Source organism: Anastrepha ludens, chromosome 3, assembly GCF_028408465.1.
Source record: "Anastrepha ludens isolate Willacy chromosome 3, idAnaLude1.1, whole genome shotgun sequence".
Lineage (NCBI taxonomy): Eukaryota > Metazoa > Arthropoda > Insecta > Diptera > Tephritidae > Anastrepha > Anastrepha ludens.
The window spans coordinates 87,499,498-87,571,586 of NC_071499.1; the positions used below are offsets into that span (position 1 = coordinate 87,499,498).

At 37.5% G+C, this 72,089-nt stretch overlaps 3 protein-coding genes across 6 annotated transcripts; all 3 read left to right on the forward strand.

Annotated features, from left to right (window-relative positions):
* The first annotated feature begins 1,828 nt into the window (after positions 1-1,828).
* On the forward strand, positions 1,829-37,000 carry LOC128858395 (L-asparaginase). Of its 3 annotated transcripts, none has more exons than XM_054094641.1 (7): positions 1,829-1,943; positions 3,912-4,079; positions 33,829-34,168; positions 34,254-34,489; positions 34,560-35,309; positions 35,424-35,609; positions 35,729-37,000. In XM_054094641.1, the coding sequence occupies exons 3-7, from the start codon at positions 33,847-33,849 to the stop codon at positions 36,278-36,280; spliced, it is 2,046 nt and encodes a 681-aa protein (XP_053950616.1). In that variant the 5' UTR covers positions 1,829-1,943; positions 3,912-4,079; positions 33,829-33,846; the 3' UTR covers positions 36,281-37,000. The 3 variants fall into 3 exon arrangements, with proteins under 3 accessions (XP_053950616.1, XP_053950615.1, XP_053950617.1); XM_054094640.1 differs by having other exon boundaries at positions 3,957-4,079; XM_054094642.1 differs by lacking the exon at positions 3,912-4,079.
* LOC128858396 (uncharacterized) lies at positions 18,875-19,587 on the forward strand. Its single transcript, XM_054094644.1, has 2 exons — positions 18,875-19,201; positions 19,262-19,587. Exons 1-2 carry the CDS (start codon positions 19,083-19,085, stop codon positions 19,545-19,547), a joined length of 405 nt encoding a protein of 134 aa, XP_053950619.1. The 5' UTR covers positions 18,875-19,082; the 3' UTR covers positions 19,548-19,587.
* A 1,462-nt stretch (positions 37,001-38,462) lies between the features above and the next one.
* On the forward strand, positions 38,463-52,149 carry LOC128858397 (protein lava lamp). Of its 2 annotated transcripts, none has more exons than XM_054094645.1 (10): positions 38,463-38,571; positions 38,896-39,189; positions 39,257-40,549; positions 40,605-42,795; positions 42,885-45,388; positions 45,571-47,590; positions 49,041-51,074; positions 51,143-51,266; positions 51,347-51,495; positions 51,592-52,149. In XM_054094645.1, exons 2-10 carry the CDS (start codon positions 39,118-39,120, stop codon positions 51,675-51,677), a joined length of 10,473 nt encoding a protein of 3,490 aa, XP_053950620.1. In that variant the 5' UTR covers positions 38,463-38,571; positions 38,896-39,117; the 3' UTR covers positions 51,678-52,149. The 2 variants fall into 2 exon arrangements, with proteins under 2 accessions (XP_053950620.1, XP_053950621.1); XM_054094646.1 differs by lacking the exon at positions 38,463-38,571 and adding an exon at positions 38,643-38,771.
* The last annotated feature ends 19,940 nt before the right edge of the window (positions 52,150-72,089 follow it).

The window sequence follows — 72,089 nt, forward strand, 5'->3', positions numbered from 1 at the left end:
ACTCACTTTTTTTGTACAAATTTAAAACCTGTTTCAGGCATGTAATATGAAATGGTTGGTTTCATCATTCACTAACAACTATTTTGTTGTTCTTCTGCCCACATTCTGAAATATGATATACTATGTAGGTATTTTGGACTAAGTATTATAGTATGATAAAATTTGGATTTTGCAATAGGAAATTTTCCAAGCATAAAATACTTATATAATATATGGTACTCTTAGCATATCTTTAGGGTAATTTTCACAACTTCCTATTGAAACTTAGATGCTCCTACAAGAGTTTTTCTTTTCCTCGATTGCCTTTTAAGAGTATGTCGTCGTGAATGTTTTTATTTTTTATTTATTTAATTATTTATTTATTTACTTAAGTCTTATGTAACGATAGCTCACTTACAGACTATTAATAATTCTGTGCTAAACTACAAGTATTAATGTAACACTAAAATTATTTTTCCATAATTTAGTCCTTCTACTTATAATAAATCTAAGTCAAATTAATTGTAAAATTCCTTTAAGAATATTATAAAATTAGATTTACACGAAAATAAAACTTAGACTTAGACGAAATCAAATGGCTTAAGGTTCTATAAATTGGCATAACCACTTCTAACTTGTCAAGAAAAAGAGTTCATTACTCCGAAGACAGCGTTGAGAAATGTGAAAATTTATGCATGCTAGAAGAAAGTGGCAATCCATTATGCCTTAAAATACCAAAGACAAATGAGAGAGAATGAGAGTAGTTCTCCCCCAGTTTAATGCTTTCAAGTTGATTAGCTTGCATCTGGCGCAAGGCGAATTTATTACAGGTGACAGCAAACACATATAAGTAAAACCCTACATGTATTTGTTGTTGCGTTTGGTGCAAGCATCATGTCAAAATCAGCAAGCAAATGTAAACATACGAATGTAAACCTACCAATACATACAAACAAAGCATATCATTTTGACGTAAGCCATACCTACGGCGAAAAATTCAGCTGGGTGAATGCTGTCACCTTATTAAATCCACCTTGATCTGGCGCTATACGATGGAATTGCTTCCACAAAGCTCAGAGATCGGAGGGAGAGTATTTTAATGTGGCAATTAAAATAAGGTCTCCAAATGAAAATAGCATATTCATGTTTGGATCGAACTAGGGACGTGTACAAGAGCTTCAGGCTATACGGATCACCAAATTCAAAACTAAAAAGGCGAGTGACAGCTATTAACTGGGAATAGGCGCACCGATCAACATGCATTGCTATTGCAGCACTTTCTGTCTTCTTGGTAAACACAAGACAGTTTATTGGCAAATTTATAGTTAGTTTTTTTCATTGCCAGTATTTTTACACAACGACTTCTGATGGAACTTCGACTAAATTCACAAGTAATAGGCTTCTTTAAGACTAAAGTTTTTAACTTTGAAATGTAGAATTTGAAGTATTTAATCGTTTTAAAACAGCTGGCCTTTGTCTAGTGTTCTCTACTTTTAAATAAATATTTTGGAAAATGTTCAGAAAACGAAAACGAATTGTTGACAAATTAATCTGCCGGTTTCATAATATACGCAAGGAGAGCTATTTAACAGTACCATATTAAAATACACATTTACACACATGTATGTGTAACATAAAATGTTGCTTCGGTAAATTTGGAATCAAATAGAAGCTGACATGTGTATACCTGCTCGCCTTATTATTTAAATACACAACTTCTCTCAAATATTAAAACAATTGCAGTCGTTAAGAGAGCGTTTAGCTACCGCGCCGATTCCGGTGAGAGCCAATAACATCTGTTCGCTGTGTTAAGAACTAAATATGCGTACTTTGGCGGCAGCTAAGAGATATGCGAGCCAGTCGGTTTTTTGCAGTGATTCTAAATGTGTGTCGCTTTTCGCCTGTTCGCTTCCAAAATAGCATTGAAATAGTTGTCGAAAAATCATTAATCATTCAGAAAAAAGGTGTGTTTGTACGTGTGGCGCCTTGATAACGTGCGCATCTATTAAAAATTATTGATGAATATATACGAGTATATTATATTAAAACACATAAAAATTATAAAATTATTTCACCACTTTCGACAACGTTTTGTGAATACTAAAATATGTGCGTGCATACCTAGGTATGCAAATGTGCATGTGTAAATAAGAAAAAAAAAAACAAAGTGTGAAAATACATATTTGCAATGCTATTTAGTTCAACCTCACATATAGTATATCATATGTACAGTGATAGAAAGCACCCCCAGTGATAACCTGTTCGAAGCAACTTATACCAGATTGGTATCAAAAATTCATATCAAATTAATATATCCTGTTCAGGCGAAATAATAAAGGGTGTTTTTTTAGAGGTTAGGTTTTCAAGTTGGCACTACTTTTTTCGTAGATGGTCTTTTTGACAGCTGTCACTTGATTTATGCTCAGTTTGGTTTGCCATTTCATAATGAATAGACTTACACCTTAACAACGTTTGCAAATCGTGCAAATTTATTACGAAAATAATGGTTCGGTTCGCGCGACGCATCGAAGAAAATTTTGTTCAGCGATGAACCTCACTTTTGGTTGAATGGGTATGTCAATAAGCAAAATTGTCGCATTTGGAGTGAACATAATCCACAAGCCATTGCTGAGACGCCGTTACATCCTCAAAGAGTCACTGTTTGGTGTGCTCTATGGGCAGAGGGAATCATTGGTCCATATTTCTTTAAAAATGAAGCCGGCCATAATGTTACAGTCAATGGAGAGCGCTATAGAGCCATGACTAATGACTTTTTCGTGCCTGAATTGGACGATGTTGATGGGACGACCTTTGGTTCCAACAAGACGGCGCTACATGCCATACAGCCAACGCAACAATCGATTTATTGAAGGAAACTTTTGGTGAGCGCATTATCTCGCGCCGTGGACCTGTGGCGTGGCCTCCAAGATCGTGCGATACAACATCGCTGGACTATTTCTTGTGGGGCTATGTGAAGTCGCTTGCCTACGCAGATAAGCCCGAGACGATTGACGTCTTGGAAGAGAATATTCGGCGCGTTATTGCTGACATACGGCCCCAATTGCTGCAAAAAGTGGTCGAAAATTGGGCCTCTCGGCTGGAATTTATTCGAGCCAGCCGCGGCGGCCACTTGCCTGAAATCATTTTTAAAACATAATGGCAAACCCTTATCTCTATAATAAAGCTAAATTCTTGGCCATAACATTAAATTATATACGTTTTATTTCATCTTGAAAACCTAACCTCTAAAAAAAACACCCTTTACAAAGCAATTGGTTTTCAAACCATTTACTTAAAAAACAACAAAATTCATATTTATTCATATCTAAGGCAGTGAAAAGAGAGTATTGGCAGGGGCGGAGCTTTAATTTTCAAAAGCGAGAGTTACAAAAAACTGTAGTCAAATGAGGAACTTAAAAATTAAAGCTACAAGCAGTCGTCTTTCATAAATAACACAAATAGTAAAGCGATGCATAGTTCAAAATATTACAAAAAACCAAAATACTCGCGCTGTGGAAATAGTTATAGCCTTGAATGCCAACGAAGTAGTCCCGGTTCATCCAGGAACGATGAGAAGTGTGATAAAAAGTTAAGATTTTTATGTTAAGAAGTTAGATCGTTGCCAAGAAAGATGTCAACTGTCAAATTGATGTGACGCGGAAATTTCACTAATCACTTTAAAGACGTATTATTCACTGATTAATAAAGAAGGTCAGATCAACACCATCCGCATAATAAAGAAATAAGACCAGTTCACTTGCTCACAAAAAACAAAACTATAAAATTAATTGAAAAAAAAAACTTTTTTCTAATTCATTTATTATGTATAATGGTATAAATTTGATATGAATTATATTATTTATAAAAGCATAAAGCTCAGAGTGATAACTGAATGGGGGGCAAACATTTATAATTTTATAATATGTGCACAGATTGAAAGTTCCCTAGGTTATATTTCTTCTATATTTACTTATCAGGCTTGCATATGTGAAATTTGGCCAAAAAAACCAGTGATTAACTAAAAATATAATTGAATAACGTCAGCATAATACGTCTTAAAAATCCTAAAGAGATAATAGCGAATCGAAATAGTTTAAAAGGTAAGTTTAAAAACAAAAACAGATAAAACGAAGTGTAAAAACAACCGCTTAACTTTTGTTTGAACAGCAAGCTGTTTATATGACCTTAAATTTATGACATCAAGCTACCACTTTTTCATATAGTTGACAAACATTACGTATTTATTACTAAGGTCTGATTATGCTAACTGTCAGATAAAAATCTCAGTCAGAATAAAATCCCACTCATGCATTTTGCACGTGCCAGATTACCCGAAAATTAGAACAACTTAGGAAATTAATTTCGATAACAAAATTACGCATCACCAGCCATGAAGGTAAGAGCGTAAGCGAAAATTCTCTCCCAAAGAAAAGAAAGAGCAAAAAAATTAACGAATGGAAAATTTGCCATTACTTACAAAAGCCAGTTGAAGAAAACATCTCACTGAGTTTGTTTACATGTTTTTGTGTTGACCAACAAAATTAACATAAATATATTATAGTTATATACTCGTAAATTATTTTTTCTTTTTATATTATTTATTTAGTAAACATACAACCATAAGTTATTTTTGCAATGGAACCTTAAATTGTGAAAAAGAAATTAATAGTAGCAGTGGTAAAAGTATTAGAGAATAGCAATAATAGTAGGACTTATGTAAGTAAAATAATAGAATATATACATATATACATTTTTTAGTGGTAAAGCGGACAAAGAAAATTACCTTACGGACACATTATTGACGTTTAGTTACCAGATAACTATATTTTACAGGGTCCGGCACTCAAAATGCCATCAACTTCAGACCGCTCGCGCAGCTGATGCACGAGCATTAGCTGTCTGTGAGTTGGATAAATGACAGTCCAGAGTATTGTTTACAAGCGCGCGGAAGCATTTTATCGAAAGTAAACGCGAAAAAAGAAACTCAGTAATGGATTTCAAACGTAAAAGTGTGATTGCATTATATTTGGCTGGAAAATCACATCCAGCGATTGTTCGTGAGTCCGGCCAGCTTAAAGTGAATAAAGTTTTTGTTTTAAGTTTTGTTGAAGAAGCGACCTTAGCGAAATCGACGAAGTGTCAATCAAATGGCGAAAGAACTGAAAATATCTGACCGTATCATCCGCCACATACTGAAAAATTATCTCAAAGTCAAGCCTTACAAAGGCCAAGATCCAAAAGGTGCATGATCTCACACCAAAGCAACAACAAGTTAGACGGTCAATTTCCGAACATTGTGCTTTCTGACGAGAAAAATTTTCAAATTAAGCAGTTTGTAAACTCTCAAATGGTAGAGTTTATTTGTCCGACCATTCCTACAAAAATTTGAGTCATCGATTGGCCGCTACGAGGCAGCTCCCGCCACAGGTAATGGTATGGGCTACTGTAACCGCAGACGGGCGCTCTTCAATCGTTTTCATCGAGCCTGGTATCAAGGTAAATGCGAAATATTACCGGGAAAGTATTCTGGAGGTTGCTTTGAAGCCGAGGGCAGACAAATATTTTGGTGGCAGGCCATGCACGTTTGAATAGGACTCGGCACCGTCTCACAAAGCCCGAGTGAACTAAGAATAGCTAAAAAAAAAAACGTTCCGAACTTCATAACATCCACACAATTGCTCTGCACAATTCTCCAGACGCGATTCCGATGGTTTATTCTCTTTGTGGGTGAAGTAGGTTAAATATCTGCAAGTCACATTCGGGCAGCTTGCGATTCATTTCTGATCCGTCTTAAGGAAATAGTCAAGGCAAAATGTGGTCATATCGAGCAAATGTAAATTGATTCTAAATTTTGTATTATTTCCACACATTTTTTACTCTGAATTGATTAAAAGTAATTTTCCAAACTAAATTTATGGCCTTTTCAATTGGTTACACTTCGAGTGCCGAACCCTGTAATAGGACTAAAATCCATAAACGGGAAGATTTGAAATACTGAAGACGATCTATGAGGTATCGGGGATCCTAAGTAGAAATGATCTTCTCACAGCACACTTAACATTTAAACTGGGAAATATTCAGTATGTTTCATGTTTTTAAGTAATTTTGGTGTTTGTAAATTTGCAGAATTTGTGCGTAGAACTCTTTTCAGCGTATTCGCCCTTTAGTCGAGCTTCAAAAAAATAACCATCATCAATTAAAACGGAGGTACGATAACCCCCATTCCCCATCATCAACACTGAACTGAAATACTTCATTTTTGTTGGTATTTTTATTTTCATTTGTAGGCTTCGGGCAACACAGTATTGTTGTCAATTGTAATTAATTGTTATTCTCATTTAAAATGGGACAGAAATATTGATAAATGCATTTGTATTCCATTTTCATTGAAATATTTACAATACTTTCATATGTCTATATATTTATAATTGGTGCTTACATCCCTTATTGGGCATTTGCCGAGCTCCGCCTCCTATTTGTGGTTTGAGTCCTCTTGTGGTTCCGCAAATACATATTATGAAAAAAATAATAATAATGTGTCAAACTATAGTGAAGTTGCCGAATGCACTTTGAAGACAAATAATTTCAAAACTATTATTTCCGAAATGTTGGGAGTTAATGATTTTAAACGAACGCTCGCATGTGGTGGGCATACTCTAACGCACCAACCCGAGTGCAGCTCGCAGGTTTCGACATTTTTGTATTACATACGACACATGGACAAATCGTTCTTGCCAATCGCTACTTGCCATTTGTACCGACCTCTGCGCTTCTGCATATGATTTCTTTTCTTATATTTTAAGAAACTTTATAAGAATTTTTTGTTGTGTTTTAGAAACCGTAATTTAACTTTCTAATTTTTATTAGTTAGTTTATTTATATTTTGTATTATTTTTAAACAATATAAGCTTTTAAAAATCAAAATAAAACACTGATTAATTCCATTTTTGTGAAAAAAACACGTCAAGTGGTTAAATAAATCATTAAAGTTTGCCTAAAATTGCTCATGCAAAAATACTGATGCAATTTGCTTTGCAAAGACGGAAATGTGGTTATGACGTATCTAGCGATATTATTATCAATACCCCAAGTCTACTACGACGCACACTGTCACAATTAGGATACAACCACAGCCATACAGTAACGTCAGTATTGAACGTTATTTGAGTGAATGGCTATAAAACCTTACAGACTAGAGCATGCGCGCAACGAAGGGGGGTGGCATGTGCTGGATTCATAACAATCTACGAGAATGAAAGAAAAAGTGTATGAGAATGAAAAATTATTTGAAGATATTAAATATTTCTTTAAATTATCTTAAATCACTTTAAGACTCTATTGAAAATCGAATTTTTTAAGTAATTGTAAACAGAAATAAGAAGAATGGAACGCCGAGAGTATAGAATAAATCTTACATACATACATCTGGACGTTCACACATTTGCGAATAAAGGTTTGCCTATTTTATTTACTGACGTCACTTAATTGTCAAATTCATTAATAATAAAGTAGCTGTTTTGGGAAGGTACGACTTTCTGTATTCTCCACATTGTGAGTGCATCCTGCGTAATGATCATTCGATACCGCCTTGGTGATTTTGCTGTTGCCATATCATAAAACATTTATCATATATTTTTGCGAAAGGCTTTAGAAATTACAGCACATGAATCTTGGTAGCGTAAAATAGTACGTAGACGTAAAGTCGCCTTGGCGCCAATACTTCTACATTCTTCTGATATCGCAAAAATGTAATGAGAAACAAATATGGGCAAAAGTATCGAGCTCATACGGTAATCGAAAAAAATCAATTTAAATGAAGGAAAAATGCGTACAAATTTTTCCACCGCTCTCATTTTTAAATAACTCATTTTATAAATTTGTTTTAAAAAAATAAAAAAAAAACTGGGTAGAGTATATGTGAGCAATATGGATTACGCTGGTGATAGAGACTACCCATTTCTTGTCAAATAACAAAAGTGGATATTTTTCATTATTCACGCGTCATTTCGTCGTCCAGTCGTTGTAGCTGTCTAAGATCGCATCATCATACCGGTTTCCAAGTATGGAAAGTATCAGATTGTTTGTGAAATTTATACATAGCTAACTACCACTCAATTTAAAACAACGGGCACGAAACACCAATTCATAGTAGCGTTCGCTCCTCGGCAGACAATGGCAAGCCTTCGAGTGTACCATATTTCTGCCATGCAAAAAGTTCCTCAGAAAAAACCATATGCTGTTCGGAGTCGAGGTAAAACTGTAGGTCCCTCGACAACAACGAGCTCGGCCAAAAACCGAAAAAGGGTATAACCGTTATATACATATGTGTATATTTAGTCAGTGTGGGACTTTAACGCTACTAAAAGCACCTCAAGTCCGACGGTTCGTCCTATAGGGATACCGTTTTGGTAATTATCGTCAGTTATATTCGTCTACTGTTCGTCTTGCTGCTTTTTATCAATGCGACAGTTGTGGTTACTGCCGCGTTCGTCTCGCGTCGTTCCCTCGCCTCCAATCAATGTTACGAAGTGCACTTGCACTGCCCTCCATTTTTCCTTCGACTCAAGCATTTGTGGGACTAGGTTAGTGGGAGTCAGAAGCACACCAGTTGTTCTGCACCTGCTACAATAGAAGGCCACATGTTCGACCGTATCCTCTTCGTCCAAGCACTCTGGACAATAAGGGCTACTAGCTAAGTCTAGGCGATGGAGATATTTTTGGAAACATCCGTGTCCACTTAATAGCTGCGTTAGAAAGAAATCAACGTCTCCGAGTTTCCGACAGATCCGCTCGTTAATCCGTGGGATCAACCCATGCGTCCACCGGCCTTTTGATGACTGGTCCCACTTTGATTGCCAGTCAGCTATCGAGGTAGAACGTTCTGCTTGTTTGAATTCATCTGTCGGCTTCATACCTTGCGAGCACTACAACCTGTTCTGTAAATTTTCTCGGATGTTTATAGGCATTTTGCTAGCTATGACGCAGATTGCATCGTCCGACACCGTTCTATAGGCACATGCGGTCCTCAACGCACTTGTTCTACTGACCTGCAGTAGTTCTTTAAAATGGCACTTTTTTGCTCCAGCCCAGATTGCAGAGGCATACAACATTATGGAGTCTGTCACAGTGAAAAGAATTTTTGTCCTGGCACCCTGTGGTCCTCCTAAGTTCGGTAGCATGCCCATAAGTGCGTTGTTAACCTTTGTCGCCTTCACACTAACAGCTTTAAGATGTTCCCCGAATGTTAGTCTGGCATCATTGTATAGTACACGCCAAGATATTTTATAGCCTTATGGGATTCTATATCGTGGCTTTTCTTCCTGCTTGTTTCTGCTGATCAGCACCAGTTCTGTTTTTTGGGCAGCTAGTTCCAGGCTGGCGTTATTCAACCACCTTTGTATTCTTGTTATGGCATCATTACATACATGTTGCAATCTGTTTATGTGCTTATCAATCACTACCAGTGCGATATCGTCGGCGTATCTTACTATGGTTGAATTAGCGGGCATTTCAATTTTAAGAATGCCATCATACATAGCGTTCGATAGGATTGGTCCAAGAACAGATCCTTGCGGTACACCACCTCTCACGCTATAGCTCTTTGGGTCCTCCTCTGTATCATACTGCAGTAGTCTCTGGTTTAAGTAGCTGCGGATGATTCTATACGTGTATATAAATATTTATATATACATATGTATGTATATTACATCTTGTGATTTTAAACAATGCTTTTCCTTCATTCAACTTTTCCTGTATTTTATTTTGTATTCCTTTCACCTCCACATCATTTACTCGCTGAATTTTTCATATATCTCGGCATTTGACTTTCAGCAAAGTCAATTTTTTTCATTTTCAAATCATTCTCTCCTTTGTTTTTCTCATTCGTTGCAATAAATAAATTAATAAAACAGAAACCTTGTTAAAAAGCAATTGGTTCAAATAGGCATCTAATTGTAGCTAATTGGGTGTAGTTGCACCGGGTTTTCTACGTTCTACGGTGAAACAAAAAAAAAAAAAAAAAATGTACAGATAGATAATCAACTTTTATTTCGTTCGAAAGCTTGCGCCACTACTGATACATATCTATCATCACATTAATGACGGTTATGCACTCAACTACTCCACTTCAAGTGCGCTTTCCGAAAAAACCCATTTTTGGTTTGCCTAATAACAGATTTGATTTATTTGACACCTGCAACAATATATGATAATTTTTGGACATTTTCTGAAAATAAGTGCCAACAAACTCTTTCAAACCACATTGGTAAGAATGAAAACAGGTAAACTACAATGAATGACAAATTATTTAATTCTTGATTCCTTAGTGTTTATTTGGGTTTTTGTAAATTCGTAAAAAAAAAGCAGTTCATACTGCATTCTTCAGTATTTATGCGATCTGGATCCACTGAAAAATATGCATTGTACTTAGACATAACAAACATTTTTCTTAACTCATCAATATACAGTTTGCACTACGTTTAATAACACAAATGTACCTATACTGCTAAATACTTTGCAGGGAAAAGCCAAACTAGTATGGAAATATTCTAGTTCAGATACTGGTACCTTATAGAAGAAATCGCAATTGTTCGTGACTGCCATTGACTAGAAAAATACCAGTAGGATTTATTTTTTAGAGAAAGAAAGAAAGGAAGTAGATATCAATAAATGTATTTATATATCCAAGTCAATCAAATAAAGGCAACAATTAGTTAATGCATGAAATTTATTCACATTATATGTAGCCTCCCACCACAAGTCAGTAAGACTAGAGGAACGGTTTTATAATATTGTGGCAACTCCCAATAATTGCTATTTTCTCTTTCTCACTGTGAACGTCAGCTGTTCGTTTTTACTTCCGGTCGTGTGAGTCGGCCACATATTCTGCCCTTTCTGTCTTCACGTGTCAAGCTGACAACAACGAAATTCCGCAAGCGCTCCTGCTATAAATTAAAACTTTATTCATTTATTCGTGTACAATATATTTAAGTAAATAAAAACAGCGTTATCATTCACGCACCAAAATTGGTGACCCCGCATCAGAACATTTAATCAAAAATAAGTTAGTTGGTCGTGAATGACAAAAAAAGATGCCTAACAATGAGGAGCTTTCAAAAGAGATTGAAGCGCTTAAAGTTCAACTAAGCGAGGCATTGGCTACCAGCGCGCAACAATCAGCAGAGCAGATCAACCCATCCACTGCAAGCCAAATTACATCGATCGCGGAAATCAAATTCAATCAGTTCTACGAAAACGATCCGGAACTGTGGTTTGTTATAGTAGAATCTCATTTTGAGGCACGGAAAATAACCTCAAATAAGTCAAAATACTTACATACCGTTGCAAATTTATCCAGCAAGGTCGCATTACAGGTAAGGGGATTGCTTCTGGAGCCATTCTGCGATGAAAAGTATGAAAAATTGAAGCAGCAACTTATTTCAATTTTCTCCGAGTCTGCGACTATTAAATTTGAAAAGTTAATTTCAAACGAGCCGCTAGGTGATATGAAGCCTTCTCAGGCACTACATAAAATAAAGTCACTCGCTTCCAAAGATGTTGGAGACGACTTCATCAAGAACTTGTGGTTAAAAAAATTGCCGCAAACCACGAGATCAGTCCTGGCCGCATCAAAAGACAGATTAGACGATTTAGCCCAAATCACCGACCGAATGTGGGAAGTTTCCGACAGAGTGTATATATCCAGCGCGGAAAAAGCTCCTCCGTTGGAAAGGACGCTGGAAGCAATACAAATTGAATTGGAGAAATTATGCTCACGACTCAATGCAATCGAAACTCAGAACCGTCCGACACATCGAGAAACAACACCACGTCGACAGCGTGGCCGTTCTTCCAGTAACAATCGAAATGGAAAAGGAAGAAACGACGACAATGATTTGTGTTGGTACCACCAAAAATTAGGAGATCGCGCCAAAAAGTGTCGTTCACCGTGCTCATTCAACTTACAGTTAAAAAACTAATTCGTGCGGTGTCAACTCAGGCGCCGACACCATGCACGTCTTCCAAGCGCCTGTTTATACACGATATACTATCGGAGCATAACTTCCTAATCGACTCAGGTGCTGATCACTCAATACTGAAACCAACCCACCGTATGAAGGAACTCATACGCAGCAGCTACAACAAAAACAACACAGAAGAGTATGCACTATACTACGCCGCTAACGGGTCGCCCATACAAACATACGGTAAACGTTTGCTGAGCGTAAGCCTGGGGTTGAGACGCGAATTTCCATGGAATTTCACCATAGCAGATTGCTCAACATCAATAATCGGTGCAGATTTTTTAAACGAATATGGTTTGCTTGTAGACATCAAACGCAAACGGGTAATCGATCCATTGACTGCAGTGTCGTCCAAAGGTGAAGTAGTTACTTCGATCTCACCACAGGTAACTACCATCGATGTGACTAACAAATTTTCGTTTCTTTTATCCGAGTTTAAAGAATTACTTGACGATAAACCCTCGTTGCGAGTTAAAGAACGGGCGAATGTAACGCACTTCATTGAAACCACGGGACCACCGGTCACAGCAAAAGCAAGACGATTATCAATAGAAAAACTAAAGATTGCCAAACAAGAGTTCAACGAACTGCTCCGACTTGGTATCTGCAGACCCTCAAAGTCCAACTACGCTTCGCCGCTGCATATGGCACCAAAAACTAATGGAGACTGGCGTCCATGCGGTGACTATCGGCAGTTGAATTCACGTACAAAGCCGGATAAATATCCGATCCCTCACCTCCAAGATTTTGCAAATATCCTGCACGGAAAGCGTATCTTTAGCCGCATCGACTTACGAAAAGCTTATCACCAAGTCCCAATCGAAGAGTCTCACATTCCAAAAACGGCCATCATCACCCCATTCGGATTATTCGAGTATGTTTTTATGTCATTCGGACTGCGAAATGCGTCACAAACGTTTCAACGATTAATTGACGAAGTGTTACGGGGAGTTGACTTTGCTTTCGCGTACATAGACGACATTTTTATCGCATCCGAATCTTATGAACAGCACGTCGAACATATTCGAAACGTGTTCAAGCGCTTGTGTGATTTTGGACTAAGGATTAACGCTGAAAAATGCATATTTGCTGCTAGCAAAATAACATTTTTGGGTCATGAAGTCACAGCTGAAGGTGTTAAACCGCTACCTGAAAAGGTGGAACGAATATTGTCTTTTAACGAACCGACTGTCACGAAGGAGTTAAAGCGTTTCATGTTAACGATTAATTTCTACCGTCGTTTTATTAGAAATGCCGCTGAAACGCAACAACGGTTACAAGTTTTAATTAAGAATAATAAAAAAAACGATAAAACACCTTTATTGTGGACTGACGATGCAAGACAGGCATTCCAACAATACAAAAAGCAGTTAGCAAATGCTTCATTATTGGTTCACCCAGCTCCAAACGCTAAGCTAATTCTGGCAACGGACGCGAGTTCAACGGCTATTGGAGGGGTTGTCCATCAAGTCGAAAATAATATTTGCAAACCGCTTGGATTTTTTTCAAAACGGCTCAGTGACACCGAATCCCGCTATCCAACGTACGACAGGGAATTACTGGCGATTTATCGTTCAATAAAATATTTCGAGCACTTACTGGACGGGCGCGACTTTGAAGTTTACTGCGATCACAAGCCACTGTCATTCGCATTCACTAAATTCAGCGAAAAAATTATTCCACGTCGTGCAGCGCAATTAAGTTACATCAGCGAATTCACAACTACCATTCGCTACGTTCCAGGAAAGAACAACATAGTTCCGGATGTGCTGTCAAGAATCGACTCTATTGAACTGAAAGACATAAATTTTGAAGAAATGGCTGTCGAACAACAAAACGACAAATATCTCAACTCACTGCGCAACAACGACAACAATACGAGTATTCAACTTAGTCGAATCACAGTTCCTGGCACCAATACGGAACTAACATGCGATATTTCTGGTAACCGTATCCGCCCTTTTGTTCCTAACAAATTTCGAAATCTCATTATAGGCAAACTCCACAGCTTAAGTCACCCAGGGGCGCGAGCTACAATGAAGCTAGTTCAACAACGATTTGTGTGGGACAACATGCGACGAGATTGCAAACAGTTTGTGCGCCATTGCCTTGCATGCCAGAAAGCCAAAGTTCATCGCCACACACGATCACCTATCGAACATTACGACACCAGATGTGATCGCTTTGAGCACATCAACATCGATCTTGTGGGGCCACTACCCGAATCTAAAAGCTTTACATACTTACTGACTTGCATCGATAGAGCAACCCGCTGGCCTGAGGCGTTTCCCATCGCGAACATTTCTGCCGAAACGGTTGCGAACGCTTTGTTATCAGGGTGGATCTCTCGCTTTGGCGTACCTAAGCGCATTACAACGGACCAAGGTCGTCAATTCGAATCCGTTCTATTCAAGGAATTAAATTCGACGCTCGGAGTGAAGCATCTCAGAACGACACCTTACAATCCAAAAGCTAATGGAATAATTGAACGATGGCACCGTTCGCTGAAAGCTGCGTTAAAAGCAAAGTTAACAGACTGCGATTGGGTCACTGAATTACCTCTTATTTTACTAGGGTTACGCTCAGTTGTCAAGGACGATCTCAATGCATCTCCAGCCGAACTTGTTTTAGGGAAAACACTCACATTGCCAGGGCAATTTTTCAACGATCCTATCATAAGAACGAGCGACAATGACTTCATCACTTCATTCAAACAATCGTTAAAAAAAGTAAAGCCTCATGAGACATCTTTTCATGATTCGCCGTCAGTTTTCATACACCCAGAGCTGCCGGAAGCAAGGTTTGTTTTCGTTCGAATTGGCGGTCACAAAACACCATTACAAGCACCCTACAACGGCCCATTTAAAGTTTTAGAACACGGAGCTAAACACTTTAAATTAGACATCAACGGCGAACATAAAATTGTATCAATTGATCGTCTTAAACCAGCGTTTGTTGAGAACTTAGTCGACGACTCAGACAATCGATCAGCAAATTCTAAACCGATTGTAATCGAAACACAGCCAATCAAAACTACAAGATCGGGTCGTCGAATCAAACTTCCTGCTCGATTGTGTAATTAGCGGGGGAGTCTTGTGGCAACTCCCAATAATTGCTATTTTCTCTTTCTCACTGTGAACGTCAGCTGTTCGTTTTTACTTCCGGTCGTGTGAGTCGGCCACATATTCTGCCCTTTCTGTCTTCACGTGTCAAGCTGACAACAACGAAATTCCGCAAGCGCTCCTGCTATAAATTAAAACTTTATTCATTTATTCGTGTACAATATATTTAAGTAAATAAAAACAGCGTTATCATTCACGCACCAAAATATTGCCAAACTAGCCCTTTTTAAGCTTTAAAACGTCTCAGGAGGAAATAATTATTATAATTCGGTAATGTTGGCGCTGGAAACGTAGGGCCGATCGATCACAAAAAAGGTTTATCTTTGACAGATTTCTACAATAAGAATTTTAGCCTGAGCATTCTATCAATAAAAATCTTAAAAACGTGTTTAGTACCGATATAATAAAAATTATAATAAAATTTTTACGCAGTTTTTTGGGGAATGAATTTTACATAATATCAAAATAAATGTAAATATGGATTTTAATTAAAGTATTTTGTTCCAGAATCTATAATAAGCTTTACCAGCGCCGATTAACCAGAAAAGCGATTAAGAAAGCATTTCACTTGAATAAAAAACGGGTTTTCCTAAAAAGGGTTATCAGGACCATGGTAGAAAAATCTTCGCCGCAGCCGGACACATAAAATATTAACCCGAAATTTAATTTCTTTTGTGTTTCTAAAGAGAATACCCTAAATATTATATCTTTATTATTATTATTATTATTTTGTTTTTTTTTGAACAATTTGTTTTAATTTCTTAGGAATTAGTTAAAGTGTAGTATGAACCAATTTTTGAATGTTTATCTAATTACTATTCTGTATTCCATTTTAATTCAAAATAGAAGGTATTTTCCTTTCGGCAAACGTTAGTAAATGGCAAATACATAGATGAAACAACTAGTATAAATTAACATATATTGGCAGCCCTGGAATGAAAAAATAAATAATTAGCGCGTACACTTCAGTTAGGTGTTTGGCTGAGCTCCTCCTATTTGTGGTGTGCGTCTTGATGTTGATCCACCAATGGAGGGACCAACAATTTCAAATCGACTCCGAATGGCAAATGATTTTTAATGAGGAGCTTTTTCATGGCAGAAGTTTGTCATTGCCTGCCGCGAGGCGACGCTATATATTAGACTTTACTTTTCTATCATTTTGGTGTTTCATGCACGGAGATTCGAGCCAATGCACCGAATGGTAATCACGCACCAACCCATTCGGCTACGACAGGAATAGAGCTGCCTAAAATTACATTTGTTTTTAACACAGTGAGTTAGACCAGTTTTATGAGGTAGTGACGAATCTTGCTCGATAACTTTGATGTCGCTTTCACACGCCAATTTTTCGCCAAGTGAGCCGAGCAGAAAAGTCGCGAATACATAGAAGAAACCTAGAATATTTTAGAACGTTGAAATAGAACGGATATTTCTTTTTTTATTTTAACTGGTCTAAAACCGGTTATTTTAGAAAAATGCCACTTGATAACATATTTCATATTCAAAATAGAACACGAACTGCTTGAGCTGACAAGTAAACTGGTAGTATTCTATTTAGTATACTCCTTCGTTCTATAGCTTCCTCTTTGAAAATGTATTCCTTTGAAACTTCAACAACCTTTAAAAAATTAAATTTATGTGAAAAAGAAAAATTGAAGATGCAGAGTAAAACTTATAGGTTAACGTGCAAATGAAACTTTTCCTGAATAACTGAATACGTTTTTCTTTTTTCCAGACGGTGTTGCCTAAGCCAATCCTGGGCGAGCAACCAGAGTAATGCCCGAAAATTTCCTTAAGAATAGTTTTCAATTTTTTTTTTATTTACTGAGAATATTTTAAAGAACCTGAGAACATTTTCTGCGTATAAATAAAAATGAATACGCTCGAGCTTGATAAAAAATTATTCGCATATAATCATAATTAAGTTAGAGCAGACTCTAAATAAGTTAGAGCATACTATTTTATTATATTACCCGACCCGAGCTCTAACTAAATGATAGAAGCGGTTTTTTCTAATAGCGGTCACTCCTCAGCAGGCAATGGCAAACCTCCGAGTGTATTTTTGCCATGAAAAATCTCCTCATAAAAAACCATCTGCAGTTCGGAGGCGGCATAAATTATAGTTACCTCCATTTGAGGAAAAACATCAAGACGAATTCCACAATATTCTCCAAAACGACCCTAGGCATACAACCAAAGTAGTGAAAAATTGCCTTTTCAAAGAGAAAAGTGCAGTTATGTATTGGCTAGCACAAAGCCCTGACCTTAACACCATTGCAAATCTGTGCAACGATATTGCGTGTAAAGTTGGACAAACAAATTCAAAAATGCCAATGAGAGAGATGGAAAAAGTGAATATAAAGTTTACCCCGTACGTGTGAAGCAGTTTTAAAAATAAGAAAGTACTAATCAGGTAAGTAATTAAATAAACAATTTTACAACATTTGGTTCCAACAACTGGCCATACAGCCCGTGAAACAACGGATTTACTTCTTGCTGTTTTGGGGAGCAATTTATCTCTCGTCTTGGATCAGTGGATTGGCCACCAAGATCGTGTGAAATCTCACTTTTGGAGTTTTATTTGTGTGGTATGTAAAGCCTAAATGCTTTGTGGATAAACCAGATTGAGGAAAAACAAATCGCTTGCAGATTTAGGCTAGACAAAGTCACTGAATATACAGATTTCAGTCTTTTTATAAATCTGAAAGTTATATGCTCTTTATACCAAATGTACGTACAGAATTATAAGTATATAATTTTTGATTTAATTCGTCTTTTCGAGTTTCCAACGAAAGAAGTTTCACCTTCCTCGAATCGCTCTTCGCATGTTATTGCAATCGCAAATCAATTCTGCCTTTGGCTGCTCTACTTTCAACAAATGCAACTTCTTTGTTAGCCCCCAAGTGCAACAGGCGAATAATTTCAAGCAAACAATGAATTTGTTATGCGCGAAAACGCGTGTTTGACAGTATTGAGAAATTGATTTTTTGTAAATAGTAAAAGTGTACGCAAAATAAGCTCTAGAGTATGGCACTAAACTGACTATGATATACTCTTTTATTAGTTAATATTACGTACTACTTATTATTTATTATTTTTGGTTTAAGTGATTTTATTTATTAAAAAAAATTCTCTCAAATATCCAAAAATACTTTTAAAGAGGGCCACTTGTCGAGCAGGAATAGCCGCTGCTCTATTCTCTCTCTCTCTCTCTCTCTCCGTTTCACTTTTTGTTGTGCACAATAGTGATAAAAAATGCATATAATGGTACCTTTCTTCGACGTTAAGAAACTAAAAGTTATTTAGTTTAGGTACAATTTATCTAAATAATTTTAAGGAATTATTTGAAGAAAATATCAGTTTATTTAACTATAAGAGAAATAAGGTCTTCAGCTGCTAGTGCTGCAGATTTAAATTTAAACTTGTAATTATTTTACTTCATTGAATTAAGTAATACTAATAGTAAAAATACTTTATAAGTACTTCATTATTTTTTCTAATGAAATATTTTAAATTTATTAGGCATACAATAATGAAAAGTTCGAGGCCATTGCAAAGTAGTATTAAAAATAGTTTTTTTTATTAAAGTTCTGTCATCAACAACAATTCCTAGTAGAATTAGCCTATCAATGATTTGAATTACAAAATCAATCGGTGAATAGTATGTGAGGAAATTTTTTGATTTTGCATTTGTTTGGTTTAATATATTGGCCCCTATTATGAGCAACATTCGATCTTCGACTGTAGTCGAAAGTGCTGATCGAACGAATTTTCATTTGGTATTATGGTGCTCATTCGTTGAAGAATAGGACTATTGTGAATTTCGATCGCTCGACGCATTTACAATAGATAATTTTTTCTCAGCTGATACAGCAAATCAAAATAAAAGAAAAACCGATTGTGTTGAAATTCTTTGCTAACATTATTTTTAAAAGGTAAAAAAGTATTTTTTGTGAAAATGAGTACAACGGAGTTGTGGTTCGACGATTCATCGGACGATGAAAGATTAGTGGAACTAGCTAGAAGTAGGAAACAATTGAGGGACGCATCCAACCACCTAGAAATGGCTTCCACTGAGTAAATTTAGAGCTTTCAAAATGTGTTGACGTACTTAATATTACAGAAATTTCCTTACAGATTTTTAAAGAACTTTAGATTATCTAAAGAGCCGTTTGTGAACCTACTGTCCAGTACAGAAAACCAGTTGCAGCAGTGCACCCGAGCCAAATTGATTCCAAATATTTTAAAGCTAGCCACAGTTCTGCGAGTTTGTGCTCAGGGATCGTACCAATTGAGTATTGGTAATGAAGGTATGCTAGGACTTGCTCAACCCAATGTGTACGATGATGCTGAAGATATTGAAGTGGAGTCAAATAACGGAGAATTAGAAAACATAAGAAATGAAATTTTGAGAATATTATAGAAAAATCTAAAAAGTATTAAATAGAAACCTTTACACCACACTTTCTGTTTTATTTTTGTTATAAATTTTCTTTATTCAATTATTCGTCATTCGAAAAAAATATGAAAATGTATTTCTATAAACATCACAAAAAAAACCATTATTAAGCTTAATCCATTTTGCTGCCGTTCTCACTGGTGGTCCCAAGCAATTCAGCTCCGTTGTAAGTTCCTCCCATTTTTTTGCTGCTTGAAGTTTGGTGCAAATCCCTTTTGCGAATTGTGGATTCGCCTTTCTAATTGTTGTTTGGTACTCACGACTTTCGACCTGCATAATATTAACAAAATTAGTATATATTTATTATTTGGTTACTATAAAACCATAAATAATCGCAAACAACTTACACTTTAACAAGTTTTCCCACTATACGCTACACGATCGAAAGCAAAATTGCATTCGACTCTAAATTCGGTAAACAACGAAAATTTCGATAGGGTTGCACCGCTCATAATACCAAATTGACATTCGATTTTCGATCTTCGACAACCAGCGAATATCGAAGATCGAATACAACTCATAATAGGGGCCATTATTTTTATGAATATAGTGTCTATTTCAATTGGCTCACAATAGTCGGAGATATTTTTTTAATAAATTAAAAAAGGAATAAGAGCTGCCTCTCAATAGAAATTGCAGACCTCCAAGTGTATTTCTGTCCTCACGGCACTTTAATGTGAAAAACATAGAGGCGCATAACACTTTCTAAGGTTGGGTGCGCTAAACATTATTATCTACTCATAGTATGTATGCGAATACATACATATTCATTTAAAATCTTAGATACTCTTATAGCTAGTTTCTGACAAACTCTTTCCTTTTTCCATCACTGTTCGTTACTCACAGCATAGAGACAAAAAGAACTTTCTTGCCAGAAAAGTGGTGCAGTAGTTTCGTGCTTTCAAATAAAAAACGAGTGCTTGCTTGCAGACGAACATGTAAATTATACACAGATATGCATTAATTACCCTGCAGGAAAAAATTGTAGTGGTGAACTAAAGGGTGATTTTTTAAGAGCTATAGGAAAGCTTTTCAAAAAAACACACGTAAAATTCAGAAAAATTCATGAAATTTTTATTAAAATCGATAGTACAGTCCATATAATTTATTGTTTGAAGATTATTTCATGCAAATGTTGACCGCGACTGCGCTTCAAATGGCCCATCCGCTTAGTCCAATTTTGGCATACTATTTCCAATGTTTCGGGCGGTATCTCACATATAAAAGCTTTAATGTTGTCTTACAATGCGTTAATTCAAGCAGGCTTGTCTGTATAGACATGAACTTTAACATAGCCCCACAAAAAATAATCTAAAGGCGTTATATCGCACGATCTGGGTGGCTAATTGACAGGTCCCGAACGTGAAATAAAATGTTCACCGAACTCGCCTCTCAACAAGTCCATTGTTACGCGTGCTGTGTGGCATGTGGCACCGTCTTGCTGAAACCGCATGTCATGCAAGTCAAGCTCTTGCATTTTGGGCAAAAAAAGTTGGAGATCATTTCACGGTAGTGCTCACCATTCACAGTTACATTACGATTCGCAGCATCTTTGAAGAAGTACGGTCCAATGATACCTCCAGCCCATAAAACGCACCAAACTGTGACCTTTTCTGGATACATTGGTAGCTCTTGCAATTCTTCTGGCTGATCTTCACTCCAAAATCGACAATTCTGCTTATTTACGTACCCATTGATCCAAAAATGAGCCTCGTCGCTGAACACAATTTTTCGGCCAACTTTCCAAGAGCCCATTCACCAAAAATTCTGCGTTGCGATAGGTCGTTCGGCTTCAATGCGGGCACCAGCTGTATTTTGAAAGGCTTCACACCTAAATCCTTTTGCAAAATTTTCCACGTTGTTGAGTAACAGAGTCCCAATTGCTGCGAACGCCGACGAATCGATACTTGATGGTCATCATTAACACTGGCCGATACAGCTACGATATTTTCTTCAGTTCGCACTCTACGTAAGCGTGTTAGTGGTTTGATGTCCAATAATGTCAATTTGGTTCTAAATTTAGTCACAATAGCTCGAAAAGCTGATTCAGTGGGTCGATTAAACTGACCATAAAATGGAAGAAGCGCGCGATAAACTTTCTTAACAGAACACGCATTTTTATAATAAAATTCAATGATATGCAAGCGTTGTTCATTTGTAAGACGATTCATGGATACATTATACACCAAACTGAAGATGTTTGACAGTGAAACAAAACACAAAACGTGCGTCAGCTGTTTAAACCAACTGTTTAAAAAGATAATAGCTAAAAAATCATCCAATATACCCAGATATTAAAAAAATTTTGTTTAATTTAGTTTTTAATATAGATTTTTTATAGTTTCCATTGTGTACTCAGTTTGATAGGAGGATAGCTCAATAATTTTTTTGACGTTAATAGAAAACAGCAAATAGAACGAAATTAGAACTATTTATTGAAAATTGAGTCTTTTGAAACTTAAAAGCACTTTAAAAAATTAAAATGGCCATTTGTTGCTCTCTTTGCTTATTTTTCTTTCGTCTAGCAAACATGTTTGCACTTCTCAATCGGCTTATGAAATTATTTATTGTATACGTATGCTGCTTAGATCCTATAAGCCTCCTCAGTAGGTAGCGCCTATACCAAGAACTATCTAGAATGTATCATATTATATAAAGCGGCGTGACAACAAAAAACATTTTTTTGCGTTGCTGACTGATTCCCAAAAAGAAGAAAGCACTGAACATAAATCAGAAGGCATAATGATAAAACATGAGATGATAAATAAAAGTTGAATAGGTATTTGTGTTTGTTATTGTTTTTGCAATTAAGAACTTCGCACTTCGTGTACGAAATTACTACAATCGTGTGGAAGATTGCTAAGCGATTCACTATCAAAACGTCAACAGGTCACAATCAAAATGTAAATAAATAAATGCGCACAAACACAATTACAAGTAATCACACTTCAAATTAAAAGTATTTTCGTATCAACAAATGTTAGAAACTATGGAACTAAAAACGTATAAGGAAGATATGCATTCATTTGGGTACAGATTCGTAGACGCTACAGACGTGGCGCTTAAAATTATAAAACAATCAAAACAATATCAATTTCACCTTCAGAGTGAAAGCAGCAGAACTGAAGTTTTGAAACAAAATTTCACACTATTTTAAATATTATGATAGAAACAAGACAGATTTATAGCGAAGTAGGCTACTGAACTTTCAAAATATTTCTGGTTAACTTCTTACTATCTTACTTCTTCTCACTAGTCCTCTTCTTATACAGCGCGGTCCATCAAACATAAAATCGAAGTTTCCTTTGGTGAAATAAGTGCCGAAAGTCTAGAAAATGTACCGAAAGAAGGGATACTGCAAAGCTAGTCGCGGAAATCATTTAAATGAAATAATGTTTCTTGTTTAATGGCCAGATTTGCTCTTTCCAATAGAAAAATATTTTTGTTAGAGAATATTCGTGCGTATTTTATTTATCGCTGAATTTCATTAAGTTTCCAGAAATTCCCCTACAGCGACCACTTGTTCTAAGGCAGGTTAATGCCTCCACTCTAAATTTAAGTGGAATATGATTTATGGCTAAAGTGTTAGCCATGATTTATGTGGTCGTAGTTCAGACATGAGTGTAGATTGCGTTGTTCTTTTTCGTATATCACGAACACAATCTCAGTTTTTTCGTAAATAAACCAGTGTCATAACTCCAGTTCCTATCAAATCAGCTGATTCCTTCAAAATTGCTGAGAGCCAGCTAGCAACCTGATGTTGGCCATGGCTCTGTAGTCTGTATATCATGGCTGATAATATCACATATATTTACATATGAGATGTGTCATGCTAAATTCCATAAACTCGTCTCCACTTACTTATCACATTTAAGTACAACCATCAGAAAAAACGCAGTTTCCTCTTTTACTATGCCATGCGTATTTATGTTTGTATAATCGTATTATGAAAGAAGAGCCAAATATAGTAGGTGGCTGCTACCTTATCTTACGTTTCAATATGTTCCACTTCAAAAAGTCTAATTAGTAGGAAATTTACCTTTATAAACTAATAAAAGTAATAAGTTTTAGGCTGTGCGTAAAAATAAATTAAAAAATATTTTAGCGATAAGAACCTGATTTGCAGTACGCTAAATTTATTAAGGTAATTAAGTACACAGCATGGAAGGAGAATAGGAAAAGTAAGCTAAAGTGTTGTTCAATATATTATTCTCATTAACTATCTGAGGAGTTCACTTTTCGATCTAGTATCGGGGTTTTTTTTTAGCTGCATGAGAACTATCAATATTGATAACTATAGTTTGACAGCTGAGATCGCAAATTGTGTTGTCATTTCTGTTCAGCAAGGTTTGGCAAGTCAACACGAATCTTTTAACGCCAGAACAGCGCTTCCAAACCGTGGAAATTTATTTAAAAACAATAAATTTGTTCACGAAGTTCATAGAGCACTGAGCATCATCGGTCTCGAAATAAGGAAGGAGTTGCCGTTACGGTAAATGACGATCGCTATCGAGCCATGCTGAATGAAATTTGTTTCTAGTACTCTCATACTCTCGAAAAATTAAAAAAATAAATAAATAATTGGCCTTTTTGGTTGTTTGGCCTAGCTCCCCCTCCCATTTGTGGCGTGCGTCTTGATGTTGCTCCACAAATAGAGGGGCCTACAGTTTTAAGCCGACTCCGAATGCCAAATGTTTTTTATGAGAAACTCTTTCAAAGCAAAAATGCACTCGGAGGTTTGCCATTGCCTGCCGCGAGGCGACGCTATTAGAAAAAACTTTTTCCGTCACTTTGATGTTTCATGCACGAAGATTCAAACCTACGCACTTTCGAATGGTAGTCACGCACCAATCCATTCGGCTACGGCGGCCGCCATTCTCAAGAGTTTAGTCATAACAAAAATATTATCTAGTCTCGCACGATTTGCTTTAAATATTTGAGATGAGATGAGGTGCTCGTCGATAGTTTGTGTAACATTAGTAAACAATTATGAACCTCTGAAAATTTAAGAAAACCATATCAGAGCTAGCTCAAAACCTCATTTCGTGAATTGGAAAACCCTTGAACACTTGAAAATATGTACATACATCCCCACACCATAATACCCCTACCACCATGACTCAGTGCACTTACTGTATTGGTTTTATCGAATTCGGTATGGGGTTTTCTGAGACTCGAATCCTTCCATCTGATTGAAAAATGTTGAACTCACTCTTGTCGCCAAAAATGGCGTTGCTCCAGAAATCAAGAGGCTTCTTTTTATATTCTTTTGCGAACTCTGTCCCTTTTTTATTGACTTTGGTGATTTGTGGTTTCCTTCGAGCCATTCGCGAGCTATACTCGGCACATTTCATGGCCCCGCGTACTGTTTTCGTCGGATGGACTTCTTTATTAATCTCTTCAAGAACTTCTGCTACCACTTACATTGATGTAATTTTTGGATTCTTTTTTATTTTCCTTGTTATATGGCGTTCATCACTGAGGGTCATTTTGCGAGGTCTTCCAGTATGAGGCCGGCTCTTAAGATTTGTTTGCCCTTTAAAACGTCTTATTATGCTATAAATAGTAAAACGACTTCGATTCAGCTATTGCCCGATTTCTGCACATGATTTGACCTCATTATGGATATGCAAAATTATTTTTCTTTCAGCTTCAGTTGTGTCTGCTTGTTTCCGTGTGTATTAATAACACGAAAGCTAGACTTGAAATGCCCAAATAAGCTGAGTTTCGAGTGATCATATTCATAACGGGACTTACTCAAAAGCATATGTTGCTTTGTGAGACAAATTAATTCACTTAATATTTAAAATTCATATTGTGTTTGAATAATTTCGCCCCTTGAAAATATGAGGAATCGTATGATTTTCGTTAATATTTTATTTGTGGAGTAAAATTTTGTTAAGTTTATGTTAGTTTTAAATAAACAATAAATTTGTGTATTTTTCTTAGAATAACATTTTTAATTACATTATTTTTTTCTTGTATCCAAAACTAGTTGTTGTGTGAATAATTTTGTCCGTGTGTGTATGGGTGCGCATGTGTACGAATGGTTCAAGCAAGAAGGTATTGTATTTATATTGAGTTAAATGCATATTTTAACAAATAATTTGCGATCCATTGGAGTTTCGATTAACGAAAATCTTTTATACAATGTCTTAATGACAAATCAACTGATAATTCTTATCATTTAAATAGCATCCAAAAATCACATACAAGATTTCACTTATCAGCGTTATTTTTGTATTGGCAGTAATAATTAACTGCCACGTGTACTGATGAATTATTTTCCAATATGTCTCGTGCCATATTTAAGATCCCTGTGAAAGACAGGGGATTAAAAAATATCCGATCATAGGCGCAATTTAATTTCAAAAAGCGAAAAGTGGAAAGTGTTGGCTATCGCAGTGAATATTAAAAAATTAATTTCAGCGAGTTTACATGCTTTTTGGGAATTCGAAGTGGGTTTCGAAAAGTATTTTAGTTGAAAGTATTGTAATTTCCTCAGTTTCACAGGCTTACCACCCGTGATGGCTGTTTTTCGTATATGAGTTCACACCCTGCTGCCAGCCGGTATGTTTTTCAATGAAACGTTCTTGTATAAAACAGTTCAAACAATTTATTAAGGGGAGAGCCTGGTTTATAAGGTAAAAAAAATCATTCTTTTTTTTTTGTCGTTTTAAGCGATTCCTAATATATTTCAGAATATTCACACAAAGTTACAGAGCCTAATTCTCAATATTTCCGTAGATACAAAGCCAAAGGTAGGCGAGCGTTAGGTAGTTACGCTGTGACCGGACAGCGATAGTACAAACTTTATCTTCTTTTCTCGACTTTCCATTTTTATGATTTCTTTGAATTGGCGTAATGAAACTTTTGAAATGAATCATAACTTGTTCCCTTCAGTATTGAATTCTCTTCTATTTGAACTAACAAAATAGAAAAAAAAAGAATTTTCAAGATTTTTATACCAAGTTGAAGTGAATTTTTTTTATAGAAAGGCAATTTTTTTCTATAAAACCTCCAAAAAGTTGAAATTTTGGAATTTCTCTCAGTTTTCTTAGTTCATCTAGAATAAAAAATCATGATAATTAGAAATCCATTTAAATTTTGTGCTTTCGATAATAATTACGAGCTGTATCTTGTACGCCAGTTGGAAACTGCAGCGTTGCAGCGCTCTACTAATTTCTATGTTAAACATTTTTTTCAACTTATTTTTAAATGTTCATTAAAAGATAGAAAAAACTTTGAAGTGCTAAATTAATTTTTTCCTTAAAAAAAAAATCGCAAAGAGATGCAATTTTTAAACCTCATAAACCAGGCTCCCCCCCTTAACGTAACGGACCAGCTTTAGAAGGCGGAAAAAACTAGTTAGACACGAGTTATAAATTATTATAAAAATTCTAATCATACTTAAAACAATTTTTTTTAACAAATTAGATTCAAAATTGTCCCATTCCTTCACAATTGTAGTTTTTAATTCCTCCACGGTATTTTGTGTATTAAGGATTTTCTGTATATATTCGGCGCACATGGAAATACTTATTGGCTAACAACACGAGCCCATATTTCATTTCGTCCTATGAGTTTGCAACAGAGTGTAAAAATTTTGTATGTAACTGCATGACATTATTGATAGCCCGTTTATTTTTTGTCAAAATTACACAGATCTGTACTTCATACATTCATACATATGTGTATATATACATACACATGGCGGAAGCAGTATTACGACTACATGCCGTCCATGTGTGGCTCACGTGTTTGATATTCTACATATGCAGTCATGGAAGTCATGACTGCGAGAAATATTCACTTTCGTTGTCTGATTTGATAGTCAATGCAATCAGGCAACGCTTACTCAGGCCGAATGATATGATGGCTCATTTCTAGGTGAATGCATGCGGCCAGAGCATAACAAGTTCGAAGTCCTACTAAAATAGTTGTGAAGTATTAACAAGGAAACACCTCTATCTGAAAAATACTCACAAAATCCGAAAGGTAAAAATATCTTTTTACTGCCAGGCAGTCCAAGTCATCTTCAGAAAAAAATGTGACTAAATTGTTTGCCAAGTCGTATATGCCGCGTTGTTGCAGTTGTTGTAGCAGTTCGTCAAGCCCTGTCTGTACGGTATAGTCACCGATCGGCAGCGCTTGAAGGATATGGCTACACTAGTTTATCTAAAAAAGTGAATGGTACTGAATTTGAAATTTGTTCCAAACAGCATGCGGTCGCTGGTGTTTCTCGCAGGCATTTTTCTGGTATACTATTGTGGGCAAAAAGTAAGGTGAATTTATTTGTCAAACTTCGCGGGATTAAAATTTCGCTCTAGTTATTTTTTTCATGAGTTGGCAGCACTGTTAATAACATCTGGGCCAACTTTCATGTGAATGTCATTATCAGTAATATATTTACGCTTGTGTTTACCAAACGACTAAGAGTGCATTTTTCGATTTTTACAATGTCTGATTTGATTGAGCAGAGAAGTGCCATCAAATTTTGTTTGCGGAATGAAATTTCGGCTGCGGAAACGTTTAGCATGTTGCAGAAGGCATTTGGTGATTCGACCATGTCTCAGAAAAATGTTTATAAGTGGTACAAAGACTTCAAAGAGGGTTGAGAACGTGTTGATGACTTGGAGCGCTCCGGACGACCATCGACGTCAACAGATGACCAACACGTTAATTAAGTGAAGGAGTTAGTGCTCAAAAATCGTCGGTTGACTGTTAAAGACTTTACTGATATGATCAGAATATCAGAAGGGTCTGTGAAGACCATTTTGAAAGACCATTTGGGCCTACGAAAAGTCAAATCTCGTTTGGTACCGAAAACTCTCAATTTCTTGGAAAAAAGTCGTCGCGTTGATGTGTGTGAAACAATGCTTTCAGACTATCAGGGCAAGCTCAAATGCATCATTACGGGAGATGAGACTTGGATTTATGCTTACGACCCTGAAACAACCGCCCAACCAAGCGAATATCGTGCTAAAGGCGAGGCCAGACCGAAAAGAGCACGACAAAGTCGTTCAAAAATAAAGGTCATGATGACAGTTTTTTTCGATTTTCGTGGTGTGGTCCACTATGAATTCCTTCCACCTGGCCAAACTGTTAATAAGGAATATTATTTGAGCGTTATGCGTCGTTTACGTTAAGCAATTCGTCTAAAAAGACCAGAATTATGGCCAACAACTCTTGGTTTTTGCATCACGATAATGCACCGTCTCACACTGCACTCTTTCTTCGTGACCATTTCGCCAAAAATTCCACGCATATCGTTCCGCAACCACCGTATTCGCCTGATTTGGCTCCGTGTGACTTCTGGCTATTCCCAAAACTCAAGAGACCACTCCGGAGAACGCGTTTCGAGTCGATTGAGGAGATAAAAGCTGAATCGAAGAAGGTGCGGATGGCTATACCGGAAATGGACTATTTGGCATGTTTCGGGGATTGGAAAAATCGTTGGCATAAGTGTATTTCATCGAGAGGGGATTATTTTGAAGGGGATGAAATTGATTTACAAGAATAAATAAAAGATTTTTCGTTTTACAACCAAATTCACCTTACGTTTTGCCCACAGTAGTAGCAACGTCAGTTTCGCTATTTAATAGCCACTTCTTCTCGTATTATCATACTTACACACAGCTGTGGGCATCCATTTTGTCTTTCGTCAAATCAGCATTTTTATATTCACAACACTTTTATCACAACCTAAGAAACAGTTTCTGTGTACAAAATAATTTGGTTTAGTTGATATTTTATTAAAATTTCTTTTTTTCATGAAAGAACATTAAATGATGGAGGAAAAATTGCAGTATTTCAGATAATTTCAATTTATAGACAACTAGCTTTAACCAGCGGCCCCGCTCGCGTAGGAGTAGTTTTGAGGGATTTAGGATATGTATATAAAAGAATTACAAACAATAGTTTCATAGAAAATAATTTTTTATTAATAACCATAATATTACAATACCCGGCATCCGTTGCTATGCCTCGTTCAATAAAATCAAAACGACCAAAATTATTTTTATTAATTTTCTATCTCAAACTGTTTTTGAACTTTGCATTTGGGTCATAGTTGAACAGCTTATGCGGATTATGAAGTCTAGAGTGTGCTATAAATAGTGGGAAATAGGAAAAACTAAGATTTTTTAGATTACATTTAAGCAAAAATTCGATTATTAGTGACGAATGAGAGTGGTGGCGCGGCCTGGGGGCTGTGGGAAGGGAGTTCCATCATAAAAACATGCCTATAACCTGTATTGGGTGAAAATACGAATGTATAACAATTTTTACGTCATTTGGTGTTGTCGTTTCGTAGTGATGCGCGGACCACGTACAGACATTCACCTTTATAGTATAGATTACTTTAAAAATAATTGTGAACTCATATTAAGTTTTATCGATGATGTTAATATTTAGATGCGTTCGTTGCCTTATTTTTTAAGGCTAGAACACATCTTCCCTCAATGGAGTCAGCAAGACGGCGAGCTCTTTTTAATGGAATTTTTGAGTTACTTCCCACTGATCTTTATTATTTGTGTTTTTTCTTTTTTTTTCTCGGCTTTATTAATATCAGTCCACAAAAAATTGGGTCTTGCAAATGCGTTAGCCACTACATAACCTCAATCTTATTATCCCCAAATCATTACTTTACCACTTAACTGATTTGTTTTGGATCGTTGTTTTGATGCAGGATCTATTTTAGTAGAATTTCATATTCGGCATAAGGGAGCATGCCATCTTGATCAAAAAGTTCCTGGAATATGGTATATTTCCCATCAACTGCAACGTACATATGCCATCATTTGATCCAGCTCTCGAAACATTTCTGGGACGCTATTTTCGGTGTAGCCATCGGAGTCGTCTTCGGTTTTTCTATTACTTTTTTCCGACTGTTAAAGTTTCGAATTGGTTCCCCGTAGTGGTTGTTTGACTCGATCAAACAGAAAAAATAATAGAAAGCCATACCAGGTGATTCCGATGGCTGTTGCATTTTATTTGTTTCGTTCTTGGTCAAAAATTCACGCATAATGAGGGCACTGTTGAACGGTGCGTTATCATGGAGCAAAATCCACGAGGTGTTTTCTCACAAATTCTTTCTTTTTTGGCGAATTCTTCACGTAAACGTCTCAGAATGCCCAAATAATAGTCCACATTAACAGTCTGACCTTCTGGAAAAAATTCTGGTGTACAATACCGGAGCTACATTCTCAGCTCTCAACTCACTCGCCTGATGTCTGAATTACGTGTCGTACTCATAAACCCACGTCTCGTCTCCAGTAATGATGCGTTTCATGAATATTGGGTAGAATTCAGTCTTGGAAATCATGAATTACAAAGAATCTTAATCACAGATGAGGCATCCTAATAAAATAACGAAAACAGATCTCAAATGAGTTGACTTAGAGCGTCCCCTGCCTGTTGGTCCGTAAAATTTTTGAGATAATCATCTCTAAATCAAATTGTTCATAGCAACTGTATTTATAAACTCGCAAGTAATTCCATGATACGATCGCTTAGTATTTCGCAATGGAGACAAATAACAAATATCGCACATATCTATTTACTGGTTCGCTGAATTTCGTCTTGATAAGTTTATTTTCATCTTTTTTTTCTTTTATCTCTCTTAATTTCTTGCATATAATTTTTCGCGATAAGCATTAGTACTTCAGTTGTATATCTCCAGTTCCAAACCATTCTATTAATAATAAATATGGATGTGTAAACATTATCACTTAGCTATGTTGTTTCCATGGCAAAATGTTGTAGATCTATTTGAGTATTGTGAGAAGCCCTATCCTTTTTTTCCACAGCCAGCAAACTCGCACCCATATTTTAGAACTCAAAGTTGAGTATTTTTTTTTTATCCTCCATCGATCATTTTATGTCAGTAAAAAGCGAATTAAGTTGTAGTAAAAAAAAGAATTTAGTTGCACGAACTTCACTGACCTACACTAGTTGCTGAGCATGATCAAACGCTAATAATCTTGAAAGAGGATGTCTCCAGGCTCAACTTAGCCAAAGACAGTACTAGTCCAGGTGGTTTGAATTTTTTTAGGGTGAGCTGAAGTTCTATAATTTTGAGTGAAAGTGCTAATAGTTGGACAAAAATGTTAAGTGTACATTCCGTCAAAAAAGTATCGGGAATTGTTCAATAAAACGCAAAATAATTGTTTAATCATCACAATTTATTTTGTCGCCTTCAAAATAGGCTCCATTTGAAGCAATACACATATGTAAACGATTAGTCCAGTCATCAAAGCACCGTTTAAACGCGTTCGAAGAGATCTTCTTCAACTCCTATCGACTCAAAGCAGCGCCCTCGGAGTGGCAATTAAAGTTTTGGGAAAAGGAAAAAGGGGCTAAATCCGGTGAATACGGTGATTGTTCGATGATATTTGATAAGTTTTTGGGCAAAAAATTGTTCACAATATAAGCGTTGTGAGACGGTGCGTTATCATGGTGCAAGATCCATGAGTTTTCTTTCCACAAATAGGGTCGTTTCCTCACATTCTCTCACAAGACCATGATAAACGGGTAACATGACTTTCACTTTGACGTGGTTTTTTGGGTTTCGGCTCATGTGGATAGCGCCATTCAGCCGCTTGTTGACTAGTTTGCTTGTCAAACTCATATACCTACGTCTCATCACCTGTTATGATGCGGTGGATAAGCGTTAGGCCCGCATTCACTTGCTCAAGCATGTTTTCAGTCACTTTCTTCCGATGAATTTTTTGAAAGAAATACAACTCTCTTGGAATGAGTCGAGTAGCCACCCGTCCCATGCCCAATTGATGGTGACACTAAGGTCACGAGCTACCTCCCCCAAGCTTAAAAGATAGTTTTCCAGCACTATTTCCTCTGCAAAAGGCTTATACCACTTGTAGACCGGTGTATTTGATAAAGCATACTCTCCATAAGCTTTCTGCAACATTTTCGACGATTCGGCACACAAAATCCCGTTCAAAACTAAACCTTCAAAAATTTAAGACAAATACTTTGTTCGATATTTTTATCCATAGTGGAAAACGCAGAGCACACCTATGGTTGACTGATACAACTAATTGCCAAAAACAAGCCAATTAACAGATCACGCTCAAACTCTGCGACACTATAGAGGACAGTTGTACCAATACTCCGGAAAAAAATACTTGGACATTTGTGTTACGCGCGCTTTTTAAATGAACAATTCCTGATATTTTTTTGACAGAATGTAAAGCTGCTTCAAGTATCTATAATTTCGGTCCTTAAACTCTTATGGTAGAATTGAATGAGGAATTTTTTAAGAGTAGCTAATGTAATGTGCATGGCTGGTGCTTGGCCTTCAATAACGGCATTTATGGGTAGTTGACAGTCCGTTATTGTTGTTGTAACAACATAAAATATTCCCATAACATTTTAGGGAATGCTGCTAAAGTGCCAGTGCGCGATCGGATGTAAATCCGGGCCATTTCGGTAACGTAAAACAGACTGTGGGAGGAGCAGTTGGCAGTTTGGTGGCTCCATTCAAGTTGCTGAAATTCATATTTGAGCTCAAGAAGGAGACTATAGATATGTCTAGGAGTCAGCTCGATTTCTAGCGGATATTTTCTGGTGTGGTATCTGCAGTAGGAACCCGAACTGCTTGCTAAACAGAATTTTATGCTCGTTGGCAAAGAGTATAAGAGTTTCACTGTGAAAATGGTATTTAGGTGATATAAGGAAACGCTCGAATTGGAGTAACATAATCAAATACCGGCCAGCTTGACTTCCTTCATCCAAATTGTAAATAGAGTGGACGTTGTTTTGATAGGAGAGAGGGTAAGGCTTCTATGGCGAAGAAGCGTGAAAACTCGCAGAGGCAACCTTTCACTTTTGGACACACATTTATTAATGTCATCGAGCAGTTGTCTGTAAGTGAGGCTAGGAGAACTCTTTCTGGTGGTTTGGCTTCGAGATGTAGAAGCTATCAGATAGTAGCCTCTTTCTTTAGCAGAGGCAGTAAGAATCAATGACAGGCAATGCTATTTATCTCCCGCACATTAAAAACTTAAACGAGGAATTGATATAATATGATTCAATTGTTTAGTTCTTGTTTTGAAATTTTTCAAAAATGCTTTGTGTCATGAACTGAGTATGTTGGAACAATGAGTATGTTGAAAATTTTATTAATTTTTAGTTTTTTTCTTTTTGTTACCCTTGTCTTAACTTTCATTCAGAAATAAAATATAAAATTAACAACAAGATTTCTACTCCTAATTTCTTTCAGTGAATATTTTACCAAAACATGTCCAGCTCAGAAGCAATAACAAACACTAACGGGGAATGCAAATACAATGATTACAATAGATACGACACTGATGCCTTAGATAACCATGAACTACCAAATGATGAACTCTTCATGAAATTACGGCTAAACTCAGAAGCATCGAACGATAAACCGACCCCACGGCTATGTCCGGAAGCAACAGCGTCAGACAATATCGAGGTGCCGTCAATGAAGCGTAACATTAGCGAAGGCAATCTATTGCCTAGTGAGATAAAGGAGGCGCGTGTGCGTGTCATCTATACGGGTGGTACAATTGGCATGGTCCGGAATGAGAATAACTGTAACTAGACTTTGTTGATTTGAAATACGTAAACTATTTTAAATTTTTTTGTTTTGTTTTTGTTTTTTTGTTTATTAATTTTCAGTTTTGGCGCCCATTCCAAATGCCTTGGTGAAGATCTTACGTAAATATCCCAATATACACGACGAGAGTTATGCGCAGGAACGTTTTGGCTCAACGGCATCGATGGCGCCGCTTGTATTGCCATTTGTACAGGGCGAGAAACGGCGCGTCATCTATCAAATTACTGAGTATAATCCACTCCTAGATTCAAGCAATATGACTATGCAGGATTGGGCGCGCATTGCCAGGGATATTCATGTAAGTACAAAAATGCTTGAATTGCTCTTTTTTCCTTTTTTCACTGCGTACATCTTCTTTGGTTTTACAGCAAACTTATGAGTTCTTTGATGGTTTCGTCATACTCCATGGCACCGATACACTTTCCTACACAGCCTCTGCTCTCTCATTTATGTTGGAGAATCTTGGTAAGACTGTTATTATTACAGGCTCACAGATACCTATATTTGAGACACGTACCGACGGCAAAGACAACTTCACCTCCGCCCTAATAATCGCCGGCAATTATGTAATTCCGGAAGTTTGCGTATTTTTTGGTAATAAGTTGATGCGTGGCAATCGTACAGTGAAGATAAGCACAGATAGTTTGGAGGCATTCGACACGCCAAATGCCGCGTCTCTGGGACGTATCGGCTTGAATGTGGAAATTGATTATCGTCTCATTTTTCGGCCATGCAGCATTTCGCGCTTTTCGGTGCAAACGAATTTGGACGAGAATGTGGGTATCTTGCGTATTTTTCCAAGTATTTCGAGGCTGTCAATACGCGCATTCCTCGCGCCACCTATGAAGGGTGTTGTGCTGCAATCATTCGGTTCAGGCAATGTGCCATCGAATCGCAAAGATTTTCTCGATGAACTGAAGGTGGCATGTGATCGAGGTGTAATCATTGTAAATTGCACGCAGTGTTCCAATGGCGGTGTGGCGGCGCTATATGATACTGGAAAGGTTTTGTGGGACATTGGCGTATTGCCCGGCTTTGATATGACACCTGAAGCGGCACTAACGAAGCTCTGTTATGTGTTGGGTAAAACTGAGATGTCTTTGGAGCAAAAGAAGGAGGTGAGTAAGAGCGAAGAAGAAGTGCATACTTGTTAAAATAAATGAGAATTTCCGGCTTTATAATTTTGTTTTTTGATGTGAAAATCTATTAATAAAGCTCATTTATTCCTTTAGCTAATGCAAACCAGTCTGAGAGGCGAACTCACCACCACAGTTGGTGCTAAAATGGAGGAATTCGATTTGGTAGATGCTGTTGCGCGCTCTATGCATTTATCTACCCCAGAGGAGCTGGGTCAGATGTGTGCTACACTATTTCCAGCTATGTTGAATACAGCGGTGCAGGAAGGCGACATAAATAAGGTAGACAATTTGAGCAGGGAACTAAACATTTTCCAGCCGCCAAAAAATCATTATTAGTAATCCTAGTTTTTTTCCGTTTTTGTTTTTCCCTTCAACTTATGTATCACTTGTCTTTACAGATTATCAACCTAAAAGCGTACGGTGCCGATTTGTCCTGTGTGAATCATGATCATCGCACTGCTCTCCATCTCGCCTGTAGTATGGGTAATTTTGCTATCGTAAATCACTTACTCATGAACGGCGTATCTGTGCACATACGTGATCACTACGACCGCACTCCCCTACAGGAGGCAATTTCCGGCGATCATCACGATATTATACAGATACTTATTAATTGTGGCGCACATCTGACGGGTTCATCACGTGCCATCGGTGAGCAGTTATGTACAGCTGCCGCGCGAGGCGCCCTACTACGTCTGCAGTCATACCAACTGGCTGGTGCTGATTTGGCGCAACCGGATCCCTCCGGACGCACAGCGCTACATCTAGCCGCCTTACATGGACACGAGCAAGTGGTGCGATTTCTGTTGGATATTGTTGATAATCCAAAGGTAAAGGATATGTTAGATCTTACACCGTTGGATTATGCGCTCAAAGGAGGTCAACAAGAGATAGTCAGATTGTTAGGCGGCAGGCCGCCAATGTTGGAAATGACCAAAGAAGAACAATAAACGATTTTCTGGCATTTTTTAATTAGAAAATACCGGTAAACCAATTGTATAGATATTTTTTAACAAAAAGTGAATGTTCCTTAAAAAATGTTAACTAAAATTAGTAAACTAAGCTGCATTTAGAGACAAAACATTGTAAATAGATTTTATACAAAAACAAACACCAAATATAAAGTAATGTAAAAAATGGTATGAGCTTCATTGTAAAAAATTCAGCGAGATACATTTATTGTGTATGAAAATTATGTATATTCATTTAAAAGCTTGGTGGATTTAATTAAAATCAATGCACAGCAAGGAATCAGTATATTGTAATCCTTTTGTTATATAATCTCATTAATGTATGTACATATGTCTGTACATCCTTAAATTACATATACTTTATTTTCTAATATGTATGGTACTTCTTATATTCGTTAATAAATTATTAATTCTTGTTAAGTCACTCATTCAAATGTACATTTTTTGACTCGTGTACCAACGCAGAATGCCGTCAAAATGTCAAAATCAAAAGATTTTTTGTCTGCAATGTGAACAAAGCTTGCTATTTTTGTAAAGGCAATTTACCAGCTAAAAAGACTTAACCGTAAAAGTCCTTATAAAATAAATTAATTGTCGCCAGGATGCCACTAAAGTTGACTAATATAATATTAAGAATTTTATTTCTTAAAACAAAAATTTTTTTTTATAAATTTCCTAAAGTGGTGATTTTTTAATGAAATAAACAAAAAAACGTATTTTTATTTTGTTTAATATTTTATTTAACTTTCGAAAGATAAAATAAAAACCTATTTCTTTTTGCCCTTTTTCTGAAATAATGCGTTTTTTGCAAATGCATAACATCTTTTTTCAACTAAGAAGTATTATTGTTTCCGGATTTGTGGTTTAATAACAAATTACTTTCATCATTACGTTGTCGACCTGATAAATTGATTCAAAATTTGGAGAATTATATTGCACACATGAAAAACCAACGCCTTAAGTAGGTCCTCTATTTGTTAAACAACACTAACTGAGAATATTACCTTCAAATTTTTGAAAGTGCAAAATTCTGATAATTATAAATTTGGTTGTTTCTCCATTATATTCATAGGTACATTCGATGCTTTAAATACTTATTACACTTTGCCTACCGATTTTCTGTTAATAGCTTGCAAGTACAAAGTTGCTTTGTTGGGAAACCAAAGTGGGATTCAAAGGAAATTTAGAAATAGGTTTGGTTTCGTTATAGATCAAATGACAACGGGGTTCCGAACAACAAACGAAGGAAGCACGACCCGATTTTTTTTTTAATATTGTAGTAATCAAATAAAACTAAACCATTATTTAGTTTTTTCAGATCCTTTATAAAAAATTGGCCTTTACACCTTTTATAGGATGTTGTCCGAACTCCTCCTCTTATTTGTGGTGTGCGTCCTTTACTAGTATCAAAAAGGCAGCAAGTTTTGAATAAATATCTATCATTAAATATCGAAGGTCTTAATAAATACAAACTACATTTTTGGCAAATTTTCAACAACAAACTCTGCGTGGGAGTCAATACTAGCTGACCGGGGCTTAATCAGCTTCATATTGCAGAACGTTTTCATCTAATTTCAACACGGTATACAATTTTCACACAAACTTTCTTCCAAAAGGTACTGTATATGTATCGCGCTGATCAAGACTACTTCGTTTTCACATTACAAAGCATTTTACTCTATACTCTATATACAATATATATAACATTATTTAAACTTACATTCATAGACTTTATTCCATGGGCCATTGTGGGAGTAAATTTACATCGGCTCATCTCGGGGACTGTAACTTCATCATTTGCTCAATACAACACAAGACTCATGCATCTGATATTCAGAGTATTAAATAAACTGCTTCTATATCAATCACTTCGATCATAATATTTCAGAAAAAAAAAAACGTTTCCACGACAGTAGGTTCTACGTTACCGAAACGACCCGGATTTATATCCGGCCAAGGACTGTCACCTCAGCAGCATTTCCCGTATGGGGGAATGTTTATGCTGCTACAACAACAACATCATAATATTTCAAATCAATAACTATTTTAAAATTAAATACACATATGTATGTAAGAACTCGTTTTAAATTTCCACCTTCTTCGTTCATTGCACATTCCCAATTGTGTTATTAACATCAAAAAGAGTTGGCAACCCAGTAGATTACCTGTCATAGAGTTGGCAATGCGGTGGATTTGACAGTGTGAAAATTTCTGCTGACATGGAATATATTTTGGTTGTGTATTGTCTGAAGTTTTGTATTTGGAATTTGGTAAATGTTCTTGTATAGTAAATAAATTTACCTTAAAAATAAAATTATTAACTCTAAGCAGTAGTGGCACAACGTCTTTGTGGATATCCTGTTGATTTAATATTGTTTCAAGTTCACAGAATACAGTTAAATTATTTTGTGTTGCGGTCGTGTACACGTCATACATTCTCCGCACGGGCTAAACCAGCACCAAAAATCGGGTGCTCCACTTAGATTCTTGTTTTGTGTATTCGAAAAAAAAAACGTTGAGCAACGAAGCACATTTAAGAGTGTGATTTCATATTTGTTTTTAGATTAATGTGGTTAATTTGTTTTTCCTTGCAGCGCAAATGTACAAAAATCGATTAAAGTGAACTTCGTATGCGAACGGAAAAAACAACAACAATAATGAAGAGTGTATAAAGAAGTTTAACTAGAGTGTGGTGCAAAAAATAGGAATAGATAATAATTATAAAAGTAGTTTGTGTTAGCAGAAACTGTAATTAGAAAGTGTAACGAATAACAACAAAGTAGAACCGAGAAATACCTTTTGTTGTAACGAAAAAAATGTCCAGCAATGATGGCAATGAGCAAGCTTCACATATCAGCAATCTGCAGGAGAGCTTTTCCAAGCAACAGGTGACATGCAATAAACTTTATATTCTTTGTGGTCTTAGCCTACTAACAGTATTAATTTATTTGGCAGAAAAAGATATCGGCGCTGAAAGAACTTGTACGTAAATCGGAGGTTGCACATGGCAAGTCAACTTCAACTGCGCAAGAGAAGGTCAAGAACATTGCCCAACGTCTGACACATTTAAAACTTAAAGCTCGTTCTCGGCAGAGCCTACCTGCTGCCACCCCAACAACAGTTCAAGAAAATGTGCCCACATTTGTGCCAAAAGAATCGAGTGAGCCACTGCGGGAACAGCAATTTGAGCAAGAACAACATACACAAGAGCTTCCACAATTGGCACACTCGTTCTCCTATGTGGAGCAATCAGTTGGTGCTTCGCCACACTTCACTCCATTAAAATCCCAACAGCGCAGTGGATCTAGCAAATCTCTTTCCAGTAGTTCGACGGCAGGTAGTGAAAAAGTGCTGTTGTTGCGTAAGCAAATGGAGCAGAATAAACTGTTAATGGCACAACGCGCATCAAGTAAACAACATTTAGAGCAGCTCGTTTCACAGTTGAAGGAGAAATTCGACACGACACAACAATGTTTGGAAGATACCACCGAATTGGGCAAATCAATGAGTGATCTCAGTGCATTGATGGTGCGCTCACCGGCGTCACGTGAGCGACACAAATCGGCCACAGATTTGTCGTCTCAGCCGTTCTCTTTGGAGAAAGAACGCATTAAGTTCCTTGAAAATCGCTGCCGCCTGCTGGAAAAACAGCTCGAAAAGGAGCGGCAAGGGCACGGCAACCAAGAAGCAGCAAACCCAATTGAATCAGTAGACCTAAAACAACAAAAGGAATTAGAAAATAAAGTAAAGGAATTAGAAAAGGCACTGCAAGAACGTCAAACTGAGATCGATAGCAAAAATGGTGAGACAAATCAATTAGTCGAAGAATTGGAGCGAGTACGCTTAGATGTTAGTGCTAAAGATGAAGAACTTTGCCTTATGCGGCTAAAACAAGGCGACACATCTAACGAACTTTACGAACTAGCCGATATGGAGAAAAACGATATCGAAAGCCTTCGCAGCGAATTAGCTGATAAGTGCACACGCATTAATGAATTGGAAGAGATCAACGATATTTTGGAGTCAACACGCTGCGATTTAACGTTGAAGAATAACAAACTCGAGGAGCAATTGCAGCAAATAAAGGTCGAACTGGAAACGGCAAATGATAAACTACATTCAGTACAAGAAGAATTACAGCGCAGTGAGGAGAAATGCTCTTCCTTAGAAGAGGTGTTAGAGAAGTTACAGAACTCCACAGAAGCAATCGTTATGGAGCCTAGAACTGATAATATGACAAGAGTACAGGTAAAATTTGGGTTATTAAATTAGTACAAATAAAAGATAATTAATCTCTCTTTAGGTTAACGAGGAAATGGCTAAACAAATACAGGAACTTCGTGATGAATGTGACAAGCTGTCGGAAGAAAATAGGCAATTAAAGGAAACAATCAGCGAACAAGAAAAGTTGGAAGTGTCGGATACCAGTATTGCGGAAAAGATTGCTGCACTCGAAGCCACCATTGAAAGCCAACGCGAAGATCTGAAGCACCGTCAAAGCACAGCGAGCCGTTTAGAAGAGGAAGTGATGGAGAAAACAATCGAACTTAATGTACTGAATGCAAACTTCAAAGTTCTTGAAGAAAAACTTGAAGCTAGCAAAAATAGCAAACCATTATTTTCTTCAAACGGAGGTGACGCTGCGGATAATCCGAAATTAGAAGCGGAAATACAGCAGTTGAAGCACAAACTAGACGAATCTAACAAGGCAATGATAAAACTGAAGTTGAAATGCAAACAAACCGAGAAACAAGTAGAGAAGTTGAAGCAAAGCTCGGATTTGAACGCTGAAAATGTGCGCTTAGAAGCTTTGGTTGAGGAATTGGAGCAAAAAGTTATTGAATTGGAAGATGAGAAGGGGCAGTGGCAATTATCCCAAGTCGACGTAGCCACCAAAGAGTCCACCGATAATAGCTCACACGAGCTTCAAATTCTCATTGCTGAATTAGAGGGAAAACAAAAAACACAAATGGAGACAATAAGGTTGTTGGAAGAGCAAAAATACGAGCAGGAACAACGACTTAAAGTAGTCGAGGAAGAATTGCAAGAAGAAATCCGCAACAGAGAAGGTAAAGAAGATGCGCGCGTGAAGTCTGAAATGTTGGAGATACATCTGGAGGAAAAAGTGGAAGAGCAAGCTCAACAGTTGCAGCAGCTGGAAGAGCGTTTATCTAAAACTATGGTCGAAATGGAGGAACAAAATCAGAAACTGGTTGATTTGCAAGAACAAAAGCAGGCAGTTGAAAAGAAGTTACAGAATTACATGGTTGAAAACATAGAATTATTAGATAAAATAGAGAAACTTAGTAAATCGTCCTCCTCAGCCGAATCAATCGAAATTGTTGAACGGTTAACGCAGCAGGAACGCGCAGAAATTGATGAACAGAATAAGCGACTTGATGAAAATGTCGTCAGTTCGGTAAATGAACTTACACAAACCGAACTGGCGCCTGAGCTGAGCGATAGTCTCGTCAAATTGCGCGAAGAAAGTTCAGAGTTGATGAATAAAATAGAATTATTTACAACAGAGCGTCGCGAAGTGCTCGAACGCATGGAGCACCTCACAGCCGAAAACCACGAACTGATCAGAAAAGTGGAGGAACTCACGAGAGATAATGAGGAATTGGAGACAAATTTGTTGTTGGCGAATGACGTTAAAGTAAAATTGGAAGAACGCATCAAGGGGCTGGGCAAAGAGAAAGATCAACTTGCAGTACAAGTGGCCGAATTTAAGGTGCAAAGCAACCAGCTTTCACAAGAACTATCATCAATGCAAAAGTCCTCCGAAGTAGTGGCCGCACTTGACAGCAAAGAGGATGCAGCACTCTTTGACAAGTGTGAAAAATGTCTCACTAATTTGAACCAAGAATTGGAGATCTACCGTAAGGCCAGCGATAAAAACGCTAAATTCATCGCCTCCAAAAAATTGGCTAAGGAGGCCAAGAATGCCCACACGCAGCTAAGCGAACTGTTGCAAAAGGTGAAAGAGGCTAGCACAGCTGTAGAGACTGTAACGGTAGTCGAAACGGTCGTCGCGGTTACTGCGCCCAATGGCAAAGCATTAGCAGAATACGAACAACTGACCACACAAAACCGCCTGCTCAAAGAAACAATCGAAGACCTGCGTCGAGAACTACAGGAAGTGCGCGAGGATGATGTTGCTGACACCACTGAAGCAACAACGACAGCGGCACCAGTGCCAGCGCTAACTGAGGATCAAACAGCAAAAGAGGAACGTGAAAAGCAAGTAGAGGCACTCAAAAAATATGAAGAACAATGTGTAGACTTGCAATCCACAATCGAGAATCTGCGTTTGCAGTTGGTTGAAACGCGCACAGCGCGCGAAGAGAAAAGCGGAGAAATTACACAACTGAATGAAGAGCTGGAAACTTTGAAAAAGACTTCAAGCGAACTTGAAAGCCTGCTTAACGAAACGAATTTATCGCACGAGAAGGAGGTAAAAGAGCTGTTGCGTTTGAGGAGAGAGTTGGAAGGTAAATGAATTACGTTTTTTAAGTTTAAATTCCTTACAGGTCTGTTTTTTGGTATAATTTTTGCACTAAATATATCATTTCTCTTGCAGGCAAGTGCGATACATACGAAGGTGAAATGAACATTCTGCAAACACTTGTCACCGAACAAAAACAGCAACTGATAGAAGCCTACAAGGAGCACGAACACGAGAACAACATGCAGCTTATAAAATTGCAGGAACGCGACGAGCAAATTGCGCAGCTGCGAGTTGAAATCAAGGAGATGAAGCGTGCTTTAGAGTCCGCAGGTGACCAGTTGTCCGAAGACCTCCGCAAGGAGTGCGAGAAGCTGCGCGAAGCTTTGAAAATAAATAAGAACTTAGTGACCGAACAAGTCAACGAGCTTTCAAACAAACAAGAAACAATCGAAACACTAAATCAACAAGTTATGGACTTGTACAAATCGATGGAAGAGAATGCAAATAAAATCATTGCGAAGGAAGATGAAATCAGCTATTTACAGGAAGTTATGGAAAGCAAAAACAAGGAACTTGAACATTTGCGTAAGGATAATAACGAACAGAAATCGGTCGTTGATAAATTGTTAGATGAGCTTCATAGCCATAGAGCTACCGTTGAGCAAATACCGCAGCTAGAAAGTGATATACAGCGTTTGGAGCTTGAAAACCAAAAATTAGATAAAATCAATAGGGAGCTTGAGAAACGCAACAAAGAACAACTCGAAAAAATGAAGAAGTATGCAGCTAATTTGAAAAAACGAGTCACTCAATGCCAAGAGTTGGAAGCCAAAGTAAATGAGTTGGAGAAGGGCAGCGTGGAGGCAATGCAAACCAAACAACAGGCACTAAACGACGAACAGGCACATACAGACACAAGAAAGCAGCTAGAAACTCAGATCGAAGAGTTAAAGGCGCAACTCGAATTAAAAGCTAAAGAAACTGCAGAGGCCACCGAACTTGATCGTCGTTTACAAAGCCAATTAGAGCAATTGGAGAGTACTTTGGCGCAAAAGAACAGCGAGATTGTGCAACTCCAAGTCGCTTTGGTCGATGCGCAAGAACAATCGTCTGGCTGGGGTGATAATGCGCTAGATATGGCCGACGCGACTAATGACGAAAATGAAGAGCTAAAGAAGCAGTTGGAAGAAAAGACACACAAACTGCAAGAGGCCGAAGCGGAAATCTACAGCATGCAAGAAGAATTGATACAAATTCGTGAAAGTGAGCGAGAGAAGTATTTTGCCATCAAAGATATAGAAGAGGCGCTAGCACATAAGAGTGAGTTGGCTACACAATTACAACAGCAAATACAGAGCCACGCGCAAGCTGACAATATCACACAAGCGCTGGAGGAAAAGGTGCGCACATTCGAAGAACGTCTGCAAACGCTTAGTGAAGAGCTCAAAGCAAAGTCGCTGAAGTTCGAAAAGTCAAAGACGGTCATTAAAGAGCGCAACAATCAGATCCAACGCCTACAAGCACAGTTAAAGGATTTGCAAGACAAGTTGAGCTCGCGCCCCGAAGAAGAGTACATTGAGCCACCGTCAAATGTCGCCAGCTTGAGTGCTGCTCCACCAACGCCATCGCAGCCTCAAATCTCTCAGCAGGCCTATGCAGAACTACAGGCTGCCTATGACAAGTTGAATGAGCGTTTCAATTCAGAGCAATCCACCTTCCAGGCTACCATTGGGCGGCTGGAAACACTGCACGATGGCATACAAGCCAAGTTACAAGAAAACATGTCCTATATTGAAACGCTCGAGCAGGATAATGCCACTTACAAAGAGAAGATATGCAAACTGGAAGAGGGCATAGCTACCTTCGAAGAGCGACGCGCATCAATGGAACGGCGTACGAATTTGTTGTGTGCCCAAATGCAGACACGCGAAACCGAACACGAGCAGGCGGAAGATGAACTGCTCTACCGCCTGAATATGCTCTCCGAGCATGATGATATCATTGGCCAACGCCTTCTGCAGGCGCAAGAAGAGAAGGATGATTTGATGGATCGCATAGAGCGTATACAAGCCGAGTTCAATCAACTCAGCACCAACTATGCTAAAATGGAAAAAGAATATCAGATATACCGCGAGCAAAGTGAGACGAATATAGAGACGGAGACTCAAACGCTGCGTGAGCAACTCACCGCTGCGCGCGCAGATGTAGAACAGTTGCGTACCGTTTACGATGCCAAATTGGCAGTCAAAACAACGGAGCTGGATGAGTTGGAAAATGAACTGAGCGAACAATTATCTAAAATGAATAACGAGAAACGCGCTGTAGCAGAAGATCTTGAGCGCGCACAGGATGAGTGCAATGAGCAGAAGGACGAAATTGTGCGATTGAAAGAATCACTAAACGCCTTGGACCAGGCCAAGCAAGAGCTGGAACGTGAGGCAACTTGGCTACGCATGCAGAACGAAGGCAGCCAGCAGGATCAATACGAGTTACAGGAGCTGCGCATGCAAACAATGCAAGATAAAACGGAAATCGATAATTTGCGTCATCAAATTGAAACGTTAGCGAGCAATCACGAAGTGGAGCTGCAAGCATTGCGAACTCAAATCTCCGAATTGGACACATTGCGAATGCAGGTAAGTGAAAAGTAAATAGTAATTTGAAAAAGGAATGCCTGTTATGTTCTCAAATCGATTTTTATTCATCTATAATTCTCAACAAGTTGTATCAACTTTTAAAGGAAACATTAAATTAATTGAAAAATATTCGGTATGAAGATAAAAAGCCGTCATTTATATCAAATTCAAATTCCTTGCAGGTTGGACAAAACCAAACTGACGATCAAGTGTTCATCGAAACGGAGAATAAACGCCTAACCGATTTGCTAGCAGAGAAGGAAGCAATTATCGATAATTATCAACGCCAAAATTTGCAATTACAGATGGCAGCTGCTGCCGCCGCACAACCACAAGGCGCACTCGGAGCAGCACAGCCCGATCCGCTTGCCTTAGCATTTGGCTTGCCACAGCAAAGCGCGGCACTAACAAGTCAAGCAGCACCTCAAGGCGAGGAAAGCGCCCGTTTGCAGCGTGAATTCCTGGAAAAGAATGATCAGATTGCGCGTCTACAACGTGAACTAAACTCAGTGCAGTCTGAGTTCCACAAAGTGCTCGAAGGCAATCAAGAAATGCATCGGCAGCTGATGGCGAAGAACCAGGAAATTGAGAATTTACGAAACTCTAACTTTACTACACCCACAGCCGCTGCAGTGTTTGGACAACCAACGCAACAGGATGTCATACCGGCGCCGCCCCTTTTCTTTACCACCGAGCAGGCAACGCCCTCGCCCTTCGATGAGATTGTGCAAGTGCGTACTGGCGGAAATCTCGAAAGTAGTGCGCTCATTCATGGTGTCGACAATGTAAACAGCGCGCTTGAGCAGCCCACAATCGAGGATCTACAGCGTAATGTGTCCGATTTGGAGAAGCATGCGCAGGATCTCGAAAATAAGTTGGCTACACGCAATCAGCGCGAACTGGAATTTAAAGAGCAGCTGCGCGAAAATGAGCAAGCGTTCAGTGAATTGGAGCGACAGCAAATTGAGCGCTCTAAAGAGCTGAATGCGGTACGCGCGGAGTTGCAGAAAGTGCTGAATGAAAACGTTGCACTTAAACAGGCAGATGCAGCAACGCAGCACCAAATCAAGCAACTGGAAGCCAACTTATCAGCGATGCAGCGCGAACTTAATGAACGAGGCCAGCAGCTGAGAGGGTTGGAATGCAGTATGCAACAGAAACAAGCCTCCAACGACAAGCAGGAGTGTGATTTGATGGGCCTTGCACAATTACAAAACAACTTAAAACAGTTACAAGCAATGTTACAGCAACGCGACAACGAGTTGGCTCAACTGCGACGCGCACTAGAGGACGAGCAGACGCTAAAAGAACGCACATCAGCGCTCGAGAGCCAAATTATACCAGACGCATTAACGAATTTACAAGCAGGTAACACGCCAAATGCAATGCCCACACTGGATATGTTCTTTGGCGGCGCGGGTAGTGATGGAAATGCGTTTGAAGCTTTAGTCATACCACCTGTATCCAATGAGCCTGTGGTGGAAGAGCCAATTGTGCCCGAAAAGGCATACATTTGCCAACCGCAAGGCGAACAAATAGCAGCTGCGCTTGATCTGGGTGGCGACTGGGGTGACTCATGGAGCGCGCAGGAGGCAGCCGTCGAAGAGGAGCACTTCTCCAAGACAGCGGCAGCTAACTTGGGCGCCCGAGTCTCTTTGGTGCCGCGTGAGCAACAACTGGAACTACAGTTAGCCGAGCAGACAGAGAAAATTGCTGTGCTGCAGCTAACGGTGGAACGTTGTGAGCAACAAAAGCAGGAATTGCAGGTGAAATCTGGCAAACTAATGAAGAAACTCAAGGAGTATAAGACAAAGATCGATGAGTTGCAAAGCAGTGCGGCAAAGGGTGCTAACGCCTCAGATACGCCATCATCATTCTTTGATTTAGACGCCGCTATACAGGATGAACTCAAATCGCAAATTAAGCAACTGGAGGAACGTTTGCAGGAAGAGCGTAAACAGCACGAACTACACGGCGTGGAAAAGGAGAAGTTGTTGAAGCGCATCGATGTACTGACAGCAGGCAGCGAACGTATGGCTGAAATGAAGGAACGCCAAGATATGGAAGTGCAAATGTATCAGGCGAGAATACAGGAACTGCAGGCGAAAGTTAATAGATTGGAGGATTGGGGACCAGATACGGAGGCGAGTATTGAAGCAGCTGTGCAAACACAACAGCGGCAGCAGGAAACAGAATCTGTTGGTGAGTGGTTCGGTATATGTTATAGTTAATCATTGCATAAAGTCATAAGAATGGTACTGTTTTTTTTTTCGGTGACATTGATATACCTCTAAAGAGCTGTTGATGACATTAGTATGTCCCAGTTGGCAATGGCAGGATCAGAAACTGATAGATATACTTTTGTCCTTCCTTTGGTAGACCACTCTTTTTCTTCTTCTTTGTATGAGTTAGCTTACCTTAGCCTTGTACTTTAATTTCTCTGAAAAGAGCGTGCTAAAAACCGGATGTTGCAGACTGTGAGGTCTTTAGCGTAAGCTCGGAAAATGTTTGAATGAGTCAGAAACATCGCCTTCCTTGCGTCTTGAGTGCAATGACACATCCCAAATGCGCAGAAACACCCAGGCTTACTATGCTCAGAACGAGCGCGTATGCATTCGATGCCAACAAGCCATCTCTTAGGCTTTTTAAGCGAATTGGGCTTAGACGAATTATTGTGGAAAAGAGCGGCCTTTAGATGAGTTATTGTTGTTGTAAAATCATAAACATTCTTCATCAATGCTGAGTGCTTATTGCTGCTGACATGACAACCAAAAAATCGGGTATTTCTGGCAGTGTAGAACCGCCTGTCGTATGAACAAATGTTCGAAATGTGTAACATTTGAAGAGGTGGGCAATGCCTTGTAGACTCATTTTACATGTGGGGCAGATATTTAGTGCTGCGTCTTTTAACCGGATACCTTACAGGTCACTGCAGCCTGAGGTACCATCTAAACAATATTGGTCTATCCGAGACCAATGTCTGCCGCTTTTGCGAAATGGACATAGAAAGCTCAGAACATGTGCTTTGTGAATGTCCTGCGTTGGGCAGACAAAGACTTCACCACCTTGGTGGTATCGTAGTATCTCCTGCAATCTTTGGAACAACAAACCCAAAACTGTGCTAAAATTTCTAAAAAGCCTAAAACTCTAGGGTTACAAAATAGGCCTTTCACAATAGATCAGCTCTGGTCGCAGTGCGTAATGGCATTCTAATAATAATAATAATAATATTTAGTGTTTCGTAGACTCTAAGAAGTAGTGAGGCCTAATGTTCGCTTATCACTCTGAGATATGTTGTGTGACTCAGCAGATTTTGTTATCTCTACCCGGTTCACTTGCATTGGTTCCTGCCAAGTAATACCTGTGTGTAAAAATTTAAAGCTCACATTCCTTATAAGCTCTACGAATGAATCCAGGTAACAATAACGTCAAATAAATAGCAGCAATACCAAAAACCTGTCAATGTAGTGCAAATCACCGGCCGTCTTCGTCTAGCTCATCTAAAGGTAGGCCCAGGAAACTTGCTGTTTCGACAAGTTGGGTCCAGAGTGAGTAAACTAGCCCTGTCAAGTGCACCGTATCTCCAATAAAATTGATCTATATTATTGATTACCCAAGCCTTTTAATCTCTAATTTCGCACACTTACTCTAGCCACCAACGCCCAAGCCCAGCCCACGCCAATGCCACCACCCACAGGCGAGCTGGAAAGGCAGCAGCTCAGCCAACGCATCAGTGAACTTACAGCAGAAATACGGGATATAAATGTCGATCGCCAAGAACTTCAAGCGCTCCTGGACGATGAAAAGGCGAATGTGCTGCGAGCCGAGGAAGCTCAGAAGATGTTGCAGCAGCAGTTAGCCGATCGCGATAACAAATCTCTGGCAAGTGAAAGCGCGGAGAAGGCCAAATATAATGAACTAAAAGCGGAATATCAGCAGTTACAGGAAAAGTATAACTCCTTACATGCATCATTCGAAGAGCAAGTCAGCGAGCTAAATCGCCTGAAAGCGCGCGAAGAGCAACTGAATGCCGCCTTGCTGGAAGCAGAAGCCAATTTAACTAAGAGCCGAGCGGAGAGCACCCGGGAAGAACAACTGCAGGCAGAGCTATCGAAAGCCGAAAGCAACTTATCTGAGACAAATGCGCAAATGGCGCGCATCGAGGCCGACTTCGGTGCCGTACAATCACAGTTGCTGGAGCTGCAAACAAAACATGCCGAGTTGTTGCAAGCCAATCAAGAGCTGCAGAGCGCGAACGCAACAGCAGCTTCTACAGTAAATACGGAACTCCTTGCCAGTGAAAATGTACAGTTGCGCGCGGAAATTGGTGTTTTAGAGCAACGTGTCAGGCAGCTGGAACAAGACTTTGCGACACAAGCGCTCAGCACAGCTTCAAGCGCCATCTTGAGTACCGCGCCATGCAGCAATGTTGACGTGGATGAACTCAACGCGCAATTACAGGAAAAGGAATCTGAGATAATGCATTTAAAACAGCGCATTGAGGATTTGATGCGTGAAGACCAAACTGAGAAGCTTGTATTGGAGATACTAACAAAGAACCAGGAGATCCATTTGCTGAAGATGCAAGTGAAAAATTTGGAGGATGACAAACAAGAGATGGAACACAATTTATCCGTGCAGATCACCAGCGAAATGCAGGCCAACAAGAACGGTGTCGAGACCGAGAACGCAGAATTGCGAGAGCAAACGCAACAGCTGGAACAACAGCTTAAAGCACTGCAGAGCGAAAAACAAAATATGGAGGAAGAACTGAAGGTGCTGAACAATCATGTTATGAGTAGCCTCGAAAATGAGGACAAGCTGAAGGCGGCGGCGCTGCAGTTAGATACGCAAAACTTCGAAATTGCCGAGCTGCGGCGTACAATTGAGGTGCTCAGAGGCAGCGGAAGCGCTGACACTTCCATTCCGACTGCAGCACCCGACGCAGCACCGCCACTCGACCATGTTGCTTTGAATGCCCAGTGGGAGGCGATAGTTGAGCAAAAATGCGGTGAAATCGCCAAGATGTGGCGCGAGCATTTAGAACAACGCGAAGCCGAATTCAAATTAATCGAAGTACGCCTACGTGAGGAGTTGGCCGCGCAGCGACAAACACAGCCCCACGACCAAGGTGCGCAACTGGGCATTTCTGCTGAAACGACAGCCACATCTACGCCTGGCTCCGTGTCAACCACACAATCGGGCACTTCGTCGGCGGCCGCCTCAAAGAATGGTACACCATTGCGCCACCGCATTATCAACGAAGAGCATGAAACAGACGCGGACACAATTATTGAGAAGATGCAGGCGGCGCTCGAGAGCCAGGAGATGGAAATTGTCACTTTGAAGGAGCAGTTGGCAATACGCTCAGCAGAGTATGCGCGCTTGGCGGCTCAATACGATCCATTTAAACTACAGAATACCTCGTCACACAGTGGCATTAGCGGCAGCGTTGTAGCAGAACAGCGAAGGGGCGCCAATGCGGCGAGCGGCAACGATTCCACACTCGTGCCAAAATCCGAATTAGATTTTGCGCTGTATATGCTTCATCAGCGAGATATGCGTTGCGAGGAAATGACGCTGGAGTTAGTATCGCTGCTAGAGGAGCGTGACACTCTGCAGCTGAAGCTGTCCAATACGCTGCGGCAGGTGGAGGCCATCAAAGCGGTTACGAATTATGTGGAGCGTAAGTTAATACTGTTTTGTATACTGTTTTGGTTAGATATTTCAATTAATTGTATTAATTTTTTGCAGCTCCTAACTCACCAGCGGACAACACCGTGATTACGTCACAAGACACAGTCGCTGCTGGTCAAACACAGCGCAGTGTTGTTAGTCCAGCGGGTGCCGGTGATTCAGCCGATGAATTGAGCCAAAAGTAAGCGGATTAGCGTTGTTTTGCTCTGCGAGCAATCACATTTTAATATTAATTATTTCGATCATTATAATCTCATTTAGATTGTCTCAATTGCAAACTGTCAATCATTCCAAGGACAAGGTGATTAAAGAGGAACGCGACCAGCGCATACGACAAATGGAAAAGATACAACAGGATGTGGCTAAGATGCCGCAAGCCGCTGTCTCCGAATTAGTGGGCACAGATGCAGGTAATTGAGAGTTAATAACTAATCTTCTTGTCTGAACAAGTGATCGGAAATTTTATATTTTTTGTAATACGATTTATTTGTTTTTTTCTTTGTCAGCGCAAACGGGCCAATCACCATCATCTGTGCTGCTAAACTGGCTGTGGGGTAATAAGCCAGACGCTGGCAGTTCAACGCTGAATTAAAGCAATAAATTTAAAACAACTAAATCGACAATATTCGACCGTTAGCAAACCAACACTGCTCTAGGATCGTTGAATTCATTAGCCTGAATTGGTTTCAAACGCCAATGCGATATTCAGGTCTAATTTTACGTACCATATGTGAATTGTTATCTTCTTCAATATTTATCTTCAAAAATACGATGATGTAAAATTTTATAAAGTACCTTATTTCGTTCTGTTAAAAAATGTTTACTAAAACTTCAAGAATCTACTGTAAATAACGCCGATAAACATATGTAATGCGTTGCGTGTATTTAATTTTTTTTTAATATTGTAACTGCGTAATTCGAACAGAAGTATATGAAACATTCATTCTTTAGTGTAAAATGTATGCCTATGTAGTTGTAAAGACAAAGAAATAGAAGTTGTATTTAGAAAATAAATGGGACTATATTGAATGATGATTAAGAAATAAAATTTGTTAGTAACCATATGCTTTTGTTTGTTTAACTGTTCTCGTTTTTTTTTTGTTTGTTTGTTGATTTATTCTATAAAGCTATGACGAAGATAAAGTATGCAATAGAATCTGGGGCATGTTGTTGTTGTAGCAGCATAAACATTCCCCATATTTACATACGGGGATTGCTGCTGGAGTGACAGTCCTTGGCCGGATATAAATCCGGGTCGTTTCGGTAACGTAGAACCGACTGTCGTGGAAACGAGAATCTGGGGCATATTTTACTTTGCCGGTCTAGGCAAACATCAATTAATTTTATTATTTTTTGTTTTGCTTCAGAAATTCTGCCGCTTAATGGAAATGTTGTAAGACTTCTTCGAATACTTCAAATATTGGTCAATAAAGTTTACTCTAGAAGCCCACTTTATGGGAGATCAATCAACACCCATTTTTGATGGAGAACTCGAGTTGTATGGGAGGGTCTTTGCTCTGCCCCAACATGTGAACTGTGACTTTAATTAAGCAAGAATACACAAGCCGGCTGCCTTGCTTTCGGAAGCAGTATTTTTCGCTTCTGTAAACAAATCTAAGGCTAAGGCTCCGCCTTCGATCGCAACCAAGTTGATTTTTTTTCTTTAAGCGTTCAAGAGGGCCGAGATGATGCATCAAGCCCGAGTTGCAGTTCTGCATTTTTTTATTTCTATATTCATGGTGTTGTGCACCTTCACTGCCTTCCTGAAGGTAAAACTATTAATCAGTGTCACTACCTTGACGTTCTTGCTGAACTACGTCACAGAATAAGGAAGAAACGAAGAGCAAGTCATGGATTTTTTATTAAGACAATGCGCGATCTAATTCAACATGTCAAGGAGCTTCAGCCAAGTGCAGACTATTTAGGTAATCTCTTATACCCCAGATTCTGCGCCGTGTGACTTCTATCAACTTCAGTGAAGAAGACAACCTGAACTGTTTTAAACAATGGAATATTTGCTTTGCGCGTAAAAGGGGCGGAGAAGACATGTACATTAAAGAGGCATAAAGGAGGGTTGTATTTATTATGGGTGTAAAAATCTATGAAATCAAAATAAAGAACAAAGTATCGTTAGTTGTTGTTGTTGTTGTAGCAGCTTCTTAAACCCTGCCAGTGCCATGCAGTTACCAGTCGTCTTCGTCTAACTTATCCAACGGTAGACCCAGGAAACGTGCTGTTTCGACAGGTCGTGTCCAGAGGCAGACGGGTATTAGGTGAGTAGGTTTCATGGAGCATTTGAAAAGGTGGTCAGTGCCGTGCGGTGTCCCTTCACGTGCCGGACATATGTTTGGTATGTCGGGGTCGATTCTGGATAGATAGGAGTTTAACCTGTTACAGAACGCAATTGGGCCAAAGATACGCAAGTCTCGTGGGGTAACTGAAGCTCTTCGCCTGTAATAGGCGGTGGTTGGACTCCGATGACTTCCGATGACGGCATTCAGAGGCCAGGATTCTAGGAAGCTGGTAAGTGTCTTTCGGTGAATGTCGTTTAGTGTTTCTCTGTGTACTGTCCGGCCGATTGGTTGTAAAAGTGTCTTGTTATTTAATAGTCGCACCCCATTGCACGCCATCGGTCATCTCGTCATATCTTTCTTCTTATGGTCCAACAATATGGGACATCAGAATTCGTTTTAGAGGTATGGTTCCTTCGGCAAAGTTTCTTATTTTGATCCCTAGAATATGATTTTCACAGAGCAATGGGCGATTTTTTTGCCTCCCCACAAATCGACCCGGCCTAATGTATATATATACAGTTAAACATGGAACCAAATCTGGTATTTATAATTATGTTTATTTATCCATTTTGTATTTAAATGTGGTTTGCAATTTCTAGTACATAGATTCTTCGAACGTTGCCTTAGAAATTGATTTTCAACCATTTAGTTATTAAAAGTTATAAGTCGCACTTTTTTTACTAATATTACCTATTCAATATGTGCATAATTATTGTTTTATGTCAACAAAAGGCCTTGCGTGTTTTTTGTGAAAAGGTACTTTTTTGGCTTTTTTGTACGAGCAAGTGAGTAAAACTGCCAGATATGTAGAAAATTATTCAAATTGTTATGTGTAAAGATGTATCTTCATATGTGTGTGTGTGTGTTCCCAACTTATTCCGATATCAGTTGACCAATTTTGAGGAAACAAACACTGCTAATAGCTAGAGAGTATTCTGCTAAAATTTGGTGTCAAATGGACTAAAGTTAATAATGTTGACATCAATATAAAATTAATGTGGTACACATCGCGGGCAAAACTGCCGCTGCACGTACCGCAATCAGGCTGAGAGGTTCGGGCTTCAGGCTCGATCCCCTGACAAGGGATCAGTGTGTATCCTCGCTTAGTCCAAGCGGAACTTTCTTCATCCTTATTCAATCAAGGGAGAAGTGGACTGGGTGCCACACTCGGGGGCAGGACTTTGTGAACCTGTTCATGGATGGCTCGAAGTTGGAAAGAAGTTTTGGAGCAGGAGTATTCTGCAAAGAACTCCCCATCAGACTCAAATTCAGGTTACCGGTGTTCCAAGCAGATGTAGCTGCAATCAAGGAAGCAGCTGATTGGCTGCTCACTTGCGTAATAAGTGTTAAGAAAGTAAATATTTAGGACCCTGGATTCAATTGTGGTGTATTCCCTGGTCAGGGAATGCCTGGTTTCACTTTCGAGATTTAAGCATCTTGGATCTTACTTCTTTCCTACACAGGCCTTGATATCAAAAATCTGATGAACTTCATCAGCAGCATAAAACGTCTAACATAACTGCCAATTAATCACCGTTCGCAATCCACAAATACTCAACTCTCCAACTATGTTCGAAAATTTTAGTCAGACATAAAATCAAACCCCAAAGCATCTCAAGCCCCAGGTCCCAGTTTAATTTGCGTTCTCTTACCTTAACATTTAATTGCGTAGAGGATGGTATGCGGCAAATCAAAGCTTAAAAACAAACTAATGTTGATTGATTATTCCACTCTATGTCCACTCTAAGAATTGTTTAGCTCGGTGAGTTTATTGATGCATAGAAAGTAGGTAACTCTTTACCTCACTTGTCTGATTTAAGTTGGTATACACAGTCTTAATTTGAAGACCTTACTATGTACATAACATCAATATACATAGCTTGAAAGAATCCTGGAAGTTTTTTCCAAGTATGCTCTACGTTCAATGTTAATGATCTTAGAACACCAGATACACCCTAAAATCGTTTCACTATAGAAGGAGTTCACGCTTAATTTTATGTTCGACATAATACGCGGTGCTATTGATTCTTCAATCTTACTAAAACGCATTTCAATAACCTGTAGAAGAAAAGTAGTCAGAACTAATGTGCCGTTAAAACTTCTATTTGTTGCGCATTAAAAGGGCTTAATCTGCTCTCAAACTCTGCTACGATTATTTCTCTTGCCTTTAATATTTTCCACATTTGCCTGTGATGAGCTTTAATTCAATATTTTTATGGAAAGGTTTGGTATTTTTTAGCATAAATTTACATACGTGTTCAGTTACGAGCTTTATTCGCCCAAAATATGGAATTAATTCGTGAAAACTTTTGTGCGATGATCTATTACGGTTTTCAACTTGGATTAGCGAGACAGGAGTGCATTGACTAACTTACTTCGACTTTTGGCGTTGAAGCACCATACTTAGTCACTGTGAGCCGCTGGTACAACGAGTTTCAACTTGGCCGCCAGTCCTTGCAGGCTGAATTTCCTGAAAGTTTTCCAGAAATGGTTGCTGTGGCAGAAACAATCGATGCTTTGACCAATGCCCAAAAAGGGACTTGTGTCAATTAGTGTACAAAAATGTTGAAGAAATTCAGTCGCGTAGTTTAAAACCCGTCTATGACATCGTAAAAGGTGTTGAATCTTGGATCTAGGCATATGAGTCGACAACAAAGCAGCAAACAAAAGTTGTTCGTGGAAGAAGGGCCTCAAAGCAAATGGACGCCCGCTTTTTCAGAAAATCGGGCGTCTGGTCATGTCGTTTATATACTCACACCACTAGAGAAACTTAAAGTAATCAATTCTGAGTGGTACAGAATCCGGATAATTAAGGAAAACCAACCGCCGAGGAAGAATCATCCTTCACCAAGGCATTGCGAGTTCTCACCTATCGGGTCGCACAAGAGAGTTTTTGAACACTCGAAAGATCAAATCAATAGTTAATCTGCCTTACAGCCCTGATTGGGCACCTAATGCAGCTTTTTGTTCCCGAACATCAAGAATGAAATACGAGGTCAACGTTTTTCAGTAAATATATGACATTACTATATGTAAATATATATGACAAATGAAGGTAATTTAAGAATACTTTAATCCAGACATAGTTTTTTAAAAAAGGTTGTAACCAATCTAAAAAAATTAAATTAAATCTGTAAATCACGGTGTAATAATAGAAAGTGCGCCAGCCAGTTTGATGTATGCACATGTGAAATTTCCTTATTTCATATTTCAAAATTCTGAATCAAGGCAGAATGAAAAAGAAATATATTGTATAACTGCCAAGTCTGCGCACTGAAAACTGTTGCCACTGCTACCTGAGTCACTATGATATAAATAAATAAAACATACATACTGTGATTTTTAGGACGTAGTAAAGCGTGATTTTGGGTGATGCAAATATTCATTTTGAGCTTTGCAAAAATTATATTATATATCATCCCGATAGGATGATTAAGTTTGCACAAACTTGTACTTTAATTAATTCATAGGAGGTGAGTTGAACAATGATTTTTGTCGCACGGTGTAATCAATAGAAAATTTTGAAATTTAATTTCTTTAGTCATTTTTTCTTGTGAAAAATTTTAAAATATGTATTTTTCCCATTTGCGAACTCCTTCTTGTTTATATGATACCTATATATTAGACTTTCTGTCCAAACAAAGCAACTAGAACCGATGATTTAGAAGCCCGTATAAAGGGATTGTCAAAATTCACAAAAAAAAGTCAGGTGGTTGATGTTTTTTTTTTTTTTCTAACCCGTGGGGAACTTCAAGCGCCCATGAAAATAAATCTGACCTGGTAGCGAAAATTCGTAAAAAGTATAAATGATTACAAATGCTTTAAAAATAGAAAAAAATGTGTAAAAATATTAAAAAAAAAGGATATTTTATGAGTAAGATTACAAATTTTTAATATTTCCAATAATAACTATTTTCAATAAACACTATACCTTCTCAAAACAATTTTTTTTTAATTCCTTAGAGATACCATATACTTTTGCGCCACCAAAATTGCGCTATTATCCATGATTATGCGAGAGAAAAATTCTGCGAAGGATTTTTGGACCATTGCGCATTTGCGACAGTAAATGTCATATACAATGGAAGAAGAGTGAACTTTAGGCGACATAGACATAGTGCAGCGAATAAAAATCCAGCAGCTCTACTGACTAGGTCATGTCTACCGAGTGGATACAAATGCCCCATCTCGAAAAGTATTCGATGTGGTACCAGCTAATGCTAGTGGAAGAACAGGAAGAGCTCCTTTGCTTTGGAAGCATCAGATTGTGAAGTACTTTGCTTCACTTGGTGTGTCCAATTTGCACCGGTTATCACGTTAAACTCAGAAATTTGTCATTGCTGCCATAGAGGTGACAGCTATTAGGAAAATATTTTTTTACAAGCAATTTTAAACTCCATACCCTCAAGCCCACTCAGCTGCGGTAACCAAAAAATCATATATAACACTTACGAGTACCTTGAGTATAGTGAGAAAACCCTAAGCATGATTTTCGAAAATAATTTTTAAATGTATGCTTTATTTTTTTAATATTTTAAGGCTTTAAAATTTGCGTACAAGTTCCGTCAAATTTATTCATGCATTCGTCTAAATGGGCGCCGTCTATTTGCAGCATTGAATTGATTACCTCTTCTGTTTCGATTATTTGATTGTTTTTGTTGCTGCTGCGATTTTTTCGGCTTCCTATTGGAATTTATAGCATTTTTTTGATTTTGTTTATTTTTTCTACTCTTTTTTGCAGTTTTGTTGTGTGAATTAGCTTGACGATGGTTATTCGAATTGTTTTTATTGTTGTTTGTATTGTTTTTCTTCAAATTGTTCCGTTTTTTATTTGGCGTATTTTTAGTATTCAAATTTTGCTGCTTCTTCGCCTTTTTGTTGGAAGTTTTCTCAACGCTTGCGTTCTCCAATTCATTTTCGTTCTCTGCATTATTTTTATCTTCCTTCTGCCGCTCCAACGAGTTCCGGTTGTTTGAGGTTGGTCTCTCGTTGGCACCCTTTGTGCTGTTGCCACTGTTGCTCTTACTACTTGAGGTTGTCAATTTTCGTAACGGCGACTCGGTGGTGTTTTCAACCAGCTCCATTTCATTATTGTCTTCATTGGGCTGAGTGCCATTTCTATTGTCGGAGAACTTCAAAAATTTACTATTTGGTCGGGATGGTCGTTTTTCACCATGCGTAGACGCTTTTGTGGTTTGCGGTGATGGTGGTTCCAATGTGGTTTCCAAACTATGCACAGGACTTGCTTTATCTCCCAACAATTCAACTAATTCATCTCTGCGCACTCCCTGAAGTTTGTTGTTGTATCGGTTATTGTTATGATATTTCACAGCTAGACGACCTTTCACTGAACGTGCACTTGCCGGGCTAGCGAGGAGGCTGACTCCTGCCAAGCAGAATAAAATTAAGACTTTCATCTCTCGTTTGCTTGCAATGAATGAATATAAACTAGAAATAGTTCTACGAATTGGTTACTGCTCGTGTGTGTTTAACTACTGGCAAAGGTGACTTTAAAGCCACAAGTTGCAGTTGGTGACACCACCAGTTGCTTTGATGTGGCATTTCATGCACAAATAGTAATTAAATACAAATATTAAATTTAAATACTCACACACTTACACTGAATTTGAAAAATTTATGAAAGTGCGATCAAGAACAGAAAAGTTGTTATTTGGATTGTTTTTTGTTTGCTTTTTTTGGGTCAGACGAGAGTACAGCTTAATCCAATTTATTTACTTTTCTTACTTCTTGTACCTTGGCATGTAAAAATATATTTATTTGGCCGCAGCATCGGCTTTTGAACTTTTTACATTCCACATTTGGAAAATGTTGCGTTATTATCAATAACAAGCTTACATGTTGATAAATGTACTCGCATATGTATAAACACGTGTGCATGCATGTATGTATGTATGTATGCAAATAAATGTATTGTATGTATGCTGGCATATCTAGCAAATAACACGATTACCACAGAAATGAATGTGGAATCGAAGTAGACGACGGGAAAAGCTTACTCTTTCGCTTCTGGAAGGCATTACTTTATCACGCGCCGTATGCCATTACCGGCAACATTACCCAGGAAGACGTGGAGAATACTTGGCATTACGGATTGAAACTAAACGAATTGTCAACGTCTTGTAAAGAAGCGACTGCAGAATGCATTGGAGTAGAAAATCCATAGAAGCGAAAAAGATTTGCCTTAAAGTTTAACATCTGATTCGGATGTTATTTGATCCATTGATGCAATTAGGAAGCAAGGGAAAAAGGATATAAGTTTATCCCTTTCTGAAAAGGTAGTAAAAAATTGAAAAAAGTTCGATATAAACCATAGAATAATTTTATGTTATTTTATGAATGGCTCTTTATTATTTATATTTTTAACTTTGCCACATATCGTATACATTGGGTTGGGGAATAAATACATAGCGTTTTATATTTTCTTTTGTTTCGCAACGATTTGTTTGCTGTTTGACAGTTCGTTGCGAAAGAGAAGTTCATTTCGCGCTGGAGAAATTTTAGCTAGCAAAAATTATCTATTACAAAACCAGTTGCGACGCTGCTACCAATATGAGCAATTTATGAAACTTTAAAAATACCTGTAGCCGTCAAACAATTTTAAGAGGAATTACCTTCATGTTTTTATCATTTTTGTACATCCATACATATGCATGTTTTTAGAACTTACCTAAAAATCGGTGCATATTTAAGGGGGGAGCCTAATGAACCTTTTGAAATGAATCATAGCTTGTTCCCTTCAGTATTAATTTCTCTTCTATTTGAACTAACAAAATAGATAAAAAAAAATTTTGAAGATTTTTATACCAAGTTGAAGTGAATTTTTTTTTATAGAAAGGCATTTTTTTTTTTAAAACCTCCAAAAAGTTTAAATTTTGGAATTTCTCTCAGTTTTCTTAGTTCATCTAGAATAAAAAATCATGATAATTAGAAATCTATTTGAATTTTTTGCTTTAGATAATAATTACGAGCTTGTACGCCAGTTTTAGACCTCATAAACCAGGCTCCCCCCTTAATTAAACTTAAAATTGTTTCCCATGTTATGGAACAAAAATGTTTAGTGTAATATTTTAGTTATTCACATTGTTCATATCTGTTTGGCTTCTGAGTGTTTCCTCTTCAGACAAGAAGTTTATACAAAGTGGTGCAAAATCAATAATCCTATCGGAACATTTATAATTTTTTCAAACGAACTCGAAGGTCAATGATACATGTATGACACTTGTGAGCTACAGTATACAAACAGACAAACAATACAATAAAAGTAAAATACAGTAAAAGTCAAAATAAAAATTTCCATCACTCGATGATTCATTTTTGGTTTGGGTTTTGGTCGATTTCGACGCTTTATGCAATCCCTGCTGGCATTCTGTCTTAGAAATGCCAAGCTTTGAGCAGCTTCTATCAGTTAAATATTAAAAATACATGAAATCTTTTATGGAAGAAATGTAAGTACATATGCGTATACTAAGAGCGACAAAAGCAAACATAAGTTACTTGCTTTGTTTACCATCAATGTGGTGGTCCATAATAATATTTTTACTCGAAATCAGCAGCAAATTCAATTTAAGGCCTCCATTCGTTATGAAGTGAAATTTGTTTGCTACTTGTTAAAAGCTATTGTACGAAAAAGTTATGAGAATTTTTCGTTCTAAAAATTTGAATATACGAAGTATGTATTATAAAGGGTTTTTCAATTGGCGCAGGTCGATTTTGGCGCCCTGTGGCAGCCTTTTTGTTTTGGTGACATCTGTCAAATCTTTTGTTTATTATTCAGTTGCTTATGCCAAATCATCATGGCAAGTTACACGATTGAACAGCACGTACAAATGATAAAACTTTATTATCAAAATGAGTGTTCATTAACGCAAACGTTGCGCGCATTGCGCCCATTTTTCGGTAGACGGGGTGGCCCTTCCAATTTCTTATGGCCCATATTGAACCATATGGACCTAGACGACATGTGGTTCCAGCAGGACGGCGCTACGTGCCACACAGCAAACGCCATTTTATTCCATTTCAACATCTACCCGCCCTTATTGAAAAACCCTTTATATACCAACACATCGCCACCACTATGCCGAACTAACGAATGTGAAAAAAATTATATTTCCTACCCCATATTTTCACCTGATTTCAGATTGGATTGTAAATTTAGAGATCCCATGTCAAGTGATCCAAGTATTTTGGATATGGTCCTCAATTTTTTAAAAAATTGGATTGGAAGTGAAGAAAAAGTTAAAAAAATTTAATAATTTTGAGATTTACTTAATGTTGAAAACTATGGCATGGTGGTTTTTATGGCATAATTTTTCAGTTTTCGTAACATTTTTATAATTTTTGTTTTATTTTTTAGAAAAAATTTATATAAAAATTTTTTAAACAATTTTGGCATGGAGTTTTTTAAAGTATAATTCTTGGGTTTTTTCAACACTTTTAAATTTTTTTGTTTACAAAAGTTTGAAGAAAATATTTAATTGGATTTTATTTTGTAACTTCTCAAAAACAAACAAAAAAAATAATAATTTAGAACGTTTTTCTAATTGTCGTTTTATTTTTGAGAAAAAAAAACTTCAATAAAATTTTGAAAAAAGCTTTTTGGAAACAAATTAAAAAAATTTTTAATAATATTGAGATTTTTTTATTGTTGAAAATTTCGGTATGGAATTTCTCTATTATAACTCATCGCTTTTTTTTAATTTTCATATAAGTTTTTATTTTTTAGAAAAAATATATTATTTTTTTTTAGTTTTTAGAAAAAATATTTCTATAAAAATTAAAAAAAAAAATTTTATTTGTTTTTATAAAAAAATTTATAGTTTTGAAATTCATACAATGTTGAAAATTTTAGTATGGAGTTTTTTTTAACATTTTCCATTTTGTTTCCCATTTTAGAAAAAAATGTATTTAAATAAATGTTAAAGAAAAATTCATTTAATTTTAATTTTTGGGAAGCGAATTGTAATTTATTCATTGGTGAAAATTTTAATTTGGAGTATTTTAAAGTACAATTCTTCAATATTTTCATAGTTATAATTTTTTTTATTTTTTAGAAAAAGTTTTAAAAATTGTATACCAAAAATTTGTAATACAAATTTTCTTTAAAGAAACTTACAATTTTGTTTTTTAGTTTTTCGAAAACCATTTAAAATTTAATACGGCTGCGCCATATAGCGTTTGCTTTTTGAACCACCTATTTCTTTGAGAATGGTAACACAAATGACATGTCAAATGTGTTACGAGTTGTTTCCAAAAACTGAAGAGGATGACATTGACGACATTTGGTTTCAACAGGACGGTGCAACTTGTCACACTGCCTAAGTTACACTCGAACTTTTGGCTACCGTTTTTGAAAACGAATAATCAGCCGAAATTCCGATATCAATTGGCCGCGCGGAGCTGTGATTTAAGCCCGTTGGACTATTTTTTGTGGGGAGCCGTTAAGGACAAATGCTATGCGAACCATCCAGAGACGTTTGATGCTTTAAAACACGAAATCGAAGTTGCCATTCATGAAATTGGAGCCCAAACAATCGAAAATGAGCTTAAAAATTGGGTTGATCGAATGGCCTAATGTAAAGCCAATCGCGGCAGTCATTTGAACGATATTATTTTTCATTCATAAATGACAATGTTCAATCTTCAAAATAAAAAAAAAATTTGAAAAAATATTGATTAGTTTTTTTTATAGCCGATTCAAAAAGCAAATTTTACATGGCCCACCCTATATTTAATAGTGAAGTCTTGAAATTAATTCAGGAGTTTTTATGAAGTCAAATTCTTAGGTTTTTAACACTCTTTTTTAAATTTAATTTTTCATGAAAAAAAAGTTGTTATGTCTCTTGTGAAAAGCCTGAGACTATGCTCTACAATCCTTGAATGTTGCATAGTGGGATTCCGATCAATTATCGAGTTATATTCAAATAAGTACAGGGAACTAAGCGTACATTTGCAAATCGATCGGAGCCTCGCTACGTACATTAGTAAGCAGATGCACAATATTTTTCACTGTACGTACTATACAACTTTTCGGGACCATTGAGTATAGTCTCAGCTATTTATGAAAAAAGTATAACAAAATTTGACGTTTTTCAAAAGTGAAAACTAACTAAAAAGCTGAAACAAAAATTTTCACAATTTCTTTTTTTTTTCAAAAAATTAAATTGATAAATTTCAACATTATTAAATTTGATTTTCAATTTTCAAACCTTTTCAGTATACTTTTTATTATACTCAAGCCACAAGTAAACCAATTTTCAGAAAAATTTAAGACCATGTCCTTAATACTTGTATCACTTTACATAAAACCGTCAAATTTCTCGCTTTCTAAAGAGTGAATCCCGCACCTTAACGATTTTTCAACTTGCTTATCCCTCGAAAAGCAAAGGCAAAGTTACTAATGTACTTCATTTCAACCTTTCCACAATGGTATTTTCCGCAGCAAGCAACGGTAGAAAAATAATTTTTGGGTATTCTATCTATTTTTCAGTTGACTAACAAAAGAAAGCATTCTACTTTGCACTCTCCGTAATGAATTCGAGATGCGAAATAAATAAACTATTGTACGACATTCTATTCTACTAAGCATTACCAACAAGCTTAAAAGGAGCGAACAAATTAGAAGATATTGTATTAAAGGCAATGTCTTCCCGAACACATTACCACTAGAAACGATTATCGATTTTTTGCTGGGTAGCCTGAGCTAAGCACACATTTAAAGAGACTCTCTTAATATGAGTATATTTTTGTACACATGAACTTAGAGTATAAGTTTGTTGGCATACATGCTTGTACGAGTACATGCCATAATTCAAGATATTGAATTATACGCATAAGACCACATTTCTATGTATCTTCGTTTGTTTGCATACCTCCATATCTGTACACATGTGCATTCATACACACATACGTATCCCCCTGATGAAAAAAATTGGTACAGTTACCGAAAGCGCTACTGCCGTACTATGCATGAATATCTTCGAACTAGTGAAAAATGAATGCAAAGTGGAACAGTCTGCAATATCAGCTTCAGCAGCCCTATTGTGCTGAACATAGACTCCTGTACATGAAATTTGGAACTTTTTATCCAAACGTGGCCTTGGCGTGCATCATTCCTGCCCCTGTACTCCTCAAGTGACTGAGAAATTATTAGAAATTTATTGGAGAGTGGAGTTTAAAAAATATATTCAGGTTTGAAAAATGTGCCACATAAAAATTGCCGCTAAAACTAATTATTATTTAAATTATTATTATAATTAATATTTATTTATTTATTCATTTATTTAGTTTATGAACAATATATTCTTGAAAACTATGAAGTATTAAAAAACGTAAGAATTAAACTGCATAAATTAGAGAATTGAATTTAAGATACTAGCAAAAGATGAATCTCACAGATCGATAAAATTAAAGATTGAGTTGAGTTCGTTGATAGCTCGGAAAAAGGCTGCATTTCGAGAGTAATTTATTTTATCAATAAAATATCAGACATAAGAAAACCAGAGGGCTCTAAAAATTAGCTTTCCAACGAAGCCGTGTTAGGTGCCGACTACCCGTTTAAAAGTTGCAGCACTAAAACGATTTTATACGACGTATCCTCATTTTTGAAAATATTATTGGTTCACTTTCATTCAGATCTCTAGTTACACAATGCAACCAAGCGCTCAACCAAAAGGGGGTTTGGCATTTAAATAGAATTAAATATTTGGTATAAAATAGTTTGTAATATCAGAACATTGAACTTGGTTTTTATTTACGTTATATGCACCAATGTATGTATGTAGTCATATAATTTATATGTGAGTCTATTGTTAAGTTTTTCTCACTTTTTACAAATAAAGTCTTGGAAGATAACCCATACATATGTATTTATTTATTTCCTATATAAGGAGAGGATGTTACACAAAACCCACCTGGCTGGCTATTTTTTAGCTAGAACAAGAAAGTGTAGACCATTTCAATATAGCAAAGTTATACGAGGTGTGTTCAAATTATATATTTATTCATTAATATCTATTTTGCCGCCTTCAAAGTAATCCCCATGAGATATTATACACTTGTGCCAACGTTTTTTCCAATCTTCGAAGCATTTCAAAAAATAATTTTTTTTATCTTGTTCAGCTCCTCCTTCGATGCCGTCTTTATCTCGTCCGGCGTCCGGCACGCTTTTCGTCGTTCACATCTACTCGGCCTTCTGAGAACATTTTGTACCACCGATAAACATTACTTTGGTCCAAAGTACAATAGCTTCTCCGTATGACACAGTCAACATTCGGAATGCATCCGCGTACTTAATTTCGTTTTTCAGACAAAATTTGATACATTCTTTGATCCATCTTTTTGAATAGGTAAAAATCGAAGACGAACCGAAAGACGCGCAATCAAAGCTGCTGTCAACAATTAACTGAACATTCAAAATGGCGACATGAGTATTAACATATCGCCACAAAAAAATCGAAATTCGAATATACTTAACCTGTGAAAATTCAAAATTCGCTATACTTTTTCAACGCACCTCGTACACAGGTCAGCATGTCCAAACTCTCTTTACATTGGATTAAAGATTCAAACTTTTGATCATAGATATCTTTACATTATACATAGAAAGTGACACCTCGTTTAACAAATGTCCAGAAAGATTGTCCTTCGCAGCGGATTGGGTTCGTGATTGACTACTATTAGATTGTGCTCAGGTTTGAAATGCGCTCTAGGCACGAAACACCAAAATTATATAAGTAGAAAACGTATTTTCTTATAGCGGTCGCCCTTCGACCAGTTATGTCAAAACTCCGAGTGTGTTTCGGTCTTGAGAAAGCTCCTAATAAAAAACCATCTGCCTTTCGGAGACGGGATAAAACTGTAACCATCTCCATTTCTAGAACAACATCAAGAGGCACAACACAAATAGCCAATAAATAGGGCATTGAGGACTAAAATGTTTTTCGAAAATATTCGGCAGAAAATTTCAGAAATTTCAGAGCGCGTTACTGAAGTCATAAAAAGCAAGGTTATGGCCATACTTTTGTGGTTTTATAATGCTCTACTATAGTAAAATTTTGCGTTTGATATGTAGATTTAAATGGATAATTATCGTCTTTATTCAGACGAAAGTCTTCGTTGCTAGTGCTGTATTTTTTTGTTTATTTAATTACAATATTATTTTTCTTTTATTTAAATAAAAAATATTCATTTTGTTTAAGAAAAACATATGAGTTTAGTGACTTAGTGATTACTGACTTTCGTTCATTTCAAATTTGCTAAAATGCAATTTCAACAAAATGCCTAAAATCGAATAGTTTTTACGACAAAATTTGTACCTCTTAAAAATTGTATTCTTCTTGTAAATTTTATGTTTGGCTTTCGTCATTCGAAGATTTAATCTGAGAAGAGGTTTTTTGTTTAATATAGAAATATGTATGTAGGACGTATATATGTACTGACTGTCAAAGTTGAAAAGTAAAGGCGCCAACTCACCCTTGCTGCCATGACCATAGTAGCCTTGTTAGTTTAATGCAATAAGTTGTTAGTTTGAATGGTGACAGAGTTGAAGTGGTTTTTCAAATTTAAAAAGTATACTTACGGTTCTTTACGTTTTGCAATCGATGAGTGGCCAACTTTTCTATGAGTGAAAGGCAAATTGAGAGAAGTTGTTTAGAGAAACGGTTCTTTATAATATCAATTTAATTTTACCACTTGGCAAAAGGTTGCTATGTAGCTTGCGGATTTCAATAATTCATAAACTATTAAATATAACTCCATATACTAGGTTAGCGGTTAAGCATCCTAAATGCTAAGGACATTATTAATTAGGCCAAGCTGAGGCTCTGACTGTTGAAAATTGCGGCTTAATGAAGTTTTGTATTTTTTATTGTATTTTTTACTATAAAGTGTTTCCTACTACACATCAGTCAAAAAGAAAATTTTGTATGGACATTATTCTATAAATTATTTTAGAAACTAGCAAATCTATTTGGCTATCCAAAGAGGTGTAATATTCTAGAACAACGTAACTGAATAGGCACATCAGGTCTGTTTAGCAATTGGCATAACAGGCGAAAAAGATCGGATGGGCAAACGTTACTGTTTTTTAACCATTCTGTTTATCTTAAGTCTGACTATGCAATTAAAAGATTATATAGCGAAATTACCAATTATCCGGTCAGTAATTATTATTAGTGAAATTATGGGTAAAATACGCACGAACTTATGGACTGACCTGATAATAAGCGCTCACGCACTTTTTTGGGCGTTTGGTGGAGCTCCTCCTCCAATTTGTGATGTGCGTCTTGTTGTTGTTCCACAAATGGAGGGGCGTACAGTTTTATTTCGCCCCGAAAGAGATAGTGTTTTATGAGTAGCTTTTTCATGGCATAAATACACTGCGAGGGTTGGCAACATCTGCCTAGGGGTGACCGCTATTAGAAAAACCTTTTTCTATTAATTGATGTTCCGTGCCCGTGGTTTCCAGCCTATGCTCTTTCGAATGGTAGCCATGCACCTATTCGGCTAAGGCGACTCTGAGAGTAAGTCCGCAGCTTCGATTATAAACCGTCTAGTCAGTGTTCCACTCTATTGGCAATTGCGGCCGCGGACGAGCTACTTTTTTTTATAGAATTTAATGAATTTTATAAAATGTAATAAGCAGACGACATACATATTTTGCATCGCCGTTCAAAAGAGACTGCCGACGGGATTATAATTTCATTATATATCCAGAACCAGCATCATGCCCTGAACACCTCGTTCTGCTCTAACTCTTCCAACTAAATTCACTGCAAGGTCAATAACAATATTTACCCAAACGTAGTATATGCATCTAAGTATACATTCGATACTTGCAGTTCATGTCCTGTAAAAAACAGTGGTTTAGTGTTTGACTGAACATAACGGATATACATATTTACGCGGAAACTACTATCCTTGGTCCCATATACTCGTACATACTGTAAGAGCACAACCTTGGTATTCCTTTGGCATGTGATATATATACGTAGGCGACGTCTTTGTGTCGAGAGAAAGGGAATGTAGGAGATCATTCTTAATATAAGTACATCCGACCAAAAACGTGCCTATAGCTCGTTGAGATGCCACGTAGAGAACTTGCCCTTATTACTCCTAAAACCGGGGTGTACTTTTAAAAAAATTGAGAAGCTCCCGAATTTCCACAGTACTGTGATCTTCCTACTCATTAAAAATTTGTCTACCTACAATGGTAAATCTACGTCTGGATAGAGCAGGATAGTGGTATATTGGGTGCGAGATCGTCGCTTCTTCTTCCACATCTAGGCAGCTGCTGCAGAAGGAAAGTGTTTGCACACCCATCCTCACTCTCATGCCTGCTTATTACGCATAATACTGCACGTTATAACACAAATCAATATGCCAAGACCATGCTTATTTTGGCTTAGCAGAGATTCTGTGCGTTAAGCATTAAGTCGGCCACAATTTTCGAGTGATTCTGCAGGTAGATCCTTTAAGAAATTTGAATGATTAGGATTTCCTCAAAAATAAGTAGCTTACAAGTCTGTAAGGGTGTGCCTATGTCATAGTCTGTGTACTCATCAGTCAAGTGCCAAGTCCCGATCAACTAGAGTCCTGCAGTTACTCTCAATGTCGCAATGACCAATACCTTTAGTTGAAATTCATCAGGCTTAACATTAAGAAATGTGACTGCTTTGTGAGGGATTGTATCACCAACTGTAGGACTACATTAAGGCTCAGAGCTGTTATGGAATCGGAAGCACTGCCTGAGATCGGATAAGGGCGTGAATTCTACGTGTTGCGATGACCAGCTTGTGAGCTCAAGTTTTCATTGACAAATGGTTCGACCAGTATTCAGTATTCGGATTGAAGTTCTTTGCCGTTCCTGGTTTACGCGCATAACCTCTATCTTTAACGACAATTAGTGGAAAATGGAGCCTAACCCCAGCTACGAGGTTACCAATTGGCATTGCTAAGATTGCTGATAGCACGATTACTGAACGTATTGCCTAAAGCACCGGTGTTTTCACGAGCTGGGTGTCATTGTGTGTTGTCGTGCTGAAATCAAAGATCGTCAAAGTTCTTATCATCAATTTTAGCCCACAAGGAGATGAGAAAAAAATTGAATAATAATGACAATTTTCGTCCTCTACGAATGCATTGACTTCCTAATAAACAAGTGCACATTTTCCGATTGTTAGGTGAGCCAATTCACACTGCTAGCATTAATTTTGTAAGCAAGCTTTCAATATTTTGAAATATTATTCAAACGTCAAAAGTAAAGCAATGCAAATCTTATGGACTCTATTATGCATAATAAAGCGTTTTTTACATTTTTTTAGTGTTAAACAGCTGTCAGTGTCAAAATAACACGTTTTAAAAAGAAACCAGCCAATAGCCCACTCTTTATTATTATAAAAACATTTGATTATTTTATCTGAAATCGCATGAATAATTCACAAGTCGTTTTATTTTACATTTTTTATTCACTTGTCAGTTTACATGAGCATTCAAGGGTTATTGCGGTTAAGTATATTATCAATGTATTCTATATACTTAAAAATATGACTCCATAAATTTTTACTCTTTGTAGTTGAGTGCGTACATCTTCAGAAGCTAAATCAAATAATTTTTTTTTGTGTTCAACAAAAAACCATTCACTTACATATTTCCATTTATGTTAACAAACTCGTACATTGTTTTTTATAGTTATGGTTATTGGTTTTGGTTTTGGCTTTGGATTTTGCCTGCGTTATAAATATACATACATAATAGTTATCAGCAAATCCTCTAACCATTTTTTCACGCATTTTTTTGAGCATCTCTATTATACTGTGCGACGGTGCGTGGCCATGTGATGTTAGGATGTGATATACGCTTTATGGGTTCTGAGCTTCCTCGTATGGAATGAGAGGGATGCTTATGCAGAGATACGTATTTTTGTATATAAATATTTATATCAATCGCTATGTAATCGGTATATGGGCTTTATTTGTGCACAAAGAAATTTGAGCTTCACAATAACTTCAATCAGCCGGCGAGATAAATAGATCACATACCTATGCACGCATACTCGTACCACATCCATGCGTATGTATATTTATATGTGTGTGCGGAAATTATATGGAAAAATTTGTATACTTAGAAAAGCTCTTTGAAAATGTACGATTTGGTTTAATTGGACAAAACTGAATAGAAATCAAACCAATTAGAAATTTAAATTATGTCAATTCAAATTTTCTCTCTTTAGGAAATAAGAAGAAACAATGTTTTTTTCAATAAATTATATTCATGTATTGTACATACTAGGGAGCTTGGAGGTTCTCAGCACCCGGAAATCTCAGGGTTGGCATGTGTTAATTTCGTGATCCCGAAAAGTTCGATTTATCGAAATTGAAAAGTGTAAAGGCTTGTGCCTTACGAAATTTGATTACAGTATCTGTTTGCTGTCCAAGTAACTTGTTTTAATTTATATAAACGTTAAATTGGTTTGCACTGAAAATTGCATCATTAATGCTTACAAATAAATCAACCCATTCCGTCAAACTGAGCAAACTTCTGGTATTTAAAAATTTCTCAAAGTCAAACTAAAAAATTTATTTTCTCCTGGAGTGGTTTATGGAGTAGAATAAATAGGTTTAGAGGTCTTTTTTTGTATATTTTTATTACTTTTTGCTTAAGGCTTGTTTTTATATTAATTATTACTTTCAAGATTAGACTTTTTATCTGCATTCTAAGTTTGATGTATGCGTTCCTGAACAGCATAGTTTTTTAAATAAAATTTAAAAAATTCATTGCATTGATTTGTCAATATACTTAGTACTGCCATAAGTTCTATGACACATTTTACAATGCATACGGCGGGGTCGAGTTCGCAGAAAAAATTTATTTTTGCTTTTGTTCGTATGCATTGTCAACTTATAAATTATATTCAGTTTCGTGGCAGACTTCGCTTGTTAAAAATGGAGTGCGGAGCTAAGGAAAATCGCATTGCAATGATTGCATTACTAAAGTGTGGTGAGTGCTAGTGAGATTTACGAATTGCTAAAAAAACTTAAAATTTAGAGAATTCTTGTTTTCCGCACGATCAATCGTTTTTCTCAAACGTCTGAAGTGACAGACAGAAAAAGCTGTAGTCGTCTTCGCGTGGTTCGAACCAGTGCAGCCATAAAAGCCGTTCGAGAAAGAATTCGTAGAAATCCCCTTAATAAGCAGAAACTCATGTTCAGAGATATGAATGTATCGGCTAGATGCATGTCAAGACCAATTAGAGATGATTTCCACATGGAAGTCTTCCGCCATCTTTTGACAACGCGCTTGACGACTCGACAGATGGAATCAGCTTCTTAGCGGCACGCGGATAACGGCCATGAAAATATTATTTTCACAGATGAGAAAATGTTCACTGTTGAAGAAGTTTTTAATAAGCGAAATGACAAAATCTATGCCACAAATCTAAAAACGCAAAAAAAGGTGGCCACCACCCAGCCTCTGTAATGGTTTGATGGACAGTGTCTTGTAAAGTCGTTACATCTTTCCATGCGACGAAAGAGCTAAGGCCGTGGCAAAGGTGCAGACTGTCTTAGAAAGCGTGGTGAGACAGTTGAGCAATACTCTCTTCAATGGAGAGCGTTGGATATTCTAGCAAGATTCCGCTCCACCCATACGACAAAAGCCACTCTGCAGTGTCTAAAACTCAATATTCCTGGGCT

Bases quoted from the DNA above. Each gene is read 5' to 3' on its own strand.
- LOC128858396 (XM_054094644.1), top strand. From the start codon at position 19,083: ATGAGTACAACGGAGTTGTGGTTCGACGATTCATCGGACGATGAAAGA. The intron at 19,202-19,261 runs GTAAATTTAGAG...ATTTCCTTACAG, and splicing joins CTAGAAATGGCTTCCACTGA to ATTTTTAAAGAACTTTAGAT.
- LOC128858397 (XM_054094645.1), top strand. From the start codon at position 39,118: ATGTCCAGCAATGATGGCAATGAGCAAGCTTCACATATCAGCAATCTG. The intron at 42,796-42,884 runs GTAAATGAATTA...TTTCTCTTGCAG, and splicing joins TTTGAGGAGAGAGTTGGAAG to GCAAGTGCGATACATACGAA. The intron at 51,496-51,591 runs GTAATTGAGAGT...TTTCTTTGTCAG, and splicing joins ATTAGTGGGCACAGATGCAG to CGCAAACGGGCCAATCACCA.
- LOC128858395 (XM_054094641.1), top strand. From the start codon at position 33,847: ATGTCCAGCTCAGAAGCAATAACAAACACTAACGGGGAATGCAAATAC. The intron at 34,169-34,253 runs GTAACTAGACTT...ATTAATTTTCAG, and splicing joins GGTCCGGAATGAGAATAACT to TTTTGGCGCCCATTCCAAAT. The intron at 35,310-35,423 runs GTGAGTAAGAGC...TTATTCCTTTAG, and splicing joins CTTTGGAGCAAAAGAAGGAG to CTAATGCAAACCAGTCTGAG.